General features: G+C 40.2%; 1 non-coding gene and 1 pseudogene across 1 annotated transcript; one reads left to right on the top strand and one right to left on the bottom strand.

Moving 5' to 3' along the window:
* Positions 1-15,415: 15,415 nt before the first annotated feature.
* On the bottom strand, positions 15,416-15,516 carry MIR9357 (microRNA mir-9357). Its single transcript, NR_130584.2, has one exon. It is a non-coding gene; the product is annotated as a microRNA mir-9357 (primary transcript).
* Positions 15,517-37,105: 21,589 nt separating this feature from the next.
* On the top strand, positions 37,106-58,742 carry LOC103290205 (pre-mRNA-splicing factor 38B-like; annotated as a pseudogene).
* The last annotated feature ends 13,347 nt before the right edge of the window (positions 58,743-72,089 follow it).

The raw sequence follows: 72,089 nt of genomic DNA, 5'->3' as shown, positions 1-72,089 counted from the left end.
ATCAGTAACTTGCAGGGGCAGAAAATTTTTAATTAAAAAAAATGTTTAAAAATAATCATCATCATCAAGCAAGGCAACCATTCCTCTGGAAGTCAAGAACAATAAGCTGAGTTCTTGAACAATAACCTGACCAAACAGCTGAGTAATAAGGTCCAAGTCCTAGTCAATCTTTAAAAGGTAAACAACTGACCAACCACTTAAAGAATATGTAGGGTGTCCCCCAAAAATGTACACATACACTTCGAATAATTATAAAGGCAGTGTTTATGAAAATACATTTCATTTAAAAATTGAGCAATCAGCTGTTAATTTTTTTGGAACACCCTGTACTTTGGTTCCTCCAGCAGTGTTGGTGAGTGAATAGAGACCGGTTTGGCCACACTCTCAGCAGTGTGTTCACCTGAATGAGCTAAATATTTGTGAGATGGTGAAACAAGGCCCAGTTTAAGGTGTTGGCCCCCAAGAACTGATTGAAGTAAGCACAGATCCAGAGACATGGTGTGACAGACCACAGGGGTGAGTGTCAGTCCTCAGGGATTCATTATTATGCCACCAAACCTGTAAGCCCTAAGTTCACAGAACTATTTAAAAGCTATAGTATGACAATGAAACAACCATCTGAAGATAACAGGGGTGGAAATTTTTTAAAGAACACTTTTCATTTTTTCAGGCAATCTCTGTATTTTTTTAAGTATATCCAAAATATATCATGAGCCAAAACCTCAGTTGTTTTTCTCAACACTAATAGTATATATTTAATACCTCTAGAGTGCCTATCTGTGCCAGATATTCTTGTTTGTAGTTAGTATATAACAAGTACCTTATTTAACTCAAGGCAACTGCATCAGGTCCTCAAATAAAGTTGTTTCATTCAATGTCGCTTCACATTGATGAGATGCCATAGAAACTTAACTTTTGTTTATATCAATTGGCCTGTGGTAAAATTGGTTTAATTATATGTTGTTTTGCTTAATGCTGCAAAATCTATTGAAGACATGAAGATGTCAAGCGAGTATTTATTATATAGCTGTCTTATTTCAATCAGATTCTGGTGCTGGGTTGACTGTCATGAGAAGTAGGTAAAAGGACCCCTATTCCGGACTCTAGGTTTTAAAGAGCCTTCTAGCCTATTCTTCGTCTAGCCATTCTTCTTTCTAGTCAGTTACAAAGAACCAAAAGAATATATCCACCTGGAGCCCACATTAACCTCTAGACCAGTGGTTCTCAACCTTTCTAATGCCGCGACCCTTTAATACAGTTCCTCATGTTGTGGTGACCCCCAACCATAAAATTATTTTCGTTGCTACTTCATAACTGTAATTTTGCTACTGTTATGAATCTTAATGTAAATATCTGTGTTTTCCGATGGTCGCGACCCACAGGTTGAGAACCGCTTAGCAGGGTCGCCTAAGATCATCGGAAAACACACATATTTACATTACGATTCATAACAGTAGCAAAATTACAGTTATGAAGTAGCAACGAAAATAGTTTTATGGTTGGGGGTCACCAAAACATGAGGAACTGTATTAAAGGGTCGCGGCATTAGATAGGTTGAGAACCACTGCTCTAGACCATCCTCCTGACACTGAAACTGGAGAGTCTGCCCAGACAACATGGCACCTGCTTCCTGGACCTGTGTTTCCTCCTCCCTGAGAGTTGATAGTCATGAATGGATGTGTCCAAATGGATGTGAAGAAGTTAAATATTTAATTGACTGGTTACCACACAAACCTTAGTCATGGGTTTTGTTTGGAATCTCTTCTGATTGTCAAGAGAATTTTTTTTTGACGCTCCTGATTTCACATCTGTTTTCTAAAAAATGTGAAGCTGTCATTAAATTCCAGTAGGTAAGTTGTAGTATTTTGTGAATATGGGTTTCTGGCACTTTCTTTGAGGGAAAAAAAAATTTTTAATTCTTAAATATTTGGCTCCTTTCAGAAACGGGATCCCCTTCCAAATATATTTAATTTTGCTTCTCAAAAACTATTCCTAGCATTTTCAGTTAGCAGACAGAATAATTAACCAAATTTCCAAATTTGGCCTCCTGTGGTAGATGCAATATTTCATCTCTTAGTTATTTCACCAGGGTCCTTCCTGATTGTTTTATGACTTAATTACAATGATTACACATGTTTATAGATTATGCAGGCCAGCACAGTGCAAGCTTTTCTGTCAAACCCGGAATATGAGAATAATCAATGGGGTATGCTGTTGGATACAAAACCAACTAATGGGCTACAACTGTGAAGCAGGAAGCTTTTCCAAGAAAACATACAACAACATTAGTGGAGCAGACTGTGTCTCATATAGCAAGACTGGATGTCTGTTTTCAATCCTTAGATTTCAAATCCATAGACCTTAACAGTTCCTTTAGTCTCTTCTAAGAAAAGCTCAGGGTGCCGAGGACAGCACCCCTTGCTTGTTGTCCTCATCATTATGAAAGACAGCAGTAATCTACTGGGGGGAAAGGCCAGGATACTATCATAGAAATAGCTGTACTCAATCACAAAATGGGGCTTTGTTGGTTTGTTTTGCTATCTTGGGTTTGCTTCAAACCTTGGAAGCTACCAGCTAATTTATATAAGCACCAGCCTAGGCAAGATTCAAGCACAAGCCCAATCTCAAGTTGCTGGGGTGGCCATTCAAGCACATGTTAAATCAGATTTCTCACCTGGGAGCAATGTTGCACCTCAGAGGACACTGGCAATGTCTGGAGATAATTTTGCTTGTCACAACTTGGGAAAGAAAGGAAGGCTGACAGTGGTATGTAATAAACAGTCTGTAATGCACAGGATAGCTCCTCACAGCAAAGAATTATCCATCCCCAAATGTTAGCAATGCCAACGCTGAGAAACCCGGGTTTAGATGGACAAGGGCATGAGAAAAGGACACTGAGCTCTCCTCACTTGGAAATGTAAAGCTTTCTCTTTCCGGTGTTACTAGTTACACACACCGAGAAACACTTCGATTGTTTATGGAGGCAGGCTGGGACCAACAAATTAAACTTGCGGGTGGCACAGAATCAAATATAAATCTATGTTGCTATATATCACCTTCCCCTCTGGAGATCAAAATGCTTTTCAGAAAGAGTTATTCCACTGGGAGAGGGAACTGGGAGTTGGAGGGATCCTCATTTCACAGATGAGAAAACAGGAGGCTAGGAAGGTTGTCATTTTCTCAAGGTTATTCAATGAATGTGGTTCAGAGCTCAGGAAACCAAGAGAGACTGGACACTGGAGAGAAGAATTCGGAAAGAATGTGAAAGAACAGACGAGTGCTCTCAGCTGGATGCCATCTTGGTGGCAGAAATCTTTTCCACACCTGAGCCTTTGGTGTCAAGGACAGCAGGGTCTCCTGGGATGGGCAGCTTATGGTTCTCTCCAGAATCAGCAGCCCCAGAAGGGCCCCACACAGTCCCCCTGTCAGCCAGAGTCCTCACCTGACAAACCTAATTCCCAGGGCTACTCTCCAGATGTTTAGACTGTCAAATGATTTAATGGACTGCAGACATGAGTTGGTCTGTTCGTTAAAATAGTCATCACAATGAAAAAGATGGACGACATCTGCCCTTATCCTCTGTCAGTCTGTCACATCCATGTACCTCCTTCCTATCAATCACCACAGTGAGTATTATGTAAATACCTCAGATGAAATGTCAGCCCATGTATCTAATTGTTCCTGTGGGCCATATGGGAAAATGACTGGTGAGCCCTGCTGTTTCCCTTTACAACCAACATTAATTGGCATCTTTGTTGTCTAGCCATGGAGATCCTGATTGGAATGGTTTTAAGGCTCCAGTAACCCTTTCAATGGAAAACATGATTCAGGCTGATTCTTTCTGAATTGGGGGGGTGGGGGAGGAGGATGCAGAGACATTGCAAAACTCTATGATCATAGTTGCATTTGATCAAGAACTTTCATGAACACAGAGCCATTAATTTTATTTGTTAATAAGGTAAGAGAGGAATCCAAAAAGCTTGGAGATGAACATTTCTGTATTTTCCCCAGAAAAGCAAAGGATCCCTGCAGAAAGAGGTGAAGGGTAATCCCTAATAACTGTGAAAGATGAAGTACAGGAGCATTTTCCTTCCCTAATTCGTGAGCTACTTTGGAGAATGTGCATATGTACAGTTTCTGGAAGAATCCTGAAAAAGATTCTGAAAAGTCAGTGTAAGAAGGAAGCTTAGAAGTCATCAAATTTAGCATTCTAATAGGGCATGAATCCTACTTAAGATATCTCCACTAACAAGATTTATGTCTCTGCTTTAATACTTTCAATGAAGAGGCATTCACTGCTTTACAGGGTTCCATTTAGATGAGACTAATTTAAAAGCTTAAAAGATATAAGCCCTGTTATATCCCTGGGCACACACCATAGTACAAACAACATTAGTAAAAATTCCCTATTCATAAATACAAACTCTCTTGCCCAACTTTCTTAAAGTGAAATTGATATTGAAGCTACCTTTAAGTCCCAATAGAAATAATAAATATTCTTGTTGAATTTACAAATATACACACATATAAATTAAAATAATTTTTTTTTATCCCAGAAGACAAGGCATTTTTAATATATTCCCTCCTGGGAAAAAAGTTTGCCCCTACCATAGATTGTGATTTATCCTGTCTTAGACACAAAAATCTGTGGATGCAAGCTAACTATCAACATAAAACTCAGTCCTGACAATTTCAGAGTTCTAGTTGGTTCCATGTTCAAAATGATTCATATAAGCTCACTGAGGGGGTTGGGGGAAGGGGTCTACATAAAGTCACCACAACCAATGAAATGAGGTAAATGGCAAATGAGGCCACCTATGATATAAAAGTTTATTTTCTCATGCATGATAAACTGTAACCATGGTATGTATAGCTGTAGGTTCTCTTGTGCTCCATTTAAACATGGCTCCAACCATGAAAAAGTTGTGTCTCTTCATTCTCTCTCTATATTATCCATTAATAAGAAGCTACCATGTTGCTCCCAGGTTTTCTCTCCTTGTTTATTTGAAAAAGTGCAAGCAATCCATTAGGTTAAAGAGATAACATTAAGGAATGCAGCTGCAATGGTTGTACAATAGATTACTCTGGCCTGTGCTTAATCTAGGGCCTTGTTTGAAAAAGCTTTCTGATTTTAATTAAAATAAAATGAGCCCTGGAAGAAAATGCATCTCCTCAGGCGAGGATTGTATTCAGCTTGTTCTCTGTAATTTTGCCCATCACACTGCTGGCTGCGGCTTTTTCCACAGCTCTTAAATGGTGTCTAAATTGACCAGCTCTGTTGCCAAGGAAACAGACAGGACAATGCTAATAGAAGCTACTTAGGACAAACTGTGAAAAGCTTAGAAATAAAATTGTTTGACATGAAAGGCACCCACCGTGTCAGCAGCCAGGCAACTCTGAAAAAGGCAGCTGTAAGCGGAAGATGGTTACATGTCTCCCCCTACTCTTCTCCCTCAAAATCTCTCCTACAAAATAGATTTCTGTCCTAGGAACTTGGACAGCTTTTCCTATCAGAATCACTTTGTCTTTCCAACTCTAAGTAGAGAAAAATCATGTTGTGGTTTTGAAGCAACCAGAATAGATGTCAATTTATACCTATGGAAATGAGCTTCTCCCCCGCCCCCATTCTTTCTAGCAACAGTCCTTTCCCCTCATGAATAAATTGCAAATATTCTTCTGAATTTTCTAAGATTGTTAATTAAAATCCACTTGGTTTAAGCTTCTTCTTCCATTTTGCACTCACAAACCATAAATTATGGAGGAGGTCAAAGAATGAATGGCAATTTGACATGAAGAGGTTGATTTATTGCTTCAGAAGGAGTTTTATACCAGATGTGGCAGGAGTCATAAATTAAATGCTAAATGTTATGTATTATTATGCTTTCAGGAATATAAATGTGTCTAAAATGCTATGCAGGTGGAATGATAAAAATATGAATCTACTCTCCTGGCAATTTTAAAAGGCCCTTTAAAGCTGTCAAAAAAAAAAAAAAAGTTGAAAAAACCATCTAGCTGAGCCCCTCAGATGCCTTTGACTGCACGCCCGGTTTGTAAAAGTAACCCTTTCCTGTAATAAGCTGGACATTGGCTTGTGGTGGCTTGTGTGGGGAGAAGAGATACAGAACTCTTTCATCTGAGGGGGGAAAAAAAAGAGAGAGAGAGAGTATGAAGAAAAAAAGATCCAGAGAACCCTGTGCTGCTGTGACATTATGACATGCATCCAAATTATTATTTCTCATCCACTCCTCTACAGATGACCATAATTTAATTTATCCAACCTCATTTGAAAACCAATCCAGACAAAATGAAATCTGCCTAACTTCATCTAGCAGTTGCAGTGGCTGTAATCCCTGAGCTTAAATTATAAAAACAGGACAAGATATAGGTATATGAAAGCGTGGAGCTAGAAATATCAGCAGGAAAAAAAACTCACTAGGGGGCAGAAGTTCTAAATAGAAGGACCCAATTTTGGGTGGAAGTCCATTCTGACTTGCAGCTGGCTGGTAGAACTGAAGGCAGTGCTTGCTCCTCAGCTAATGCCTGGGACTATAGTCCTTCTGGACATAAATGTGAAAAATGTGGCTTGTCTGATTGATGCCAATTGTATGGGGGGGGTGTAATATGGGAGAGGAGGAGACTGGGAATTAAAAGAGACTTCAAAATATGATAACCAAATACAATGAGTAGAAATTGGGAGGGGGAGGAGGGTTGATTCAAACAAAGCATCTATAAAAGACATTTCTAGACAAAGGAAGGGGAGCGGTTTGACACTTCTTTGGGATATTGACTATTTTAAGCTGGTTATTTTTAAGAAATAGAGGATTTAGAAAATATCTTTGACATTTCCTCTGCCTAAAAGAAATTTAGCTAGAGACTTGCTCTAGGAAGGGAGATAGCATCACAGATAACTACAGTTTAATATAAACTAGTATGTGACAGAGAGGAAGCTAGCAAGACACATTTGTTCAAAGTTCTCTTTCTGTCCCATTGTTAAAGATGGCCCAGCAAATATTTATTTACCAAACATTCGCTTTCCATCTCCTTGTGAATTGCCTTCCTGCGCTTTGAAGTCCCAAACCACAATCCCTCCCTCTTCTCCTTAGCTCCAGGAAGACATGTCAGCCTCCCCTGCCCAATATGTCCTCAGGTCTCACACTCTTGTGGCACCTCAGCATCTTCATCCATAATAAATTTGGGAGATTTTTTTTTCCTGTTAACCTGTTTCATGTTAATTTGATTATTAGCCCAGCCAGAAGAACTTAGAAAGGTAAGAGGAAAAAGTATTTTTTTACTCCCACACAACCAGAGAAGATTAAATAGGGACTTGTTTGGGGGTGATATAAAAAAATTGTTAATTTTGTTAGGTGTGACAATGGCATTGTGCTTATTCAAGGAAACACCCTTTATTTTATTTTGAAGATTCATTCTGAATCAGCAAGAGGTAAAATAATATGATGTCTAGGATTTGTTTTAAAATACTCCAGCAAAACAAACAAAAAGGTACGTGGAGGGATAGGTGAAAAAAAAAATAGGCAAAATATTAGTAGTTATGGAAGCTGGTAGTTCTTAATGAACACATAGAATTTCTTTGAAATCTGCTTTTTTTTTTTTAAATATATTTTATTGATTTTTTACAGAGAGGAAGAGAGAGGGATAGAGAATTAGAAACATCGATGAGAGAGAAACATCGATCAGCTGCCTCCTGCACACTCCCTACTGGGGATGTGCCCACAACCAAGGTACATGCCCCTGACCGGAATCGAACCTGGGACCCTTGAGTCCGCAGGCTGACGCTCTATCCACTGAGCCAAACCGGTTTCGGCATGAAATCTGCTTTTTGATATATTCAGATATCTGCACTAATAAGAGAGTAGGATACAAATTGACCATACCTTCATGACGCCCACCAGCCAATCAGGAGTGAGTATGCAAATTAATCAAACAAAGATGTAGGGTTAATTTGCATATACAAGGTGCCCAGTGGAAAGGGGGTGGGGCCGGATGCTTGCATCATCGCCATGGCCTCTGGGCCTCTGGGCAGTGTGGGAAGGCGTAAAGGAGGCTCCGGGCTGGAGCAAAGGTGGTGCCGGCAGCCAGGGGAAGGAAGGCCCATTCTTGCACGAATCTTTGTGCATTAGGCCTCTAGTTTTCATAATAAAATGTATTCTAAAATTCTGAAGAAATGTATTTCTGAGAATTCTGACCTGGTCAATTTTTTATTAGGTTTAACAATAAGATAAATGCATTTTTAAGCATGCACAATATCAAATAACCTATCTTTCATATAGTTTTCTACCTTTTTCAGGAAACTACTGAAATTATAATCAATCAAAATGAAGTAATAAGTCAATAAAGAGGAAGACTGTGGATCCAGGAAACAGGGTTCAATACATGAGAAAGGCAAAGGTGAAAATGAGGGAGGTGGAGTAAAATCTCTGGATGACAACAGAAATATAGAGAAATTAACCCAGATGTGGACATGTCAGTGGGCTCTGGGAAATGATTTTTCCAGAAGACAAATTGAAGGAATACCAGATGTGAAAGAACTTACCTAGAACAGATTAACATAGTGGTATGGGAGAGTTTAATGCTAAATCCAAAGAAAATCAAGCAAATGCATTTTTAAGATAACCTAAAACTATTTATAAAAATACAAATATTTTGCAGGGTTGCAAAAATAATTTAAAAAAACATATATTACATGGCTCAGCTATGAATAGTTTTCATGTAGTCATGATAACATAAGTACAGAATGCTGATCTATCCAAAATTAGGGTAAAACTATTGAAAGGCAGGGGAAATGGGAAGGATGCATGCATAGGATGGGACTATTAGGATATCTTATTTTCCAAAGTGCAAAGTCAATAAGTAATTTTTAAAACAAAAGGTCAATAAGTAGCAAAAATATGTCAAATAGAGGTATGGAAGTAGAACTAAATATGGTTTCCTCTAGGAAGGTGGGAAGGGGGTGGTGCAACATAAATATGCTAGTTTTACTAATAAGCAATGTATACATATTTGACTCTTTTAAGCATATGCATATGCATAATTTTAATAAAAATAAAATCTTGAACTTATGTAAAAAAAGTAATGTAAACCTAATATTTAGAGATATGGAGGTAAACACCAAAATAATCAACTGGATAAGTTAGAAGTGAGTATCTTAGAGAAATATGAAATGTACAAGTCTGGCTTTGATAAAATAATAAAAATTAAATAATAAAAATACTAATGAATCCTCCTGGAGACACCTTGGTCTGATCAAGGAAATATTGGATTTTATCTGGATAAAAAGGGTTTTATCTTATTTCAGTCTAACAGTATAAGCTAATTATTCCTGCAACCAAAGTAATGTTTTCCCCTTCTGGGAGAGTCTTGTTATTTCAATTAGACATATATTCACTAACAGGCCCATAAATATTTCTAATTAGCCTATTTGCTTCCATTTTATGAGTCTGCTTTCAAATTAGCACCCACATTCTATAGAAATAGAAGGAGAATCTTGGAAGATTGTAATTTCCCTCTCAAGGAAGGAGGAAGGACAACAGATCTCATGTCCAAAGAGACTATTTATTAGATTCAAGCCATTTTTAGTGTGTGTTATTTGGAGCCACATACTTGTCTAACTTGGATAAAAGGCTAAAAGTGGGTAACAGTTTCAACCAATTATTTTCAGATCTTCAAGCAGCCATGATAGAAGCATTAGGAGAGAAATAGCATGGTGTTCACAGCTCTGCTTCCTCAAACTGTGATTTCATCTGGCCTTCCCTAATAAAGAAAACCATGGGGAGCTATGCCAGGACCCAATAATGGCCCAGAAATCAAGGGTTCAAAAGTGCTTATTGACTGGCCAGTAAGGCTCAGTGGTTGAGGGTCAACTGATGAACCAAGAGGTCAAAGTTTGATTCCCAGTCAGGGCACATGCCTGGGTTGTAGGCTCAATCCACAGTGTGGGGTGTGCAGGTGAAAGCCCATCAATGATTCTCTCTCATCATTGATGTTTCTATCTCTCCCTCTCCCTTCCTCTCTTGGATCAATATATATATATATATATAGATATATAGATATATCTATATATATATATACACACATACATACATATACACACACACACACACACACACACACACACACACTAGAGGCCAGGTGCACAAATTCATGTACTAGTGGGTTCCCTCGGCCTGGCCTGTGGGATCAAGCCAAAACCAGCTCCCCGACATCCCCCAAGGGGTCCCAGATTGCGAGAGGGCATAGGCCAGGCCGAGGGACCCCACCAATGCACGATCAGGGTTGGGGAGGGGGGTGCGGGAGGTTGGCCAGCTGGGGAGGGACTATGGGAGGGCTCTAGGGAGTGTCAGGTCCATCTCGCTCAGTCTTGACTAGCCAGACCCCAGTCGGAGCATCTGCCCCCTGGTGGGCAGTGCACGTCATAGCAACTGGTCAACCGGTCAACTGTCTGACCCCTGGTGGTCAGTGCACATCCTAGTGAGCAGTTGAGAGGCCTTAGAATATCATTAGCATATTACACTTTGATTGGTTGAACGAACAACTGGACACTTAGCATATTAGGCTTTTATTATATAGGAAATATATACACTAGAGGCCCTGTGCACAAAATTCATGCACTCAAGGGGTCCCTCAGCCTGGCCTGCACCCTCTCGCAGTCCAGAAGCCCTTGAGGGATGTCTGACTGCTGGCTAGCCTGCAGTCGGACATCCTTAGCACTGCCGCAGAGGCAGGAGAGGCTCCCACCACCGCTCCCGCACTTGCCAGCTGTGAGCCCAGCTTCTGGCTGAGCAGCACTCCCTCCTGTGGGAATGCACTAACCACCAGGGGGCAGCTCCTGCATTAAGCGTCTGCCCCCTGGTGGTCAGTGCATGTCATAGTGGCCAGTGGTTCCACCGTTTGATCAATTTGCATATTAGCCTTTTATTATATAGAATATGTGTGTGTGTGTGTGTGTGTGTGTGTGTGTGTGTGTGTGTGTGTATAGTGCTTATCAAAGCCTCAAAAGTCAGATGAAGTTAGCCACATTTGACTATACATAATATATGCTCCATTTAGAAATGCCTATAACCTAAAATTGCTCAATAAGTTACTATTACCATCATCATCGTCATCAATATCATCATCACAATCTGGGTAAACAATTTGAGGCACATGGCAAAATAAAGATACATAATAGCTTCAATATGGCATGTAATTGTTTGGAAAGTAATAACTGCATTTTACCAAGTGCTAGCTATACGCCAGGCACTGTGCTTGACAGTGTACACAACATTATCTTAATAATTACAACAGTTCTGAAGAGGTGGTATTATTAGTCCCAATAAGGTTCTATGGCTCAGAGAGATGCTGTGGTTTCTGCAAGCTTTAATGAACTCTACATGGTGGAGATGGGTTAAGCCCTCCCAGTCTGGACCCAAAGCTCTTCCCCCCCTATAATTCTACCTCTCTTTGACTTGGATTGCATTTTATGAATAATTCCCCCCCATGAATTTTTACAAACATCATTCTGTTATATTCACATAGCCCTAATGAAGGACATATTACCCCCAATTTTCAATGAAACAAATCTTGCCTTGGAGCGACTGGGCATTAGCCCAAGATCACACAGTCAATAGGGAGCAGAGCTGGCCGGGACTCCTCTCCAGGTGGAACTGTACTTGACCATTGCTCTTACCCAGGACACCACCCATGAAAGATGAGCCCCAGTGGCTATCTCTACGTGGAAGTTCTAAAGTGAACCCCCTGTTAGGTTTAAAATAAAGTGACTTCTCCAAACAGGGAAACTTTTGAGGCGAAAGAAAGTGCTATTAGTTATAATCCTGAGCACCAGGCAAACATGGACCTATGGTCACTCTATCTAGAGAAAGGCCCTAACCATTACTCCCATGGAAGCATTCATCTTTGACAGAGTGGGAAAAATAATTTACATTTGCCTCAATTTAATGGCAGTAGTTAAATGTGATGTGGGGAACGCCTTCTCTTTGAAGAAGCAATACATGCCTCATGCTTTATTTGCTTTTAAAGTTTAGTGGTTCACCATTTTCCAGAATACGGGCTAGCAAATAATAGGCCTTTGGCCAGATGCTGTTCACTTACCATCTGCTTTTGGAAATAAAGTTTTATTGAAACATGGCCATGCCCATTTGTTTACATATTTATCTGTGACTACTTTTATGGGATAGCAGCAGAACTTAGCAGCTACAACAAAGATGACATGGCCCACAAAGCCTAACATATATGGTGTCTTAAAAAAGGAATTTATACACACTCTTTGAATAGTTATAAAGGCAGTATTTATTAAAATACATTTCATTTTTAAAATTGAGCTATCAGCTGTTAAAGCATATATACATTTTGGGGACACCCTGTATTTACTATCTGTCTCTTTAAAGAAAATGTTTGTCTACCCCTGTTTTAGAAGGCAAGTTCCAAACTCCTCAGCAAACATGAGATCTTTGCTGGTCTGGCCCTGCTTCTCATCTCTCCACACTTCACGTTGAGCACTATTCCTATTCTCAGCACCTGCCAACTTGTTTAACAGTTCTTTGCACACCTTGTGCTCAGAGTGCCCAAATTCCCACCTATCCTTCTCATAAACACTGTTCAGGATTGTTGTGAGGATTCAGCAGTTACAAAAATGTCTGGTACACAGGAAGCACTTAATGTCCTATTATTACTATTACTAGCAGCCCGGTGCATGAAATTTGTGCACATTGAAAGGGAATTAATTAGATGAAATATTTTAATATTGCTATTTGCCCTTTCTCTATAATAAAAGTGTGAGAGATAAAAGGAAATGAGTACAATGTATATGAAAATAACACATAAATTTATTAATAAGTAAACAATAACAAAATGATATAACAATAACAAACTGATATAACAATAAGAAACTCATAATATAAAAACAACATTGATGCAAATAATGATTGATAAAGTGATTAAACTTATTCTAATATCTCCCTGTATACCACATTAAGAGTTAAAACACTTTCAGAGTGCTTGACTAATTTCCCTTGAGATAAAGTATTTACAGCTTTAACTTTAACGTAACATGCTCTTTGAACTCAAGAGAAAGCAACAGCCGTAACTGGTTTGGCTCAGTGGATAGAGTGTCGCCCTGTGGACTGAAAGATTCCAGATTCGATTCCGGTCAAGGGCATGTACCTTGGTTGCAGGCACATCCCCCGTAGGAGGTGTGCAGGAGGCAGCTGATCGATATTTCTCTCTCATAGATGTTCCTAACTATCTATCCCTCTCCCTTCTTCTCTGTAAAAAAAATCAATAAAATATATTTTTAAAATACTTTAAAAAAAAGAGAGAGAGAAAGCAACAGATAACTGACCATGTCCAAAAACGGGTTCAGGTAGGAATATTCCTACTCTGTCTAGAGTTTGTCCTTGTGATTTATTAATAGTCATCACAAATGCTGGCATAACAGGAGAATATCTTCGAATTAATTTAAATGGGTGGCCAGTGTCAGATGGGGACAAATCAATTCTTGGAATCAGAACAATCTCTCCCTCTGCAGATCCTGTTAATATTTCAGCTTTGATAATGTTAGGTCACAATCTTTTGATAATAAATCTGGTACCATTACAAAGACCCCATTTACTATTAAGATTTCTCAATAGCATGATGATTGCACCCACTTTCAATTTTAATTTATTACATGGCATTCCAGAAGAAGTAATACTATTAAGAAATTCAATAGGAAAATTTTCCTTTTCAGCATCATCTGTTGAGTCAATGGAATCATCACTCAAATAGGCGTGAAAATCTCCATCAAGTATATCCAAAATTTCTTCATTTAATTTTGAACGTGCTCATTTTTTGAATAAAGAATTGCATATTTAGATATATTTTAATATTATCTATAGATATACTATTTCCAAAGGTGGCTTTAATAATAGATCCATTAAAAATAATTTCATGGGGAATTTCAATAATATCCATTCGTAAACTAAAAACTGCTATCAAGTTTGCCATCTCCAAGTTTTACTAACCATTCACTATAAGCAGAATCCTCTCATCTCATATTTGTTTTAAGAGACAATTGTCTGAAACATCCCCAAACACTACAGTACTTTAAAACTTATTTGTACTATGGCCAATTGTATAGCATGGCAACACAAAAATCCCCTCTGAAAAGAACTTTCCCACCAAATGCAACATTCAAATTAGCGCCAGCCAGAACTTTATATGTATGGCACGTGTGCGAGTCAAAGTTTATTTTTATATTTCCAGTTCGTCTTATGTACTGGTTGGTCGGACGGATGGACAAATGTTGGTCACTTAGCCTTTTATCTATACAGATTATGAGTCATGATTTTAACTTTTTAAAAAATTATCCTTTAATACCTCCAAAGCACAATGAGTAAGAATCTGAATGTTTATGTGGCTTCTATTTGGTTTCTAGGACAAAGTTCTTTCCTTTACCCACCACTCACTTCTCTCCTTTTACTCTTGAATGTTAATTCCAACATAATTTTTGTAACACCTCTTGAAAAGGATCCCACCAAGTTTTTGATAGTCCACATGATAAAACTTACAGAAAAATACAGCATGAGACTTTCATTCTCTCACTAAGTTCTTCATATAACTGTAATTCCTCAGCCTCTAAAGAATGAAAAAGGAAAATAAAAGTGCCTTCTCTCATTCCAAGGCCTTTCTCAGTCAGGCAACCACAAAAAGAAAGAATGAGCCTGCAATTCATGCCATGTAATCTCTATCAGGCATAATTCAAATCAAATCCCATCATGCAAAGTCTGGGATAATTAAAATGTATAAGAGAACAGTGGTGACCTGGGGGAGAACTTATGAAACCTTGTCTCCTGCTTTTGCTGACTATTCTTTTTGTTATGCTAGACTCCAAGTCCCTATCAGGACCTGGTCAGGCGGCTGTGGGTGCTAACCCACACCACCTGGATCCGTGATCGGGGACCTGGTCAGGTGGCTGCGGGCGCTAACCCACGCCGCCTGCCCTGCTCTGAGATCGGTGATCGCGGACCTGGGAAGCCGGCTGCTGGCGTTAACCTACGCTGCCTGCCCTGGTCCATGATCACTGATAGGGGCTTTGAGTCAGCTGCCACTGGCCGCGGCTGACTCGAAGCCCTTATCCGGGACCTGGGCAGGCGGCTGCGGGTGCTAACCCACGCTGCCTGCCCTCGTCCAAGATTGGTGATGGCAGACGTGGGCAGGCAGCTACGGGCACTAACCCATGCCGCCTGCCCTGCTCTGAGATCGGTGATGACGGACCTGGGCAGCCGGCTGCGGGCTTTAACCCACGCTGCCTGCCCTGGTCCATGATCCCTGATAGGGGCTTTGAGTCAGCCGCTGCCAGTGGCGGCTGACTCGAAGCCCTTATCCGGGACCTGGTCAGGCAGCTGCAGGAGCTAACCCATGCCAACTGCCCTGGTCCATGATCGGTGATGGCGGACCTGGTCAGCCGGCTGCCGGTGCTAACCGCCTGCCCCAGTCCACCATCATGGCTTGGATCTCACTGGCATGGGTGCTGCCCTCTCCCCCCTGCCATCTTTGCTGGTTTAACGTGTATATTTGCTCCTGATTGGCTGGTGGGCGTGGCTGGTGGGCGTGGCTTATGGGTGTAGCAAAGGTGCGGTCAATTTGCATATTACTGTTTTATTAGGTAGGATTATTATTGTCCTATTCTTATTTTTTAAACAAGGCATCCAACTTCTCCCATTTTTTTTTTATTTTGAAATCCATAAAAAAAGTATTACTGTGTCATACAGAAAGATTGACATTCATGGGTTTGTAAACTGTAAATTTAGCTGTTCAGGATCTTCCCTCATTGTTTGTTCACTCAACCCAACCTGACTAACCACATAAGAAGATAAATCAAGAAGCTAAAATCAGAGTTTGAAGAGCAATAGGGGATTATTTCGGACATTGTACAGAGCATCAATAAGCCCAGCAGCAGCATAAAAGATGGTACCTGGAAACATCAGAGTGAAACCTTTACAAACCATTGCAGCATCTTCATCATTTATTGAATCCCTGGATTTATGAATGACTTTTTACCATCTCGTCTTACACTGATTCCAACTTGTCTTTCTATATTTGTAACATTGTATAAAATATTAGTCATCGAGTTTACTGATAGCAGGGCTGAAAATACATGTCAAGAACACACACCACGCACACCAAATGGATCTTTAATTTTAGGCTGCCATTTCTTTCATTGAGCTCTTCCAGCGTTTCCCGCAGAGTGAATAATAACAGTGTTTGGTCTGCTTTTTTCTTACAGATACATGCACTGGCACTGGAAGCATTCGTCAGAAGGAAAGGCTCTCTCAAAAGGGCTCCCTGAGAAATTGGCTATAAAAATCTGCACAAGAGGTCATGTCACACAAATGTTTATGCTAACCTGGTCTTCAGCACGAAACCCCTAATACTTAATCAATTGTGTGGTTAATGACAATGAGACCTAAATAGAGAGAGATGTGTTCAAAACCAGAAACACATATTCTGCTTTGCTCAACTGTCCAATTGCAAATCCATGCCTGGTCAATATGTATGTTGGAGTTGATAGAGAAGAAACCACCTTCTCACTCCCAAAATTCCAGAATGCTGAAAATGTATTTTAAAAGAAAAAAACTTTATAATGTAGTTTAAAACTCAAAATGGGTAACACAATATCACCCTCAAGCTCCAGAAATGAGGAGGAAATGAAAGTCAAAGGAAAAATGGGAAACTAAAGCACAGATGATTCTCAAGGTCATCAAGGGAGATTTAGGTCTAATATCTCCCCAGAAGGAACTGGATGTCTCGTTTGCAGACTCTGTAAGCCCAGCAACTTGGAACTGAAGTACCAGCAGTAATCACTGTCTCTGAAACAGGGTCCAGAAAAACTCCCCCATGCCAACCTACATCGGGCAGAGATGCTTGCTACAGCTTAAAGATAAGAACATAGTCAATTGCACACATTTTTCACCAATTACCTTTACTGTATATTTGTGTGAGTTTCAAATATGTACCAAATTCACTGTATGATTCCAAGTTCAGAATTTAGCAGGAAAACAAATCAGGTTCCTGTGAAGTCCATGAGATCTTCCTATAGAAAGCAAATGCCCAACTGTGCTGTAGGAATACTTCTAGAGATCTTGGACTGCTATTGCAAACAATCATCACTGAAGATGTGTTCAGAGTGGCATATTACAATCCTAATGAGACTCAATCAATACAATAACCTAAACCTCTCTTTATAGAGACTTTCAAATGCATATTTAAAATATTCAAAGGTATAAAATCAGGAATGGGAATAAAAAGGCAAAAAAGTAGAAGAGATTTTCAAAATGACATGGTGACTTGATTAAAACAAAACACAAAAGATAAATTATAGTAATGAAAAAGATGGTTTTCGCTGTATTACAGGTTCAATCCCTGACCTCAGTCAGGGTGAATGTGAGAGGCAAACGACTGGTGTGTGTGTGTGTGTGTGTGTGTGTGTGTGTGTGTGTGTGTGTTGGGGGGGGGGGAGGAAGGGGGGTCTCCCTCCCTCCCCTCCACTCTCTCTAAAATTAATGGAAAAATTTCCTCAGGTGAGGTTTAACAAGAAAAAGATGGTTATTGAAATAAAAATACATTGGAAGGATAGCAGAATAGATACAATAGAAGAGAGAATGTGTCTTTTAGAAAATGAATCTAATAAAATTATCCAGAATAAAATGCAGATTGTTATAAAGGAAAGAGAAAATTTAAGAGATGAATGTAGAAAAGATATCTATACTAATAAGAGAGAAATATGGAAATTGACCATCACTCTTTGGTGCTCACAGCCAATCAGGAGGGAATATGCAAATTAGGAAGACAGAGATGGCGGTGGTCACGGAGCCAGCTGGAGCGGGCGGGAGGCTTGGGTCACCCCTGGCAACAGAGGAAGCCAAGCTTCCCACCTGCCTGGGCCGGCTGCTGAAGGAGGGGCCTATGGGCGATGGCCATGGTGCCGGCCTTAGCGCACAGGAGGCTTGGGTCGCCCTGGCCGGCTGCTGAGGGAGGGGCCTGCAAACGGCCCTCAGCCCCTCACCCAGGCTGGCCATGCCCCGATGGGGTGAGGGTCCCTGCTTGGGGGTGTGGCCAGCCTGCAAACAGCCATCAGCCCCTCATCCAGGCTGGCCAGGAACCCCAGCAGTTACCCCCACCCTGAAGGGGGTGTGGCCAGCCTGAAAATGGCCCTCAGCCCCTTTCCCAAGCTAGCCACACCCCCCAGTGGGGACCCTCACCCCATGGGTGTGTGGCTGGCCTGCAAACTGCCCCAGCCCCTCGACCAGGTCTCCCCACCCCACAAGGGAATACCCACCCTGATCCAGGACACCCTTCAGAGCAAACCAGCCAGCCCCCACCCATGCATCAGGCCTCTATCTATACTAATAACCGATTGATGTTTCTCTCTTACATCAATGTTTCTCTCTTCCTCTCTCTCCCTTCCTCTCTCTAAAATCAATAAATATATCCTCAGGTGAGGGTTTTGTTTTTTTAAAAAGAATACATTTCAAGACATAAGACACAGAAAGACAGCTGCTGCACAATCTCACTAATATGTGAAATCTAAAATAATCAAGCTCATAAAAGCAAACAGTGAAACAGTGGGTACAGAGGGCTGATGAACAGAAAATGGAGAGGTTTTTTTGTTTGTTTGTTTAATGGGTATAGAGTTCCAGTTTTGTGAGCTAAAAAGAGTTCTGAAGATCTACTATACACCAATTTGACTATAATAATACTGTATTGTACAATTAGGTTTGCTAAGAGGATATATCATTAGTATTCTTACCACAAAGAAAAAGGGAAAAAAGTAGCTATGTGTGGTGATGGATATGTTAATTATCTTGATTTGGTGATTATTTCACAATGTATATGTATAGAAAATCACTAAGCTGTGTACCTTAAATATATACAATTGTCAAGTGTCAGGTATATCTCATTAAAGCGGGGGGGTGGGAGGGGGAAGAAATGGGAGGAGAAGCCTCTGCATTGGACGGAGATGGAACTGCTAATGCATACGACACAGAACAAGCAGCCTCATGAGGGAGGGTAATAGTAACAAAAGTGGTAATAGTAGCCGGTGCCTACTGGATGCTTATTAGGAGCAAATTTCTTCATTAAATGTTTATATGCATTATCACCCTCTTAAAAACTCTATGAGGTAGGTGCTATTATTATAAGTGTTTGACACATCAGAACGCAGAGACTTAGAGAAGTTAAGTGATTTTAAGTTTTCATGTGGTTTATATGTGGTGGAGTCGGGATTAGAACCCAAGTGAATCGGATTCCAGAGCTTAAGCACATAACTATTATGTAGCACTACCTTAGACAGTAGTAAATCCTCAGCATCAATGGAGAATCAGTCAAGGTACCTTTGTATGTTCCAGGGCTAAGTGGGGGGGAAAGATGTATCCAAATATCATAATAGGCTTGTCTCTCCAGTTCTGAAGTTGGGATAACTAAACATTGCTATAGGTTAGATGTGTTCATTGGAGTAGCCACGTTAAAGACTTACTTGGGCTGATTTCCCAAAGCAACTCAGCTATTTGGGGGATGCGGGCATCACAATTTTAGGGAATGTTTCTACCTATAACGTGTGTTTTTTTGTTAATCCTCACCCAAGGATATTTTTCTATTGATTTTTAGAGACAGTGGAAGGGAGGGGGAGAGACAGAGAGAGAAAAATATTGATGTGAGAGAGACACATGAGTTGGTTGCCTCCCACACTAGCCCCAACAGTGGCCCTAAATATATAAAGATCTCCTAAAAAATTGTTATGCAAAGGTTTGAAAAAATGTTCATGGAAAAGAAAATAGAATGTTCTGATCATATGGAAAGACACTAAATATCAGTCACATAAACAGCCTGCAACTGAGGTACCTGCCCTTGACCAGAACTGAACCTGGGACCCTTCAGTCCTCAGCCCAACACTTTATCCACTGAGCCAAACCAGCTAGGGCTACCTAGAACATTTTTAATTGCATGGTGACTAGGTATTAACTTTCTTTTCACAGATAACAATACAGAGACTCAGAAAAGCAGGTAATTCATTCAAAATTACAAAGTCAGCCAGTATTTAGACTCAGGTCCTTAGTAAAATGTGTATATTCTAGTCTGGGATGTTAGCAGGAGCCCTATCCCAAGTTATAAGATCACCTTGAGAGGTCAAAGTAACCAATCCTTGACCTTGCTTCAAAATATAACATTAAACTTGTCATTTGTCACTTTAAAAGTTACATTTTTCCTTTCTTAAAGTTGTGTGGCCTTTAAGATTCACAACATCAGAGGCCTTATTGAAGTCAGGTGTGGGTGATACTGCTTTTTTTCAACAAATTCAAGAGATTCCTTAACATTTAACAGCTGAGCCTGGCTGGTGTGGCTTGGTTGGTTGAGCTCATCCCATGCTCTGGGAGGTCACCGGTTCAATTCCTGGTCAGGGCACATGCCTGGGTTACTATCTCTCCCTCTCCTTTCTCTCTCTGAAACCAATAAGAACATGTTAAAAAAAATTGAACAGCTAAAGTTCCATTTTTTTAATTCAATAAATTAAAAGTCAACCACAGATTTAAAATTATTGCCTGACAACTAGAATTACACTCGGAAATGTAATATACTGATTGTGATAATTTGCAGCAAAATCAACTTATACATAATACATTTTTATGTTCCTAAATTAATAAAATGAATTTTGACCTGAAAAATAAAACAGTTATGTTTTTCTACCCTGACATGGTTAACTTTTGACCCAATAAACATAAAGCCAAGTTAAAATCAAGATGTTAAACCACATGTTTAATGTTCTCATAAGCAAATCAAGTTTTCTAAGGCAAAGCCCAGTATTCTGCTCAGACTGCACACCAAGGCATAGAGATTTCATATTGTTCTTAACCTCCAACGACAGGGGTAGGTACATGCTCTCCTTTGTTTAATTGTCCTGGTTTCATTGTCCAGTTGAGTAGTTTATAGATGAATACCGAGCATGAGGGTCCCTGAGGTTACTTTAACCTCACCAGTGAAAGTAGGACCATCTCGCTGGTGAGCAGTTAGGACCTTCCCTCCCTCTTTTATAATGTGGCTCCTGATCTCTTACAAAAGCCACAGCTTGAGTCGCATTTATAAAAATATCACTGAATTACACCCTCTCGGCAGAAAAATTGGTTTAGTAACTCATGATCTCAGTCCCTCTTTTCAGTGCCTGTTAATTCTAAACTTTCATCATTTTTCTTCTTTTCCCTGCATTTGGGGGATATAAGAAAAGGAAAAAGGAGAGAGAGAGAACAAACCATACCATGATTTTCTGAGTCAATTGAACAAAAGTAATGTCTCAAAGTTGGGTTATATCCCATTAAAGAGACTATCCAGAGCAATAATACAGCCTAGGAAGGAGCTGAAAAGCTCCTCCACCGTGGTCAAAGGGGAAACAGGTATTGAACCTGATAGCATTTAATCTCTGAAGTGGATGCACAGCTACAAACAGCCAGAGTGTTGGAGCAGTAAGTACCAACTCCTGCAATGCAGGCAACGTAAGGCACCCTGCATTTTCTGAGGGCAAGCTTTATTGTCATAACACAGATGAATCTCTCTCTCTCTCTCTCTCTCTCTCTCTCTCTCTCTCTCACACACACACACACACACACACACACACACACACACGAAATGGTGCAACATCCAGATCCAACATCCAGAATTATTTGGTTACTATTTTGTTGATTGCATCAAAATATTTAAAATTACATAAAAATAAATTTAAAATATTGTTTTTAGTATTCTTTATCAACTACAGAAAAGGAATTTGGAAGGTAACAACACACCCCGGTATCCTTTTTGTATCCTAGGCTTCCTTCACTCCCTAAATCAATTTGTTATAGTCAAGAATTGAAGTGACAATTTTTACTCACTATCTTAGCATAAGTGGTAAGCAGTACAGTGGACTGCTAGTGAACATCACTGGGCTGTCTCACACTTCTCCCCTTCAGGAAGGGAGACCTGAGGTGGTGGGGGGGAAGGGAGATGGAGAGGTGGGGCTCTGCCAATCAACAACAAAATGTGAGGACACATATTGGGGGTGTCCTCAGTTGGTAACCTGGCAATGGACTAAAAAAGTTGCTGGCGATGGACAACCACCATAGTCCCACCACAATTTGCTCACATGTGTTCTGAGTTTCACGCCAAAGTTTGAATTTTGTGCCTTTCATCTCTGAGTAAAACCCCTTCCCAGGAGAACTGCTCCGGAAGGCCTCAGACACACAGTTAACTCGACAAAATTCCATATAGTCCAATATTTTGAAAATCACATATCATCCTGTTTTGGAGAAATTGAACTTTGCATTTTCAGGAATATTCTTATCTCTATTAATATGGAAACGGGTGATATTTATATTGACTAAATCTGGGAAAATATCTCAAACACAAAGTTAACTATTTTCTTATCCTTGGTAGAGTCTAATTTGCTCTGTTTAAAATATAAACCCCAAGTTTTATACTTACGGGTATCTAATAAGTATCATAAATTATTTCTTTCCCTTTCTGACTAAGATTGTCATTTAACTCTGGGTATCCTGAAAAAAATTAATAAACTTTCCTTTATTTCTGACTCTTCCTAGAGTGTTTCTTAGAAGAGCATGTGAATTTCCTATCTTTTTTAAAAATAGTTTTTTCAGATTATTTTAGAACTCAAACAATGAGTCATTACTTAGACCATGCCAACTGTGGACAAATGCTAAAATAAAAAACAGAGAGGAGGTGACTTTCCTTGGCTCCTTTTAGCCCCCCTCATCAGTGCCCTATGGGATCAAATGTTCCATCTTAATGTAGGGAATGGGATTTGACCTTTGGCACCTATCCTATGCCCCATTTGTTATTATATATGTATTAATCCTATCTAATAATAGACAAATATGCAAATTGACCATACCTCCAACACAACCACAAGCCACGCCCACCATCCAATCAGAGAGAGTATGCAAATTAACCCAAACCAAGATGGCTACAGCCACAGAGAGCAAGGTTTCCTAGGTAACAGAGGAAGCCAAGCTTTCCACCTGCCCTCGCCAGGCGTAAGCCTCCACTCAAGCTACAAAGTTTCAATTATAGAAGGTAAACAAATTCAAACAAATGGTGGCAGAATGAAGCTTGAGAAAGCAGGACAGGGTTGCCGCCGGCAACAGGGGAAGCAAAGCTTTCCACACACCCTGGCCCGGCCCACCCGCTTAAGGCAACAAAGTTTCAATTATAACCCCAACAGAAATGGCTACTGGCCTCGGAGGGAGCCCCAGGCTTGGCTCTGCTCCAGGCTACAAAGTTTCAATTGTAGAAGGAAAATAAATTCCAGATACCAGGGCCTCCGCTTGTGTTGCCAGGGGGCATGGCCTGCCTGCAAACCACCACAGGCCCCTCGCTCAGGCCGCCCCACACCCCAAGGGAAACCCCACCTGATCCAGGACACCCTTCAGGGCAAACCAGCTGGCCCCCACCCCTGTACCAGGCCTCTATCCTATCTAATAAAAGAGTAATATGCAGATTGATCATCACAGCAACACACAATATAGCTGCCCCCAGGTGGTCAAAGATCCTGCCCCCATGTGACACAAGATGGCCACCACAAGATGGCCAGCAGGAGAGGGCAGTTGGGAGGCACCCGGCCTGCAAGGGAGGGCAGTTTAGAAGGACCAGGCCTGCAAGGGAGGGCAGTTGGAGGTGATCAACCCTGCAGGAGAAGGTAGTTAGGGGTAACCAGGCCGGCAGAGGAGGGAAGTTGGGGGCAAACAGGCTGGCAGCACAGTGGTTAGGGGGTGATCAGGCTGGCAGGCAGAAGCAGTGAGGGGCAATCAGGAAGGCAGGCAGGCAAGCAGTTGGGAGCCAGCAATCCTGGATTGTGAGAGGGATGTCCGACTGCCCACCGGGATCGGGCCTAAACGGGCAGTCGGACATCCCTCGAGGGGTCCCATATTGGAGAGGGTACAGGCTGGGCTGAGGGACAATCCCCCTCTGTGCACGAATTTCATGCACCGGGCCTCTAGTTATCTATAAATTACATTCATTTATAAGGTTCATAGCTCTCTAGTTAGAGGTGGAGGAATAAGCTGTTTAAAGTATGTTCTAAAGTGTTCAAAAGCATGAACACTGAAAAGGTCTTAAGCTCAAATGTCTTACATTCTCAAGAAAGGAAAAGTTCTTTCCTCCTCCTCCTCCTCCTCCTCCTCCTCCTCCTCCCCCTCCCCCTCCTCCTCCTCCCCCCCCCCCCCTCCTCCTCCTCCTCCTCCTCCTCCTCCTCCTCCTCCATCTTCTTTCTTCTTCTTCTTCTTCTTCTTCTTCTTCTTCTTCTTCTTCTTCTTCTTCTTCTTCTTCTTCTTCTTCTTCTTCTTCTTCCTCTTCTTCTTCTCTTCTCTCTCTCTCTCTCTCTCTCTCTCTCTCTCTCTCTCTTTCAATTTTCAATTCATATTTATTATTCTTTAGGGTCTACACCACACTGAGTACTGAGGATACAAGGTTAAAGAGGTCAACACCACAGGACTTAAGGAATCATTCAATGGAGGACTTTTGTTTAAGTGAGAAAGATCCCCTGCTCAAACGCCTGGTCATTCTGATGTCCCCAAACTGGTATTTAAAATAAACTATTAAACTTTATCAACCAGCTTTTGTCAACAATGAACTGATATCCACTTGCTAAAAATAAAACAAAAAACTGTTCACTAGTTCTGAAAATAGACTTACTCGATACATTTTTGTTTTCCCTGAAAAACAGTTTGTGTTAAGGTTACAAATCTATCATCCTAACAATATATCAGGTTTAGCAAAAGGTGTTTAATTTTTTTCATTTTTCTTAGTTAAAAAATGCAATCCTGGATGATATTATTCTTTGTGAGTGAGTGATATGGCAAGCAAAGACTTTCACATTTGTCTCCAGCCACTGTTCCAGCATCATTTCTCATCTCTTTCCCCCCCCCAGGCCTCCCACACCTTGCCACCCCACTCTCAACCACTTGTGTTAAAGCCACTTGAGATTACCTGTGCAAACAGTTCAAGCATTTAATACCTTCATGGTTTTCATCAAGTAAAATTTCGGCTTTAAATGTCTTTTCCTGTCCCTTTCCTGTTCACTTTGAAAGGATCCAGCTTACCCTTTCAATTTGAAGTCAAATGTCACCTTCCCTCTGAGACCATCTCTGCGCCCCCCCCCCCCCGCCACACACAAACACACACACACACATACACATTCTAGCAGAGTCTATCAGCAGTTGGGAGGAGATACATGATTCCATACAGCACAGCCCAGCATTAACCTAAACTGGCATGCACAGGTATCTGAGATTTGCATATAAGTTTTGAATGGATTTCTTTAATTGTCTGCTTTGCTTGTATATTCCAGTGCAGTGTTTTATCTGAAGCTTACAAAGAAGGCAAATTTGCATATATCCATGGGGCTAGTATATGCAAAATGAGTAATTTCTCCAGTTTTATAAACAGAGCTCAAGAAAATTATACCAGAGCCGATCAAAAGAGAAATTGCAGATAAAATTTAAAGGATCAGTATTAATGAGGGCTGTAGCAGTTAAGGGAGCTGATTCTGGAAATCCAAGATAATTGCAGCTACCTAAATATGAATCTTATATCACACATCCTCAGAAAAGAACTATACAGATAAACATATAATGCAAATAAATCCACAAAAATATTATACTTTCAACATATAGAGAGGATAAATGTCACAATTATTTCAAAGTATCTGTATTTAGAAAAAGAATTACCAATCCCAGCAATCTTTCTCTAAAACTCCCTCTAGCCCATTCAGAGAGCAGGATTGGGGGAGGAGCAGAAATGGAGAAGGAAGAGCATCTAGAAAAAGTGTGCAGAAGATAGAAGGGGAGATAATTAAGCTAGCATCACCTAAGTTATGAAATATTGATAGAGTACAGGAGGATCAGAGCACTGACTGCAGGGAAGGAACTTCAAATAGGATGCAGTGCTGAAAAGGAGGCAGTCTTGAAATGTTTTTTTAGGAGAAGAGAATAAAAGGGAAAGATAAATTGATGAAAGAAAAAAATGAAGAAGGTTACATTAGAATCCTTCCAGACAACATTTTTAAAGGGAAATAGGAAAGACACACACAACCCTATTCCTTACTGCCCCTCCCTGCCACACCCCCACACCACCTATTAAAGAAACTGCAATCTCCTACTCTAACAGAAGATGGCAACCTTGGACAAGGAATATGGGACCCCACTCTAATAGCTTAGCCAATCAAACAAATATATGGATACCTGTAGGTTTCTTGTACACAAAGCTACTATAAAAAAATAAATTAAAAATTTTAGCTGAAAAAGAATTTTCAAATAAATAATTATAAATTTTAAGTAAACTGACACAACAAACAAAGCTGAATTATTATCCTTAAACTATTGGGGATACATAAAGACATATAAAATTAAAATTTTTAAATCTAAGAACTAAAATGGGGGCTAAAACAAGAAGAAATGAAACAAGAGCTGGTGGATTTCAGGAAAGAAGTAGAAAGTAATATCCTATAATAAAGTAAGCTCAATTATATGGTGCTTATATAATATTCAAAATAGATTTGAATTATTATGAGGAGCAGTGAAGAAAAATATAAAACCAACAAAGAAAATAAAAATATTGTTTTTAAAATGAGGCTGAGAGAAATGGGTTGAAATGAAAAACGGGCAATGTAAAATCAACATATGTATAAGTGGAGACCCTAAAGAAGAAAAACAATGACATGAAACAGGTCTATTATTTTAGATGATAATTCAAAAAACCTTTGCAAAAATAAAATAAAAAACTTAATCTACATAAAAGCCAACTAATTACTGAGAAAATTTATCTAGGAAGATCAGTTCTAAAATTTATTCTAGTAAAGCTAATCAAATTTAAATATTTAAAAAAAAATCTTCAGAGCTCCAGAATAAATAATTTACAAGGGCAAGAGAATTTAACTGGCACCACATTTCTTGAAATCAGTATGCAAAGCAAGGCAAGAATGAAGTGGCCCTTATACAAAGACCAAGAAAAAAAAAGTGTGAAACAATTCTTTATAATAAAGAGGTAATATGCAAATTGACCCCCACACCCTCACATCACAAGATGGTCACCTCCATGTTGTCACAAGATGGCCAGCACAAGATGGCCTCTTCCATGTCATCACAAGATGGCCACCACCACATTGTCACAAGATGGCCAACAGGAGAGGGCAGTTGGGGGTGACCAGGCCTGCAGGGGAGAGCAGTTGGGGGTGACCTTTGTATTTATACTTGTCTTCAATTTTTTTAATTGAAGACAAGTATAAATACAAAGGTAACTTCCCCTAGTGGGGAAGAGGACCCCACACTTTGTCAACAAAGACTACACGTTTCTAAAGAATAAGAATAATGAATATACTGAATATCAGATTCTGATTCCATTTAAAGCAATGATCAGAGCAGTTGAGGGCTGGCAGGGAAGCAGTTAGGTGTCAATAAGGCCAGCAGGGAAGTGGTTAGGGGGCTATCAGGCTGGCAGGCAGGTGAGTGGTTAGGAGCCAGCAGTCCCGGATTGTGAGAGGGGTGTCTGACTGCTGGTTTAGGCCTGATCCTGCAGGGCCTAAACCGGATTGGGCCTAAACCGGCAGTCGGACATCCCCTGAGGGGTCCCAGATTGGAGAGAGTGCAGGCTAGGCTGAGGGACACCGCCCAAGTGCACAAATTTCATGCACTGGGCCTCTAGTAATATTATATTTAAACATGTTTGTTTATAAAAAATATATATATCAAGGCTACAGTATTAGAGTTTAAACTTGCAAGAACTCAGAGAATGTTATGTCCATAAGTCGTACTTAAAGATGAGTTATATACAACCAAGAAATGGCTGAAGAAACCTTGCCCAAATATCCATTGTAATTAGCTAATAATCAATAATTGGAAAGGAGCAAATGAAAGGCCAGACAATATAGACATGTTTCCACAAAACATTGGGGGAAGGGGACTGGACAGAGGGCAGACAGGTACATGCCCAGTAAAGATGGGATGACTAGGCTGCAGCACCTAGTGGGGAAGAGGACCCCACACTTTGTCAACAAAGACTACACGTTTCTAAAGAATAAGAATAATGAATATACTGAATATCAGATTCTGATTCCATTTAAAGCAATGATCAGAGCTAAATTCTCAGCTTAAAATACTTCTACACTGAAGAGTAAAACAATGGATATAAATCAATTACATTGGTAAAAAAACCATATAGGTTTAATGGTTGATCCAATAATAAAGTAAAGATAAAAGAAGGGTTACAGAATAATATAAATGGTACAATTATTATCTTTGCAAAGTAAAAGTATAGAGATAGAGAAAAGTAGAATAAAGTTATTGATTCTACCAATAAGTGAGAATTAAACAATACCATTTACAACTGACAAACCACAAATTAAAGGTTAAACAAAATAAGGAACCTGGGGACATTATTTTTTTAATTGAAGACAAGTATAGATACAAAGGTAACTAGATATACAAGGTTTTCTAGATTTCAAAAGAAACTTTAGAAAGTGAACAGAAAAAATATAAGGTGTCCCAAAAAATGTATACACTTAGAATAATTATTAATTCCAATGAGTTAAATCTGAAAAGAAAGAAACATCAATGAACCATCAGTTGTTAAGTGTGTATACATTTTTTTTGGGGGGGAGGGGGCACCCTATGTAGAGAGAATATAAGATAATATATATACCAAATAACATGAACAGCCAATAAAATTGAATGATTTCCTCTCATCTATTAAAAATTATTTTCCACTTGGTTTATAAAGAAAACCCCAACTATATATTGATTACAAGAGACACACCTAGGCATACCCAATAAGGCAAAACTTATAAGAATGGACAAAGGTATATCAGGCAAGTAGAAACAACAAGAAAGCAAAAACGGTAATCCTAATACCAGATAAAGTAGAATTCCATCAAAAAGCATTAACATGATCCAGAAGGACACTTTTTAATTCTAAAAATGACAACTCATTTTGAAGATAAAACATTTATAAATATTGATATATTCACATATTAACACCTTTTAAAGTAATCACTTTTGTAAAAGAGAAGCTATAAGAGATGTTAGTAGACATGTAAAGAAACATATGAATAATTGAAGACTTTATCACATTATTCTCAGTACAAGACAAATCAAACACATGAAAACAAATAAATGATATAGAAAGCCTAAATAATATAACCAATCTTATGGATATATTTGAATTTTATCTTCTGATAACAAAGAATACAACTTTACCTCATGTACATGGAACATTCATAAAAATTGTCATATATTACATTAAAAAGAAAGTACCACCAAGTTTATAAAGTTTAAATATTATGAAATGGCTGCAATTGGACTACAATGAAAAATTACAAATTATGAACAAAAATGTTTAAACACATGTCACCTGGAATTTTTTTTACTAAATAACTCTTGATTAAAAGTGGAAATAAAAACTAAAATTACAGAATTTCTAAAGAATACTTTTGTAACAAAGAATGAAAACAAATGAATTAAATTTTTTAAAAAGCTAGAGAAAGAACAACAAAGTAAAACAAAACTAATCAAACTGAAGGTAACAATAAACATGAGAACATAAGTGCTAAATAATAACATGCTAATTATAACATTAATTATTTAACTTAACAAAATAATCACTGGCTAACTTAATCAGAAAATAAAGAGGAAGAAAACACAAATACACAAATTAATAAATTACAAAAGAGAAGCATTAAAACAAAAGAAATTGTAAAAATAATAAAATGCTACTTTTTAGGCTTCTATGCAAATAAATTCACAAAAATCAATGAAGTAGATAATATTCTAGGAAAGTACAGTCTACCAAAATGGGACCCATTAAGTATAGAAAGTATTAACCATCCTAATTTCCAGGAGAAGCAGAATATATTTTTAAAACTTTCCAGAGATAAAAACACCAGAGATAAAGTAATTCATAGGGAATTCTATAAAATTTTCAAAACTCAATGTTACTTTATTTTTCATAGAATACCATATGAAAAAATCTAAATTCTTTTTATAAAGCAATTACAACATTGATGTCCAAGCAGAATATCAAAGATGGTACAAAAGGGAAATCACAAATATAATTTTAAAGATTGATGAAAATACTAAATACAATTTTACCAAACAAAAACCAATGTCACTCTGTAGAAATATAGTTGACTTATAACATTATGTAAGTATAAAGTATACACATGTTGCCCTAACCGGTTTGGCTCAGTGGATAGAGCATTGGCCTGCAGACTGAGAGGTCCCGGGTTCGATTCTGGTCAGGGGCATATACCTTGGTTGCGGGCACATCCCCAGTGGGAGGTGTGCAGGCGGCAGCTGATCGATGTTTCTCTCCCATCAATGTTTCTGACTCTCTATCCCTCTCCCTCTCTGTAAAAAATCAATAAAAATATATTTTAAAAAAAGTATACACATGTTGATTTGATACACTTCTCTATTGCAAAATGATTACCACCACAGTATTAGTTAACACTTGGATCATGTCGCCTAATTACTAAATCCTTTTCCTAGTGAGAAAATGATAAGATTTACCTTCTTAGCAACTTTTAAGTATATACCGTAATACAGCAGTATTAACCAAAATCTCTATGCTGTACATTGTTACTCAGAACTTATTCATCTTATAACTGGAAGTTTATACTCTTTTAGCAACATCTTCCTTTTCTACTGCCTCAACTTTCAACCCTTGGAAATCATCATCCTAATCTGTTTCTCTGAGTTCAGCTTTTTTAGATTTCACATATAAGTGATGTCACATAGTAATTCTCTTTCTCTGCCTAACTTATTTCACTTAGCATAATGCCCTCAAGTTTCATTCTCCTTTCCAACACCTTTATTTCAAATACTAGAGGCCCAGTGTATGAAATTCGTGCACTGGGGGCGGGGGGGGGGGGGCATTGTCCCTCAGCCCAGCCTGCACCCTCTCCAATCTGGGACCCCTGCCTGCCTGCCAGACTAATCACCCCCTAACCACTCTTCTGCCATCCCAATCAATGCCTCACTGCTCCCCTGCTGGGCCCAATTGCCCCCAAATGCCCTCCCCTGCTGGCCCAGTAACCCCCAACTGCCCTCCCCTGCCAGCCCGGGCGCCCCCAACTGCCCTCCCTTGCCGGCCTGGTGCCTCCCAACTGCCCTCCCCTGCTAGCCTGATTGCCCACAACTTCCCACCCCTGCCGGTCATCTTGTGGTGGCCATCTTTGACCACATGGTGGCAGCCATCTTTGTGCGAGGGTGTGAGGGTCAATTTACATATTACCTCTTTATTAAATAGGATGAGGGGAAAAAAACTATACCCAGAGATTAAATAATGGGTCCAAAAATCTCTAATATTTTATTAAACAAACTAGAGGCCCGGTGCACGAAATTCGTGCACAGAGGGGGGTTGTCCCTCAGCCCAGCTTGTACCCTCTCCAATCTGGGACCCCTGGAGGGATGTCCGACTGCCCGTTTAGGCCCGATCCTGGTGGGATCGGGCCTAGACGGGCAGTCGGACATCCCTCTTACAATCCAGGACTGCTGGCTCCCAACTGCTTGCCTGCCTGCCTTCCTGATTGCCCCTCACCGCTTCTGCCTGCCAGCCTGATCACCCCCTAACCACTCCACTGCCAGCCTGATTTCCCCCAACTTCCCTCCTCTGCCAGTCTGGTTACCCCTAACTGCCCTCTCCTGCAGGGTTGATCACCTCCAACTGCCCTCCCTTGCAGGCTGGGTGCCTCCCAACTGCCCTCCCCTGCTGGCCATCTTGTGGTGGCCATCTGTGTCCACATGGGGGCAGAATCTTTGACCACATGGGGGCAGCTATATTGTGTGTTGCAGTGATGATCAATCTGCATATTACTCTTTTATTAGATAGGATAGAGGCCTGGTACAGGGGTGGGGGCCAGCTGGTTTGCCTGAAGGGTGTCCCTGATCAGGGTGGGGTTCCCTTTGGGCGTGGGGTGGCCTGAGCGAGGGGCCTGTGGTGGTTTGCAAGCCGACCACACCCCCTGGCAACCCAAGCAGAGGCCCTGGTATCTGGAATTTATTTTCCTTTTACAATTGAAACTTTGTAGCCTGGAGCGGAGCCAAGCCTGGGGCTCCCTCCACGGCCAGCAGCCATTTCTGTTGGGGTTATAATTGAAACTTTGTTGCCTTAAGTGGGTGGTCCTGGCCAGGGTGTGCGGAAAGCTTTGCTTCCCCTGTTGCAGGGGGCAACCCTGGCCTGCTCTCTCAAGCTCCATTCTGCCGCCATTTCTGTTTGAATTTTTTACCTTCTATAATTGAAACTTTGTAGCTTGAGTGGAGGCTTAGGCCTGGCAAGGGCAGGCGGAAAGCTTGGCTTCCTCTGTTACCTAGGAAACCTTGTTCTCTGTGGTTGTAGCCATCTTTGTTGGGTTAATTTGCATACTCTCTCTGATTGGATGGTGGGTGTGGCATGTGGGTGTGGCTTGTGGGTGTGTCGGAGGTATGGTCAATTTGCATATTTGTCTATTATTAGGTAGGATAATCTATTTCCAAAGCTTTATTTGGACTCTCTTTCATGGTGCTACATTTAACTATTCTTATCTCACTCCCATTCTAATAATATTTTTATTTTTTTTACATATATTTTTATTGATTTTTAAAGAGAGATGAAGTAAGAGTGATAGAGAGAGAAACATCAATTGGCTGCCTCCCAAATGCACCCTGACTGGGGATCAAACCCAAAACTGAGGTATGTGCCCTGACCAGGAATTAAACTGGTGGCCTTTTTTCTGTACATGAGGTGACACTCAACAAACTAAGCCACACAGGCCAGGGCATTTTAATAAGGCTTTTTAAATTGCTCATGAATTTTTCTAGTTATTATCACGAAGTCACTGTTTTCACTGTTCTACTGGTGATTCCAAAAACTTACGTCCATAACTATGGTGGTTGCTTTAGCAAATTTTGATGATCTTATTCTCATTGCTTTCCTCATTCTTGAAATGATAATAATATTAAGGATTTATTTTCCAGCTGAATTCAAGAAAATGTTTGCCTCATTAGCTCAGGAAACACTTTCACAAGCTAATTCATTCAGTGATAGAAGCAAGAATAGTTAGCATATGGCTTGATTCTGCAAATTGGTTTCAATCCATTAAAAAAACAAAAAATACACACAGCAACACATTCATCGATGTTTTTGCCGCTGTGGAATTAATTGTCCAACAACCAAATCTATGCATAGTAACTGTCACACAGAAGTAGCTTTCACTTATTTCTTAAATAGACAATTTAGTCCACAAATGCATTGACGTCCTCATGAAAATTGTTAGAATTGAAACAAGAATTGTATGAAAGAACTAATGCAGAGATCAGTCATCTAGAGTGCTTTATATTTCTTCTAAGTTTACAGGAACTGTGTATTTTTTTCTCCCTGATATCTACAGGGGATCTACCTAATAATGAAGTTGTTAAGAGAAGTTACAATAAAAACTCTTATTTATAGATTAAAACCTAATTACTTTCCCTCCTGCCCAATTAACTACGCAAAATTTATCAGACTCCTTTATAGTGAGATATAACTGTCTTCTAGTCAATGGAATGTGGTCTATAAAGATCCCCGCCCCCCTCCCGCCCCCGCCCCCCCCCCCGCCAAATAATCTTTCTCTTACTTTTCCCATCTGCAAGCAGAGAAAGGTAAACCCTGTAGGTAGTAGAACCTATGATGGAAGATGGCTGCAACCCAAAGTAATTTGTGAGAAAGCAATCCCCAACCCCTGTCACTACCAACCCACATTGGACTATGCTATTTTTCAAATTCCATGTACTATTCTGTCTCCTTGCAATATAGAAATGTGGTTAATTTTCATTGTTCTTGTATCTAAAAACTTGCTAATTATTAACTCAAATAATTTATCTGTTCAGGACTGAGTACTTTATATTCACAATCATATTCACAAATAGGACATTTTTTTACTCTTTCCTAATTCTTTTATTTATTTGAATGCTTCTAGAATGTTTATTTCATTTTCTTGATTTATTGCACTGTCTAGGACATCCAGTAAAATGCTGAATGGAGATAATGGATAGCTTGTTGTCTTTGGCATTTAAACTGCATTATGGAGAACTTAGGATCTTGGTATATCTTATTCTGTTTGTCTAATTAGAACATGTGCTCTCTTATAGGCAGCCAGTAAGTTGACCTAACTATTACCAGGAACAGAGACAAAGAGTTGCTTAGCAGGTGACTTTAGTCTACCCTTATAATATCTCTCAATTCTTCACATGTTGCCTCAGTTATCCTATGTAAAGAAGATCTTAGTACAAAAATGATGTGCTTTGTATGCAAATGTAAGTTCAAAAAAGTCCTCTAATCCTCAATTTCAACAATATTATTATTATTCCAAAATCCCCTTAAAATGAAATGGCTACTCTAAGTTCTATGGAAGAACATTTCTGTTGTCCATATACAGTGCATGTATTCAGAGATGTGTCCTGTCATGAAATTTATATCTGACTCAAGTAGAGCTTTTGTATAAGAAAAAAACATTTGCAATTCTTCTGGAACACCTGAACCTGGTGTGAATATAGTAAAAGGAAGAGGGTAAGAAATGTCATGACAGTCTATCATCAACTTCTACTGTCGAGGGATATTGTCAAATAAGTCTCTTTAAAAAAAAAAATGGTACCAGAATAATAAACACATCAGTTATCTCCAACCCTGGGGATAAAAATTTACAGACAAGGCCATCTTTGTCCCACTAGTTTGTGTTCTAGAAGAAATAAGGAATAAACATTTAGTAGCAATAGCTGATATGAGCACTATACTAAACATCTTCTGTATTCTATCCCTAGCCTGAAAACAACCTTGCAAAGTATTTATAATCATCATCAGATAAGAAAACTAAGGTTCAAATGTTCAAAGCTATATCAAGGCAGAATGTGAATCAGTTCTCAAAGTCACTTCTCTGTGATGGATTCCTAAAGCCTGTGGGGTCAGAAAGTGCCTCTTCCAGGATACAACCTCCTATTTCTTCTCATCTCTTTATTTAATTCGTTTTTATAAAAGTTATTGGTCATCTACAGTAAGTCTGGCATATTATAAGCAGTGGAAAAGCTGCAGAAAATGTAACCAACAAGGTTCTTATGCTCATAAAGTTTACATCACAGTGTAGAAGAAAGACAATAATCAAGTAAAAGAAAATACAATAATTTTGGTAGAGATAAATGTTATGAAGAAAATAAAGTGGGAAGTGAGAGCTAATTAAGATAAGTAGTGTGAGAAAATCTTCTTCAAGATCTTTAAGGTGGGTCTAAAATGATAAAATAGGACCCAACCAAGCAAAGACTGAAGGAGAAAGTGTTCCCAGTAGAGGGAACAACAGGTGCAAAGGCCCTGAGGCAATGCATCCACTACCTCAGATGCCCAGTTCCTTCACATTTACTCCCTCTTTTAAAAACTTCAAATAAAATTAACTAAAAAGACCTGAAAATGTCATTCCCTCAGTGGTCTTTATAGTTCACCAGGATACAAAGATTTAATATAATGAGGAAAGATCCAGGAGAAGTGGTAGTCAGCATTTCTTTGTACCTAAGGAAAAGATTCTGACATAGGCAATTGCCCACCCTGCTCTACCCATGCCTCCTCAATATTCTCAGTGAAAGATATGTTTTGGTGTCAATTTTTCATATCTGAAATATAAACTGAACAACCTGATAAAGCACAGTATCTTCTCCCAGCACATCAAGTTCCCAATGCCACCTTTCAATGCTTTGTGAGTCAGATTTTTGGAACTGAGACTACATTTCCCTGTAGAAGCAATGATATTAATTGCAAATTAGAGCCCTAATCAAGTCTACAAAAGCCAGCCCAACTTACAATGTTGCTAATACTCTAAAACTAGTGATGGAAAACAAAATTCTGTTACACAACTAGGGAGTAAGTAATGGGAAATATTGGATGAGAAGTCATTTATCTTGAGTGGTAGTACACAAAGAATGCAGGTTTAAGAAGGAGGGTTAAGAAAGACGATTTTGAAGAGGCTTTTTGGAAACTTTAAAACTTCTGGTGAGTGATGGAATAGGTTTATTAGTTATATCCAATTTTGCTTCCAAAAATTTGGCTCTCCTTATTCTCAGTATATTTGCAATACTGTTTTTCTTTCTGATGCATAATCATCTGTGAGTAGAGATGGTTGACTTGGGGCCCTTGTTCACATTGCAATGGTGTTCAGAACTCATACAAGCTAGAGAGAGAGAGAGAGAGTGATGGGTGGGGGAGAGAAGTGGGAGGTCTAAACCAGAAGTGCTCAAACGTTCAGCAAGCATCAGAATCCCTTGGAAGGACTTGGAACACAGATTGTTCAGCCGTGTGCCAGGCCATCCAATTGGGGGCAGAGAATTTGCATTTCCAATAAATTTCCAGGTACTGTTGATGCTGCTAATCCAGGGACAAGACTTTGAAGACCATTACTCAAAAGACCAAAAGTTCAAGCCAGAGACAATACTGAAATCTTGCAGGAGGCGCTGCTGTTGGCCCTGGTAGATGTCATATTAGCATGATGCGGCAGGATGCCGCATAACTGACTGAAGAAGACTAATTATATGTGCAAATGGGTTGAGAAGGACCAATATGTCAGGCAACAGTTTGGAGGTTTCTGAAAGCAGGTAAAAGGATGAATAGTTATTCTCAGATTTGTATGATTTTCATCCTTCCAATATGATGAATAATTTCTGGTACTATACAAGGTAGTTTTGAAATAGTTAACCCTTTTAGACCACAAACATACTCAGCAAATACATAATCAGTGCTATTTATTACAAGACTCGGTGATAAACAGGAGATGAAGAAGAGTGATTTCATCTAAAGGCAGACAAGTCATGTACATGAACAACTAAAATCAAAATAGCCTAAATGTTTCCTCAGATGATATAGATAAGATGCAATGAAAGTTCAAAGGTGGGAAGGATGTCCTGCCTGGAGAAACAAATCAAGAGAAAAGTGGTATTTGGCCATAAACTTGAACAAGAGATGAAGTTATGGATTTAGGGAACTGGGAGTAAAATGACATAAGGAAACATGTGTCCAAGAAGGAAGAACCATGTGGAACAAGAGTTATGGAGATGAGGGTGGCACAAGCAAAGGAGAACAAGTTCCAGTTGGTTGGAGTGTGGGCCACAAGAGCAATGGACAAGACTGGAAAGGTAAGCTCACCTTAGATCATGAGGTCCTTAAATAGCAGGAAATAAAGTTTGAAATTGACTAGGCATTAGGGGAGCTCTGAAAGGTTTTAAGCATAGGAGTGGTAATTTGGAACTATATTTTAGGATAATTTATTGGGCAGCAGAAAATTTGGAGGTTGTAAGAAAGCTACTATCATGATCTAGGAATGAGGGGGATGGGGGAATCAGGTGGGGCAATGAAGGTAGAGAAGGGAGGGTTGTGATGGGTAAGGTAGGGTAGAGTCATCATTAGCCAGCAACAGATTTGAAATCAATAATAAGAAACAGAAAAAGGAGAAAAAGAGACCCTGATGTTTTGAACCTTAGTAACTGGTCAAATGGTAGCATGTCCAAAACGAATGCGGAAAATTCTAAGAAATATTCCAGTACCAAACGAATGTCTGTACTTTATAGGTATCACAAATTCTCACACCGTGAGGGAGATGAAAACTTTGTTGCAAAATCCTAACCTTGCCTGACTCCAATAATCCTCCCCACTTGCCTTGGACTACATCCCAGAAATCAATAGTTACAAAAAAAAAAAAAAAAAAAGAAAGAAAGAAATTGTTTTAGCCTTAATCCACATGTACATGTGTGAGAGAGTATATATATAACTAAAGCAAAATGTCAAGAAGCAGTACTTAACCTTCCCCGTATATTGGACTCTGGTATTTTCTATTCTAGTCCATTTCACTTTTTAAAAATACTCATTGCAACCGCCACATTGATTCCACGGCTCATAAACAGGCTGTATCCCGGAGTATGGAAAACACTGTCCTAAGTGATAAGATTCAGCAGTTATGTTGACAGTACAGAAAAGGGAAAAAACATTTTATCAGATGTAAGGGGAAAACATATGTGGGAACAATGCATTACTATTACTCTCCAGAAGAGGTTAGATTACTTCTTTAAAAATCTAAAATACCTGCAACAGCACGCTTTAAAATAATGGGCTACCCTAGTGAAGAGAAGGGGAGTACATTCTGTGTCTATTTTAATAAGATGCTCAAAATAGTGGACACCCTTCATTTGTATACCTTATGAAAACTTAGTACGGCATATGAAAACCCATATTTATAAACTAACAAATTGAGATGAGAGGAGATAAGTATTCACATTTCAAAGGCAACACTCACTCTATGAAAGGATTTTTAAATAGAAATAATGATCTTACTGCATTTAAGTTGCTAATAAAATTAACCACTTGGCAGAACCAGCTAAAGGGAAACTAGGTTAAATGCCACTGCCAATTTCCTGTCGATCAGAGGTGAAGATAAGAGCACTGTAACAGAAAAGATGTTTATAAAATTCTTATTTATACCCAAAAGTATCAGGATTGGGTGGGAATGTTGCAGCCAGCAGTGATGGAGTATGCCTTGTTCCTAAGTGAGGCCTGACCAGAGGGGGAGATTTGCCCAGGGATAAGCTGAGGGTATAATTTGTTCGCTCACCAGCTCTTATGAGCCATAACACATCACTTAAATGAAACCGATTCCATATGTGCATGGTCCTGAAAGAAGACTGGGGAAACGGACAAGTGGACTGTCTTGTCACAACCAACTCATAGACTACTTTATAAGGAATGGAATAAAAACTGACCTAAAGTGGGTGCTACAACTCATGGTGCTGTGCTAAGAGCTTTCGCACCTGTGATTTCTTTACAACAGTGAGAAGTAGTGGATAACCTGGAACGTCAGGAAGTTAAATAACTTGGCCAAAAACAAATAGCTGGGAAGTGCAAAGCTGAGATTTGAAGGTAAGTTTGCTAACTTTTTTACCTTCCCTGATAAGAAATGTAAGGAAAGTTGCACCAGAGCAGGTGGATTAATCGGCAGTGCAGTCCTTTATGGAGCTTTATTCTAAAAGGTAACTGGCGTCAGAACAGATGTTTGAACATGCAGTATATGCAGCGGGATAAGCAATCAAGACCTTCAACCATAAATCTTCCCAGATGCTTGGCTGCTGAGATTGTTTTCCCCATTTCTTCCACCCCCTAATCTGCCTGCCTCCCTCCACCTTTCGGGTTTCATTTCTTTCCATCAGTAGCCATGGCAACACCCAAAGATAAAACACAGGCAGGAGATTCTTGCAAGTCTCTCAAAACGTGGAACCTTGCCAGCATTTTTCATCAGTCGGAGACTGTTTACCACACAAACAAAGCAGCCCCCTTCTCTTTCTTTCCCGTTCACTTCCCACCCACTTAGCGGCAGCCAAGACCATTTGTGCAGCTTATGAGATGACTGTCTGGTACATTTATATTCATAAACTCGCAGATCAGTCTTCCAGTGTTTCAAAAAATGCCTGAGCTGGAAACTGTTGGATTCGTCTCACCAGTCCCTATTAAACCTTCCCTAAGAACTCGGCCTTAGCCAGAAATGAGCTTTTCTCTGAGATGTTCTGTTTATTGTTTACCTTAATCAGAAGTGCCTGATTAAATTGTAGTGCTCTCTGTGACTTCCCATATGTACTGAATATTCAATGAACTTTTACCACGATGAGGTTCTTCTGAATTTCTCTGCTACATTGTGAATACTGAAAGATAGGAGAGTGGAATCTGCAAACAGGCTTGTTTTTGGGGGGGTATTGCTTAAAAAACAGCCTTGATTACATTCATGACTATCTGGCTTACCCAGCCAGAATACCTAATTATTGATTGGATGGCTATAAATCAGAGGAGATTACAAAACAACCATCATCAGTCTGGAACACATTAAAGCATGGACTTGTAGGCATGAATACAGTGTGAATGGGCACACTGTATGTGTGTTTGAGGATATGTGTATGAACAACTGTCCTTTTTTTTTTTTTAGCTTTATTGATTTCAAATTGCCGGAATTGTCACTGATGATTATTATTTAGAGTTCTTAATTTTTTTATTTTTTTATTGGCTTTCCCTTCAAAAGTACTAATGACTTCATAATGGACAACAATCCTTAAACACACAGCTTACCCCCTGGGCTACAGGACACGCTGACCTCATGATTTCTTGACCTTGTCAGTTCTAGCAATTGATGTTTTGTTAGTGCTTATTAAGTCAGACCCATCGAAGCTCTGCATATTATATCTCACTCATTCTTCCCACAACTTGATGTGATGTAGTTTCTACTCCCGATTTGTGATAAAGGAAATTGAGATTCGGAGAGAATAAATGAACTGCCTGAGGTCACAAGCAAAGTGGTAGTAAAGTGGGAGTGGGAGGCAGGCTTGTGACTACCCCATACTCCTTTCTTCCAACTTTCTGTCAGGTACTCACACCTTCAGTCACGCATCAACCTCATAAACATCTGAAGTTAGTTCACTGACGGTGAGCCCTCCTGAGCAGCGTGTTTATCTTTGCATTTCTTCCACTGAGTTCTCTGGCCCTTTATCTCCTCTTTCTCATAGTCCATCAGCATCTTTAGCACAAAATTCTTCCCATCTCAACCATTTCAGCCTTTTACTCAGCTGCACCCTTGATGACTACAAATCTGCTTCCAGTTCCACACCTCTACCCACTGTGGCACTCATCAATCCTGCGTGAACCCTACAGCTGGAGGCCACTCACGGGAAATGAAGGTCAAGAAAACAACATCATTGTTTGTACACAAAGCAATGCTAATCAACTCTCTGTAGTTCTCATTATTCCTTGGTGAGCCTTTAATACATCTCATTTTGATTCCCAATCACCAATCCTCAAACTCAATTCCAAATCTTTGGCCCTCAAACTCCTAGCTATGGTCCCTCAGATTGTTATCTCAATAATGACCTTACATTCCATTTTACTAAAGTGACTGAAGCCCTTTAATATGAAATGCACAGCTTTCTCCTCTCCATCTCAATCATTTTGTCCCTCTTGCTTCTGTAGTAGGGGGAAAAATGTTTCCTCTCTGAATCTATGCCATCATGTATTGCCTTTCAATAAATTAAAAGACACAAGAAGGAAATAATCTGACAAATCCAAAAGGTGGGGCATTCTACAATATAAATGATTTTGCTTTTTCAACAAATAAATGGCATGGGAGAAAAGGATTATGGGGGAAAGATTGTTAGATATTGAAAGACACTTAAAGAAATAACCAAATGCAATGTATTGACCTTATATTGATGCCGCATTCAACAAGCCATTTGTAAAAAGACATCTGGAGACAACAAAAGACACTTAATGTGGACTGAGATCATGAGGAATTGGTGTTAGCATTTAGGTCTGATAATAGCATTATGCTTATGAAAACAAAAGTCCTTATTAGTTTAGAGATGAATACTAAATTATTATGAGATAAATGCATATGGTATCTGGGATGTTTCAAAATACTTTGGCAACTTTTTTTATTCAATGCAAGGATAAAACAAATTTTGGAAAATATTGACAATTGCTTGAAAATATGCATACTAAAAAATTAAAAAAAACAAATCAACTGAAAATCTTTTACTCATTATTTTAAAAGCATTCTCTTTCTCAAGCATCTTTAATTCCCCTCTATTTGATTGTTTCCCCCTGCCTCCACCTTCAAACAAGCTGAACTCTTCTGTCCTAAACTTCCCTGAGTAGCACTGTTTCTGGAAGCTAAAATTATCTACCTTCCTCAAAACCCTGAAATTTCAAGAAAAGAGGCCAGATCACTTCTGCCTTTTTCCAATTACATTCACTCCGTATTATCTCCCATCTCCTCCCACTGGAACATATTTAGTTCCGCTCTCATCACCAGTTTGCCAGTTCTGAAAATCTAAGTTGCTAGACCACGAACCCCTACAGAAACAGAGGTCTCCTTCTTCTACATCACATTCTGTAACCACTTATCTCCTCTCTTCTAGACTGTTCTGAATGCTTTATTTACATTTATTAACTCACATAATTATCCCAACAATCCTATTAGGTAGGCATTATTGAGGCAGGTTAGTAAAAAACTAGGAAAACTCCCTGGCACATGGAATGAGGAAACTGAGACAGATGGTTGAACAAATGGCCTCAGAAAGGCTGCGTGATTAACAGCCAGCTGATAAATCACAAGAATATCCTCCTTAACCAAAGATACCTAAGAGCAGGTGGTTTAAAACTATCCTTCCTAACCAAAGACACTTAAGAACAGGTGGTTTAAATCACCTTAGTCAGGGAGATAGATGGCAACAACAAAACAAAAAAATTAGAGCCAGGCTAGTCCAAGATAGAAGTGAAACTAACCAGAGAATGACCCCTGACTCCACTCTACACTCATTTTGGTACATCAGCATACTAAACAACACACCTAGAGATCTAATGAATATTATGATGTAATTCTCCCCTGGGATCTCCCCTAAAATTCCCACCTATAAGATATAGAGAAAATCCTCAGGACAAAGAACTCCAGTGTGTGCTCTTCTTTGGCACACCCGCCACCCCTTTCCTCAGGCGTTTACTTTGCTTCTACTAACCTGAGCTCTAGACTTGCACCCAGGGAGCAATGGGCAGGGGTAGCCCAGCCTAGGCTTACCCCTGATCCTGTCTTCAGGGTTCCTTCCTTTGCCTCACTGTCCCACAGTTTAATAAACTTAGCTTCACTTTCACCTGGACTCATGTTTTGAAAATTTTCCTGTGCAAGTCAAGAACCTGGAGGTCGACTGACATGCGAAGGGTCCCAGACCATGCTTGGGCATGGCCAACCCCCAGTGTGGAAATGTAACACTATTATTATCTCCCATTTTATGAAAGGGAAAAATGAGGCCAAGAAAGATTAAATAAATTCTTCAGTCTTGTAGCTAGTAACCAGTGGGGCTGGGAACTGAGGCGATCTCACCTTTGACTCGTGCACTTAACTGTAATGCTAAATGCCTCTTGCAGGAGGCTGGCTTAGGACTCCTGCTCCACAAGCCTGTGTGTGTGTATGATGTACAATGCCACAGGAAATAAGTGCATTTGGGACTTTGAGGTTCTGTCATCATGTTCTGCTTGCCCAAAAGGTGAGCTTTTTGCTATGTTAATAGAGCTACCCAATATTCAGCATTGCCAATAAAATCATTAAAAAATTTGCTTTATTTTATTTTTTAAATATATTTTTATTTACTTAAGAGAGAGAGGGAGAGAGATAGAGAGATAGACACATCCATGAGAAACATCCATAGGCTTCCTCCTGCATGCCCCCTATTGGGGATTGAGCAAGCCCGCAACCTGGGCATATGCCCTGACTCTGAATTGAACTGGTGACTTCTTGGTCGACACTCAACCACTGAGCACACTGACCGGGCAAGTTCACTTTATTTTTAATAAATTGATCCAAACACAACAAGCTAAAAAACTAAATAGACAAAACAGCTTATAAACAGGCAATTACTTTATTCTCTTACATTTCCTAAAGTCAGTATAATTAATTTTGTTTAGAGATAATAGGACAAGTGCAGTATTTTAGGTAATGGTAATCTATCTTCTAGAGATATTATTGTTGTAAATCTTGTCATTTCAAATGTAAATAAAGCCATCTTCATTTTCCTGTGACAAATCTATTTTTCTTTTCTTTTCAATAGCTTCCCATGAGTATAAAATCCAAATTCCTTCTGCCTACATGTCTGACCTCATCGGTACTACTGGTTCCCAATGATTTCTACACTTTCTATTGAAATTCCCAGTGGGCCATGTAGCTAAGTCCCTAGGCTTCTGCACAGGCTGCTTCCTTGCCCTGGAGTATCTTTGCTTCAGTGTACACCTTTGAGCTCAAGCAGAATTATAATCTCCTGGGCCTCTCAATCTCTCCATCCATTGGACTCTCGGAACTCTTTCACATGCCCTTATTTATACTTCTCTCACTCTATTGTGATTATTTGTGTCCACATTGCCAAAGCTCTGTTAAACTGGGAGATATAGAGCTGAGCTGTCAGAAGTGAAGTAGCCCATTAAAGCAACAAGCCAGAAATAAAAGAGTCCAGGCTTTAATCTCTTACTGCGATCATATAAGTCAGAGTTTAAAGCTGGAGAAAGCATCAACTCCCCTGTCCCACTTTCCCCCATGGAGCAGTGCAGGGGTTGAGGGTCAAGGGGAGCAGCATAGACTTGGGGGTCCCCTCATTGTTTCCTGAATTTTGTTTTATGGACTCTGAGGTGGGCCAGAAGCAAGTGAAGTGGACTAGGAGCAAGTGAGTCATAGTGGACAAAAGTGCCTTCAAAATTCCCCCTCCATTCCAGTAAAGAGACCTCGGCAGAGGTTCCTGGGGAGGACATCTGGTATAGACCAGGAATGAAGGTACTGCAGATAGGAATGTAAACATGTGAAAAATCCTTACTGGGGAGGGGGTCTGAGTTCTTAATGGGGACTGCAGTGCCCTAGCTGTGCTCCTGGTCTGGTGTGGGGAGGACAGCTTCCCCATGAAGCCTGTCAGGTATAGCCCTTGTAATTGCCTGTGGCTACGCCTGAGAAGTCATACATAGCATTTTAACATGGAGCCAGACTCCTCACACATGAATCTATCTGTCCTACTGAATTTTAAACTTCTTGAAGGCATCAGTTATGGCTCACTTGTCTTTGTTTCTCCCAAGTGGATGCTCAACCACACAGAGACCTTGTTGGAAATGAATAGTTCTTTCACCTGAGCCTTTTCACTTGGCTCCATTTGGAAAATCATGGGGGTAGGATTTTCTCTGCTCTGGTTGTCTTATCTATCAAATCTTTAAAGACCCAAATTTAATAACCTATATAATAAAGAGGTAATATGAAAATTGACCCTCATGCCCTTGTGTCACAAGATAGATGCCCTCATGTTGTCCCAAGATGGCTGCCCCATGTTGTCACAAGATGGCCACCCCACGTCATCACAAGATGGCCACCCCCACATTGTCACAAGATGGCTGCCCCCATGTTGTCACAAGATGGCCACCCCCATGTCGCCATAAGACAGTTGCCACAAGATGGCCACCCCACATTGTCACAGATGGCTGGCAGGGGAGGGCAGTCGGGGGTTATCAGGCCAGCAGGGGAGCAGTTAGGTGTCAATCATGCTGGCAGGGGAGTGGTTAGGGAGTTTTCAGGCTGGCAGGCAGAAGTGGTTAGGGGCATTCAGGCAGGCAGGCAGGTGAGTTGTTAGGAGCCAGTAGTCCAGATTGTGAGAGGGATGTCCAACTGCCAGCAGTGGGACATCCCCTGAGGGGTCCCAGATTGAAGAGGTTGCAGGCTGGGCTGAGGGACATCCCCAACCACCAGTGCACGAATTTTGTGCACTGGGCCTCTAGTATTTTAATAATGTCATACCAACATCCGCCTGAGCAAATCTGTCCAAAATATCAACCATAGCATCTTTTTCCAATTTGAAAAAAAATAATATCTGGCTTAACAGGTCCAGAAATTAACACATAGAAATGTGACTTGCATTGATCATGTTCATATTGTGCTGACTGCTTCATTGATAAAGTTTTGGTGCTCAAGACAAAGATTTTAAAAGTTTATGAATCTGAATCATACTCAGAATGATAAGATTCAGAGAGATTATTGCTTTTTAACTTTCCTTCATTTATTATTAATGCCAGTTGGTCTCAGGAATATCTAATTTTGTTTAGCCTCGTTATTTTTAATTTGATTATCATTGAAATTACAGATGCCAAATGATTGAAATTTGAGTATTATGCATTTAGGATATTTTTCCAAGGAATCTGCAAGGAAAGCCACGTGTTTCAATAGATGTAGAAAAATATCTGTCTTGTACTTCTTTGTAGCCTTAGAATATACTATAAATCCTGGAATACACTGAGGACTGAATATACATTTGTCAAATTAAATTGACCCTCATTTCATCTTGAAGGTCTGATGTTAAATTATACTCAATCTTTCTTGGTTTTATTTGGGGGGGATCTTATTTTAGGAAGATGATCTCTGGGTTATGAATTCCCGAGTTCCCTGCATTTCTTCACATATAGTATTACATTAAGGGGGTCTTAGCAAGCCATAAGAACATTTTAGATTTTGTCATCTAGTGCCATCAGTTTTGCTTTGACAAAGTTAGATATTAACTTTTGATCATAGACATTCACAGAATATTAAGCTTCAATAAAGTGAAAGTAATACTATTAGGTTTTATTAATCATTTACAAGCTAGGTATTCTGAGGAAATAGTTGCTTTTTATTCCTTTGCTTATTACCTTTAAATCATAGAATTTCTTCACTCATATCTGTTCTCTTTTTCATTTATACATTCTGCCAGGTATTAACTATCTTTTTTAAAGACTAGAAAATGAATTGAGGATGTTTTCTTATAAAGAATGATGACACATACTTGAAAAACATGATATCCATACAAACACATTGCACACATAATAAAAAATACCAGATGAGGGTCCTCAACCAAACCATGAACAACAATTAATCCCAAGTGAACTCTGAAAAAAGGTCAATACACAGCTTTTAGCACTTTAATTATTGCCTGTGTCACATAAGAAAAAACAACACTGTTGACAGCACTTTGTGTACCTGCTAAAGACTCTAAATGGAATCAGATATAGAGGTATTTCTCTGGTAGTTAAAAGAGGTTAGTATCCAAGTACTATGTAAAGACATTAATTAAATCCCAGTTTCAATCTGTACTGAGACACTGTTCTCTTGAAGTTGTAAATAAATAAGAACTGCTCTAAATAGATTAAGTGCATTGCACTCCAAGGAAAAACAGAAGTTTCAACATGTAGATAAATGCATTGTGAATTAGCTCTTTCAGGAAGAAGAGAAAGGAACAAACAAAAACAAAACTGAGTCACAGTCATGGTGCTAATGGTGGTGGATCTCCCACACAAAATATATATTAAGCCCCACTATTTATGTGGCTTAGAAACATGCAGTGCCCCAAAGCCCTTATCCAGTTGATAAAAAAAAAAACACACACATTCAGAAAAGAAGACATTGTCACAATATTCTCAGTAGAAAATCACAAGGGACAAAAGAAGAAAAAAAAAAAAAGCCTAGAACTATATGTGAGTTTAGCAAAGTAACAGGATACAAAATCAACACATAAAATCAATTGCAATTCTATACCCTTATAGCAACCATGCAGAAATCAACATTTCAAAACACAATATTATTTAAAATCCCATTTAAGTACATGAAATGCTTAGGTATAAACCTAACAAAACAAGTACAGGATCTATATGGAGAGTATTATAAAATGCTGAAAAAATAAATCAAAGAAGACCTATATAAATGGCGAGAAATAGTTTCATGGATTGGTAGACTCAATATAGTAATGATGCCAATTCTCCCTAATTGATCTACAGATTTAGTGCTATTTCCATCTAAATCTCAGCAAGATATTTTGTGAACACAGATCATCTTATTCTAGAATTTAGAGGGAAAGGTACAGGCCCTAGAATAGCTGAAATAATCTTGAAAAAAGAAAAATAAAGTAGAAGAATCACTTTATCCAATGTTAAGTCTTACTATATAGCTACAGAAATTAAGAGAGTGTGGTATTATCAAAGGGATAAACACACCAATCAATGTAATAGAACCGAGAATACAGAAATAGACACACACAATTATGCTTGACTGTTTTTTGGCAAAGGTGCAAAAGTAGTTCAATGGGAAAAGGATTCCCTTTTCAACAAATGGTGCTATAGTAATTGGATATCCATAGGCAAAAAATGAAACTCAACCTAAACCTCAAACCTTATCCTAATATTAACTCAAAATAAATCACAGACTTAACTGTGAAACAAACAAAAAAAACCACTATAAAATGTTTAGAAAAAAACATAGGAGAAAATCTTCAGATCTGAAGTTAAGCAAAGAGTTCTCAGATTTGGCACCACCAACCAAATTCATAAGAGAAAAAAATGAAACAACTGGATTTCATCAAAATTTTAAAATATTTTTTGTGTGAATGCCTTTACTAACAGGATGAAAAGAAGAATCAAAAGAATAAAAAGGCGTATCTGACTAAGCACTAGTACTTACACTATATACAGAACTCTCAAACTTGGACAATAAAACATAATCCAATTAGAAAAAGGACAAAAGATATGAAGGAAATTTTCATTGAAGAGAATATAGAGATAGCAAATAAGATGAAAAATTCAACATAACCAGCTATTAAAAAAATTAAAATTAAGACCACCATGGTATATCACCATATAACTATTAGAATGGCTAAAATTAAATATCATGATTGCAGAGAACAATCAATCTTTCATAGACTATTGATGGGAATATAAAGTTGTAAAGACATTGTGAAATACAATTTGGCCATTTTTGATAAAATAAACATACAATTACCATGTGATCCAGCAATTGCAGTCTTAGGCATCCACTCCAAATGAATGAAAACTTATATCTATACTAATAAAGCCTATGTGGTCGTCATGCCCTCACGCCATGATGCCCTCATGCCATGACAATCCATCACCAGGAGGCTGTGTGCCCAGTGGGCATGTACAGGTGGGTGGAAACTTGATGCTGCGTGCATGGTGCAGAGGCGGGTCCCAGTGGCTCCACACAGAGCCACAGAGGTGGGTCCTGGAGGCCCCACACAGTGACGCCCGGGTTTGGTGGCTCCACGCAGAACAGAGGCGGGACCCCAAGCTCTGGCCTACCTCTTTGGGGCAATCCATCAAGGTGCCCCAGATGGGTGGGCGGGGCCTACCTCTTTGGGGAGATCAATAGCAGGGCTCCTGCACTGTGAGAGGGCACAGGCCAGGCTGGGGAAACCCCCCTCACTCCTGAGTGCACGAATTTCGTGCACTGGGCCTCTAGTATTTATATAAAAACCTACACATGAATGTGATAGCAGCTCACTTTATTATTCTCAGATAAAAAAATGGAAACAACACAAATCTTCAATAGGTGTTGAATTTGGGGGGGGGGAGGGGACAACCGAAAGTAAATATGTGAGGTGAATAATGTGGGAACTAATTTGATTGTGGGGATTTGTACATATGTAGACATATATTAAATCATCATGTAGTACACTTGATATATATTATGATTTCTCAAATATATCTCAATAAAGCTGGGAAAAAATTATACATCCATACAATAGAATACTATCCTCTCTAATAAAATGGCAATATGCAAATTAACCATCACTCCGCTACATAAGCCACGCCCACCAGCCAAGCCACACCCACCAGTCAATCAGGGCGAGTGTGCAAATTAACCCCATCCAAGATGGCTACAGCCACAGAGAGCAAGGTTTCCCAGGTAACAGAGGAAGCCAAGCTTTCCGATAGCCATTGCAGGCCTAAGCCTCCACTCAAGCTACAAAGTTTCAATTATAGAAGGTAAACAAATTCAAACAAATGGCGGCAGAATGGAGCTTGAGAGAGCAGGCCAGGGTTGACGGCGGCAACAGGGGAAACAAAGCTTTCCGCACACCCTGGCCGGGCTCACCCGCTTAAGGCTACAAAGTTTTAATTATAGAAAGGGAATTATCTGCCACAGAAATGGCTGCCGCCCTGGAAGAAGCAGCAGGCTTGGCTCCACTCCAGGCTACAAAGTTTCAATTGTAGAAGGAAAATAAATTCCAGATACCAGGGCCTCCACTTGGGTTGCCAGGGGGCGTGGCAAGCCTGCAAACCACCACTGGCCCCTCGCTCAGGCCACCCCACGCCCCAAGGGAACCCCCACCCTGATCCGGGACACCCTTCAGGGCAAACCAACTGGCCCCCACCCCTGTACCAGGCCTCTATCCTCCTATCTAATAAAAGAGTAATATGCAGATTGACCATAATCCAACACACAATATGTCTGCCCCATGTGGTCAAAGATCCTGCCCCCATGTGGACACAAGATGGCCACTACAAGATGGCCAGCAGGAGAGGGCAGTTGGGAGGCACCCGGCCTGCAAGGGAGGGCAGTTGAGAGGGACCAGGCTTCCAAAGGAGGGCAGTTGGAGGTGATCAACCCTGCAGGAGAGGGCAGTTAGGGGTGACCAGGCTGGCAGAAGAGGGAAGTTGGGGGCAAACAGGCTGGCAGGGGAGCAGTTAAGCATCAACCAGGCTGGCAGCGGAGTGCTTAGGGGGTGATTAGGCTGGCAGGCAAAAGCGGTTAGGGGCAATCAGGAAGGCAGGCAGGCAAGCAGTTGGGAGCCAGCAGTCCTGGATTGTGAGAGGGATGTCCGACTGCCCGTTTAGGCCCGATCCCGGGATCGGGCCTAAACGGGCAGTCGGACATCCCTCCAGGAGTCCCAGATTGGAGAGGGTACAGGCTGGGCTGAGGGACAACCCCCGCCGTGCACGAATTTCGTGCACCGGGCTTCTAGTTGAGCAATAATTAGGAATAAACTATTGATACTTATAAAAACTTGAATAAATCTCAAGGGAATTATGCTGAGTGAAAAAAAACAAAGCTCATAAGGTTATATACAGTATGATTCAATGTATATGTTATTCTTGATATAACAAAATTATAAACATGGAGAACACAGTGATTATCAGAGTTTAGTGATGAGCTATTAGGGGCAGATAAGTGTGATTATAGAGAGCAAGAGAAAAAATTCTTGATTTGCTAGATCAGTTTTGGACCTTGATTATGATTGTGAGTATATGAATCTCCAAATGTGATAGAATTAAATACACACACACACATATACAACTGCAGAATAAGATGAATGAATTATAACAATGTCAATTTTTTGGTTGTGCTTTTATATGATAGTGATTTTAGTAAGTTGTTACCATTAGGCAAAACTAGGTGAAGGTTAGAAGAGGTGTCTCTGTATTATTTCTTACAACTAAACATTAATCTATATATTTTTAAAAATAAAATGTTTATGTCTTTTTATAAAAGCGTTGTCACTTAATCCAGATAATACCTACCATAGGAATTCATAGCAGCATTGGTAAATATAGACTGGGTCTATAAGTCAAAGACAGAACTTCCCTAAATGAGTTCATGAAGGGTGGTAAGATTTGTTTAGCCAGAAAGAAGAGAAGTGACCATTTCATTTATATAGTAAAAATAAGAAAGCAACACTCTCCAGTTTCTGTTAGAAGGATAAGAGAAACCAATTTTCAATAGCACAATAGGCAGGTAATTGAGTGTAGGGCTCTGTGAACATTTCCAATGGCTGCTATGCTATGTGAGATATCATCCTTGTCCTCTAACTAACCCAGTTGAAATGCAGAGCCAGAGCTTCCCAGTCTTCTAGACAGAACAGCTCAGCTTCTTCTAGAAAATCTTAAAGTGAGAGGGGGCTAGTCAGTCAGTATATAACAATGACCTTCTACATCATAGCCAAACTTTTTTCCTGTTCAACAGGACATGCCATAAAGATATGGGCTGTAAGACAGAGCTCACAGAGAACCCAGTCTGAATAGATACTTAGAAGAGAGACAGCAGGATGTATTGGAGTAGAGATGTAGAAGAACAGCAAGAAAATCAGAGGGCTAAAACCTCCTTCTAGTTCTGTTTCAGACCAGTGTTCCTATGAAGAGATACCAAACACTTCAGTGCTTAGAAAATAGTCAATTTTTCTACTACTTTCCAATATCACCTATGTTCTAATCATCATCACTACCTCAAGAATAAGTTATGCCACTACTTTTAAGCATGAGAACAATTAACCATATTTGAAAAATAAATGATAGTTTTGTTATAGACTCCAAAGAAGAAAATGTCTTCCCATTTCTTCTGTGAATTATTCAATCTGTTCTTGTATTTGGGAAACCTCAATTTTTAGAGGTCCCTCCTTTGGGCTCATTTTAAAACCCTTATGTTATAAAACAACTACTTTTTCATCATATTCCAACCTCAATAGAAATAAAAGAAAATGGATTATTCAATATGATATACTTTCATTGCTTTGAAGATTTTGAATATGATAGAACCTTATCTAGTTTCCTCTCCTCTTCCAACAGATAATGAAGTTGAACTTTGACAGATAATGGGCCTTACCTGAGGCCACATGGCTGAGACACAGGTCATATACAACTGACTAACTGGTTGGTGGAATAGAAGTGATTATAACTTTTGGAGAAACCAATAATCTTGATATCCAGAGAAAGGAATTCTGAAACACTTTAGAGGTGAATTTGAGATTTTAAGAAAGTTGGCAAAAGACATGAGACTGGTTGTCTAAATGAAAGCAAGCATAGACCTCTATTTGAGGAAGGGGAGAATGGGGATGGTTACACAGATCTCTGGAGGAATAGCTTTTGAAGCCTGCATGAAACAGTTGGAATGAGAAAGACTGTCAGTGTTAAATACCAATCACAAACCTATAATCACAGACCTATAATTTAAATAATGTCAGAAATTTTAAACCCTAGAACCAAATATGACTAACAAAAAACAGCAATCTTACCCAATAATAGACAAATATGTAAATTGACCGTACCTTCGCTACGCCCACAGCCAATCAGCGTGAGTGAGTATGCAAATTAACCCACCAAAGATGGAAGTTAATTTGCATATAAAAGCAGGGCTGGCAGCACCATGGCTTGCTTCCGGGGTATGGGTCCATTGGGGGCGGAGGAGGCCCTGCGGGCAGCACCAGACACCGCCCACAAGGTACCAGTCCATTGGCCAGAGAGGCGGTGGGGTGGGCAGCACCAGATGGCACAGGAGGGGTCCAGGTTCATTGCAGGCCCCAGGACGGGCAGTGGCCTGCCTAGCCGCTCCCCAGGGTTCCTGGGAACATCACCGCCCAGGGGAGGTGAGGCCAGACCCACCTAGCCGCTCCCAGGGGTCCCTGGGAACATCACCACCCCGGGGAGGCAAGGCCGGACCCACCTAGCCACTTCCAGGGGTCCCTGGGAACATCGCTGCCCCAGGGCAGCGGAGGCAAGGCTGGACCTAGCCGCTCCCAGAGGGTCCCTGGGAACATTGCAGGCATTTGACAAGCACTCTCAAAGGACCCTCATGAATGATGTAAGCTAGATTATTAGGTGGATTGAAAACGTGCTCCAAAAGTAGATTTATGGTCCATCAGGAAGAAGGTAATTGTGATCTGCAGTGCTTTGACCTCAGTCCTGTTCCTTTAAAACAAACAAACAAACAAACAAACAAACATTATTACAACATTTACATCTTAGCATTTGGCTACCGAAAATGATTTTCAATAAAATGAGGAGATGATAAGTTTAAAATAAAAAGAATGCCTTGAATCTAAATGCTCCCATGTAGGTCGGTAGTTTCTCAACTCATGATAACTTTGCCCTCACCCCACCCCCTAAGACATTTGGTTATGTCTGGAGACATTTTTAGTTTTCATAAAGGGGTGAAGCGGTGCTATTACATCTAGAAGCCAGAGATGCTGATAAACATCCCACAATGCAGGAGGACAGCTCCCTCCCTGCCTCTACCAAGCAAAAAGAATTATCCAATCCAAATGTGAGTAGTGCCACTGTTGAGAAAACCCAATATAAGTGAACACATTAAGATGAAGGGCCAGATATAGCGAGATTTAATCAAGATCGTTATAGCATCGATCCCCAGTAGGGGATCAAAGAAGTAGTATATTTACTTCCTCTAAATATCAACTGCATAAACCATGGGCAAGGAAATAGTCACTTCCTTTCACTACAGTAGGAGCTGAAAGTTTTCTTTGCTCCAGCTATTCATTTGAAGAGTATAAACCAATTCCCAGAGTCTGACTTACCTTCTCAAATCTTCTTGTATTTTTTATAGAAAAAGGAGGTTGAATATGATAGTATTTAGTGTAAGTTGAAAAATGTGAACCTCCTACCCCGGAGACATCCACATCCTAATCAATGGAATTCTATTTGTAAAAAGGGCCTTTGCACATGTGATTAAGTTAAGGATGCTGGTGTGGAAATGAACCCAAGGTTATCTGGGTGGATCCTAAGTGCCATCACAAGAACTCTAATAAGAGAGAGACAGAGGGAGACAATACACAGAGATGAGAAGAGGCACTGGACCTTGGAGGTAGAGATGGGAGTGATATTTTCACATGTCAAAGAGTGCTAGTAGCCACTGGAAGTCAGAGGAGGTGAGGAGCAGAATCTTCCCTAGAGCTTCTTGAGGGAGCACAGCCAGGCCAAGGCCTTGGTTTTAATCCAAACTAAATCCAAACTTCTGGCTCCAGAATGGTGCGAGAATAAATTTCTATTGTGTTAAGCTAGTGGTCGGCAAACTGCGGCTCTTGAGCCACATGTGGCTCTTTGGCCCCTTGAGTGTGGCTCTTCCACAAAATACCACGTGCGGGCACGCATGTACAGTGCGATTGAAACTTCGTGGCCTATGCGCAGAAGTCGGTTTTTGGCTCTCAAAAGAAATGTCAATCATTGTACTGTTGATATTTGGCTCTGTTGACTAATGAATTTGCTGACCGCTGTGTTAAGTCATCAAATTTATAGTAATTTGTTACAGCAGCCATAGGCAATGAATACAGTTTGGTACCAGAGGTGGAATGTTGCTATAACAAATACTTGAAAGTGAGGAAGTGGCTTAGGAATTAGATAATGTGTAGAGATTGTACAAATTTTTAGGCATATAGTAGGCTAACAAAACAAAACAAAAATGTCCTCCCAATAATATATCCACTTTCTAATCCCCAAAATCTGTGAATACTCTTATAAGGCAATCTTTGTGATAAAATATTTTGAAAAGAGGTGTTATTCTGGATTATCCAGGTGGACCTATGTTCAATCAAATGTATCCTTATAAGAGAGAGGCAGAGTTTTGGGACAGACACACCAAATACACAATGTGAAGATGGAGAGGAGGGAGGTAGGGCACAACAAAGTATTCTCAGAAAGAATGAGAAACATGCTGTTGGAAACTGGAAGAAAGGTTATCCTTGTTACATAGCAGCATAAATTTGGCTGATTGTATCCTAGAGTTGTGTGGAAAGCAGAATTTGTAAGTGATGAACTTCGATATTTAGTTGAGGAGATTTCCAAGCAAAGCATTGAAGGTGCATCCTGGTTTTTTGTTTTTGTTATTCTTGTTGCTTATAGTAAAATTCAAGAGGCAAGAGATAAATTGAGGAACTGTTATGCAAAAGGTACCAGGATTTGATGATTTGGGAAATTCTGTTTATCTAGATTTTAAAGGGTGCTAAAATTAGGAGGTTCACTTTTGGGAAAGCAACCTCTGAAGGTAAGGCCAAGGGTGTGGATTAGTGACCTCTGGATAGTATTAAAGAGATTGCATATGCAACTCATGGATCTACTAAACCATCTAGGCAAGACAGGAATAGAGATACAATTATGGAAGAAAGATCTGTGGAGGGCCTTCTTGTCTAAAGGTGTCATCCTTATGACAAAAACCAACAGAAATAAGATGAAATGAAAGAAGGGTGTCAGACTTCTAAGATTCCACAGTCAGAAAACAGGATATTTCCTGACTGAGTAGTTGCAAATGTGTGCTACCACCCAAGCAAAAGAAACAATTATCCCAAAGGCAAAACTAGAAGTGAATTGAGTCAGAGGCCTGAGCCACAGGCACAGAGGCAAAGGAGAGAGTCATAGTCCCAAAGGGCAAATGCTCAGGTCACAGTGAACTATTCTCATGCATTGAAATCTAATGGAATTTGCCTTGCTGGGTTTGGAATTATCTTGGAATGAGTGATCCTTTAATTCCTGACATTTTTTTCCCCTTTTTGAATGGAAATATCTATAACTATAATCCTATGCCTGTTCTGCCTTGGTATTTTGAAAACAGGTAACTTTCTAGTGTCACAGGTCTATAGGTGGAGGAAAAAATTGTCCAGGAGAGATCTTGAGAGGAAAAACTTATTCTGGATTTTCTAGGTGGTTTCTAAATGCAATCACACTTATCCTTATAAAAGAGAGACAGAAAGAGTTTGTAGACAGACCTATACACACAGAGGTGAAGGCTAATGAAGATGAAGCAGAGAGAAGCAGCCACAAGAATGCCAATAGCCACTAGAAGCCTAAAGAGGCAAGAAATTGATTCTCCTCAAGCTTCTGGAGGAAGTACAGCCCTGAGGCTTCTGGCATCCAGAACTGTGAAAGAATATATCTCTCTTCTTTTAAGCCATCAAGTTTGTGTTAATTTGTTACAGCAATGACAGGAAACTAACAGAGTATTCTACACTACTGAAAATAAGAGGAGTTGTGATGTAATGACGGTGTACACATAAAGAGCCCGGGTCTTCATGCGACTGCACATTTGGAGTAATGTGGTTGTCATCAATTCCGTTTCACCTTAGACTTCTTTAGCAGAAGATCGCAAGAGCAGGAAGCTGATGTCCTATTTATTCAGGGTTTATTCAGCAGTATTATGCCCAGTTCTCTGTGCTACAACTTTAAAAACACATTGACATATTGAAATTTGTTTAAAGAAAAAAGACCAAGAGGAGAGAGAAATTGTGCATTTGACAGAGTAAAGTAGTGATGATTAGGGCTTATCTTGAAAAACCCTGCAAGAAATATGACAGCTGCCCTAGCTGGTTTGGCTCAGTGGATGGAGCGTCGGCCTGCGGACTGAAGGGTCCCGAGTTCGATTCCAGTTGGGGACACATGCCTGGGTTTCGGGCTCGATCCCCAGTGTGGGGCATGCGGAAGGCAGCCGATCAGTGATTCTCTTTCAACATTGATGTTTCTATCTCTCTCTCTCCCTTCCTCTCTGAAATCAATAAAAATATATTAAAAATAAATATGACAGCTGTCCTCAAACACACAGAACTCTGCTTTATGACAGAGAGAAGGGACTATCTCATTCTACTCAACTCTTCAGATCAGGACCTGAATTTAAGGAGAAGCTTCCAAGAGGCAGATTTAGGATCGATTGAGGAAAGCCTTGAATTTTGATCATACAGCATAGTGGTGCTAGGCTGTCTGTCACCTGAGGGGTTCACCAACTGAAATGGTTGCCACTTGGGGCTTGTTATGTAGGGCATTCCTGCATAAAGTAGCAGATTAGATACTATGCCCCAGGGTCCACTCACATATGATTCTGCTGCTCTACTGCCATGAGGAGAACTGGATTTGTTCATTTATTGCTTAGCTTCCTCTTTTCCAGACCAACAAAATTGTGGCTACTTTTACCCTTACTGATAGTGTTATCATCCAACATTAAAGTAATCTTGACCTTCTCTGAACACTCCAAATTCTTCTTGGCTATCCCAGTTGTAGAGTCTAGTGTAGACACCCGCATGGAATCTGGGTGTGACCCATTGTAAGCAGAAGTAGATAATAGCCTATATTTTATTTTCCTGCTCAAGTACCTACCAACCTAAACTCACATTTGCTTTTCTACAACAGCAAACTGTTCAACCTTTTCTTCTCCTCTGATTTTTTCTTTTAACTTCATTTTGCAAAGCTTGCTGATCCTCCCCATATGCATAAGGTAAATTTAGCAGGGCAGCAGCAGCAGAGCGTCAGTGGCGCCACCAAGTGAAGGTGTTAAGCAAGCAGGGAAATGTGCCACTGCTGTGGGGCAAGGAGAAGGCTACAAACCTCATCAAGCCCATGATCTTGATCAATTTCCTTTCATCAGCTTACCAGGAGGTGGGGAATGAGATACACTTTAAGGTCACACATGTTGAACCATGGGAAAAAGGAAGTGGAAAGACAGGGGTCAGTAGAAGTTCGAGGTGTTGAAACAGGAGGAATTGTTTCTGCAGTTTTTTGCCTGTTATACAAATTATTTACTCTGAAGCTAACTCAAGCAAGCAATGGGTCTCAAAACAAAGAGAGACTCAATATATTAGAGCAGTTGGCCTTATGTACATAGGTACACAGTCCTCTGGGATCTATGGGATGGTTTGAATCCTTCCTTGATGAGGAAGAGGACCTAGATGTGAAGTTTGGTGGAGGCTGTGTAATGGCCATTGGAGAAATACTTAGGTCTTTTCTCACAAAACTGGAGTGGTTTTCTACTCTGTTTCCAAGAATTTCAGTTCTAGATCAGAAGAATTTGGATCAATATATTAAACACTGGCCTAGAAAAATCAAGAAAGATGGGAAGGAAAGCACTGAGGAAATAGACAGACATGTTGAACACAGACTTCAAGGTCCTCAAGGAGATCACTGAGTCCCCTGAGGTCCCCAAGAAGATCAAGATGGAGAAGCCATCATCGGGAGGGCCATGGGTGTTCTGGTTCTGACCAAGAATTAGAAAGAGAAAAAGTACACTAGCGACTAGAGTGTAAGAGAAAGGAAAGAAAGGAAGAAAGACCGAGAGAGAGAGAGAGAGAGAGAGAGAGAGAGAGAGAGAGAGAAAAGAGAGAGAGAGAGAGAGAGAGAGAGAGAAAGGAAGAAAGAAAAAAGAAAAGGATTCCAAGAAAGAAAAACAACACAGTAGAAGCAGACGCAAAGAAAGGAAACATAGAAGTAGAAGTAGAAATAGGGAATCAGGGAAAGGGAGTAGAAGCAGGAGCAAAGACAAATCAAGTAACCACAAAAGTGAAAGTGGGGAGAAGTCAAATACACAAAGTCACAGTGGCAGTCAAGAAAGAGCTGACAGTGTTGAAAAATAAAAAAAAATGGGAGGACAGCCCCAGCAAAGAAAAATCTAGAAAGCATAGCAGGAGCAAAGAACATTCCCACAAAAAAAACCTGATCACAGTGATAGTAAAAACCAATCTGACAAACATGATTATCGAAGGAGCCAAACTAGAGAAACAGAGAGCCAAGAAAAATAACATAAAAGCAAAGACAAGACTGTGTGAAAATTTTTTTGTAAAAGTGGATCACATTGAATCCTATAAATGTTTTATTAAGTCTGTTTTTCCCCCCTCCAAAAAAATAAAATAAAATAAACTTAGCAGGAATTGAACTCAGTTGTGCTTCTAACCTCTAATTAAATGCTAACCCGATTCTCCAGAAGGCCAGTGTCCTCAGCCAACTTACAGCGAGTGTCCTTTCTCTTTCTCTCTCATGTTCTCTAACCAACTAGATAAACAAGACAGAACCCAAGGGAGAACTCTGACCTTCCTCTTTGGCTATGCCTATAAAAGAGAAAAGCAATGTGGAAATCACAGAAAGTTATTTGAGAAATATAATATTAAACCACTGGTTTTTAAATACTGTAACTGCTTCTGGATCAGCAGAGAGGTTATTATCTTTTCCCAAGCTGGAAGTGCTTTATTGATTACCTTTTTCTGGGCATGACTAATTATACCCATGGCTCCAGCCTGCCATAGAATTACCCAAGAGATATAAAATGTTTATCAGTGGGTTCCAAGTATTCCACGGAAGCCCACAATTCTAATATGGTTCCCCCTTTTAGAAAGCAATCTTTGAAAGGTACCATCAATATTCATAACCATTTATAAGATGCCCATTTGATATTATGATTTATAATAAAACACAATATATTTGTTCTTCATCCCCATTCCTGGTGCAGAGCTCCTAAAATCCTTGGAATTTCCTAAGTGATGATAGCAATCAAGGTGCCATTTGTCGTGTTAATGATATGACATTGGAAAGCCCTCAAGTAACCTAAATTTGGGGGCTAGTTGCCTGGGGACTCAACCAAGTGCTTAGAGGGTTGAACTTTCAGTCCCAGGCTGAAGGTAAAACAGTGGCTAATGACTTAATCTATCCCAACTGTACAAGAAAGCCTTCATAAAAACCCAAAAGAGCAGAGTTGGGAGAGCTTCTGGATTGGTGAACATGTGGAGATTTGGGGAAAGAGGTGTGCTTAGAGAGGTAATGGAAATTCTGAGCCCTTTTCTCATACCTCACCCTATGCATCTAGCTGTGCTGAGTTATATCCTTTTATAATAATCCAGTCAAATTAGTAAGTAAAATGTTTCTCCAAGTTCTGTCAATTGCTCTAGAAAGTAATCTAACACGAGGAGGGGGTCATTGGAACTTCGGACCTATAGCTATTGGGTCAGAAGCACAGTTAACAACCTGAATTTGTGATTGGTGTCTGATGTCCTACGGGGAAGGGGCAGTCATGTGGGACTGAGCCCTTAACCTGTGGGTTCGGCAGCCACTTCCAAGGAGACAGAGTCAGAATTTCATTGAATTGTAGGACATTCAGATGGTTTTGGAGAATTAATAGCTTGGTGTGTGTGTGTGTTGGGGGGGGGGGACCCACATATTGGAATTGGGTTCAGAATTATACCCATTTAAATATACAACAGTGAGACTAAAAGAACACTACCAAAAGAATTATATCCACAACTACTTAGACTTGCTTCCATTGAACCTAAAAACCTTGTCTAAGTTATTTATGTATGCAATTTTGGCTTTAATTGTCCTGGAACAAAATTTACAAAAAAACCGTTTTACCCAATATGCGAATTTTATTTCTGACACATACAAACAAATCAGCAAAGGTTTATTTGAATCTGTTAGTAATATGCAAATGAATTCTAAAGTTAGGATTTTCAACTTAAATTTAAGCTTGCATCTAAAAATCCTATATAATAAAGAGGTAATATGCAAATTAACTCTCATGCCGTAACGCCATCACATGATGGTAGCACGCACAGTGGGGGCAGGGCCGGCCACTAAGCGTGGCTTCTGCTGGAGTTCCCTCAACCCCGCCAGGGTCAGGTCCTGGCTGCTGCTCCATGCGGCTTCCACCAGGGTCCCCTCAGCCCCACATGCCGAGGGGGTGGCTCTGCGGGGGTCCTGCAGCTTGCTTTTGCTTCAATGGGTGCAAATATTGCATCATCATCAGGATATGGGCCATACTGTTTTAGAATACAGGGACAAGTTTATCACTGCACTGGAACTTTACATCCTTTGGATGGTGTTTCTCAAAAGTTTGCTCAACTCTATATTTTAGATATGGCCAAAGCAACAAGTAAAAGATTAGCAATACCAGAAAACCAGGGCTGCTCAGAAAGACTCATGATCAACATCAACAACTTCATGCATGAAATAAATGAATTAACAAAATCATACCAGATGCTACATGAGGTAGAAAAGGAAGCCCAATCTGAAGCAGCAGCAAAAGGTATTGCTTCCATGGAACTAACAATGGCAATTAAATACAATCATAACAGTGATCCAGGTAGATATAATTCTCCCCATGTAACTGAGGTTGCCATCATATTCAGAAATGAAGATAGAGAACCTCCTTTTGAAAGGGACTTGTTTATTCATTGTAAATCAGATCCCAATAATCTGAATGCCACTAAAATGAAACAAATCAGTATCCTGTTTCCTACATTAAATGCAATGACATATCCTATTCTTTTTCCACATGGTGAAAAAGGCTGGGGAACAGATATTACATTAAGACTCAGAGACAACAGTGTAATCGACAATGATATTAGACAAAATGAAAGGATACAAGTCACATAAATGCAATATTATGGATTTCATCTTTCTGTGTGGGACACATTCAATCCTATTTTAAATGCAGAAAAATTAACAGTTTATTGTCAATTCATATTAAAAAATGGAGGCCAATCGGGTAAATTTCATTAAAACAAGCCAATCTAAGTTGAGAGTTGAAAAATATAGTGGTTTGATGGATTATCTCACATCTAGATCTGAAAATGACAATGTGCCGATTGGTAAAATGATATACTTTCATCATCTTTTGAGGGTAGTCCCAGAAATATGCAGCAGTGATATAAAGATGCTATGGCAATTGTAACAAAGTATGACAAGCCCAATTTATTCATAACCATGACATGCAACCCCAAATCGGCAGATATTACAAACAATTTACAATGCTGGCAAAAAGTTGAAAACAGACCTGACTTGGTAGCCAGAGTTTTTAATATTAAGCTGAATGCTCTTTTAAATGATATATGTAAATTCCATTTATTTAGCAAAGTAATAGCTAAAATTCATGTAATTGAATTTCAGAAACGTGGACTACCTCATGCTCACATCCTATCTAATAAAAGAGAAACATGCAAATTGACCATACCTTCGCTATGCCCACAAGCCATGCCCACCAGCCAATCAGGGCGAGTATGCAAATTAACCCAACCAAGATGGTGGTTAATTTGCATATCAAGGCACAGAGCAAAGACTGAAGATTGTGTAGAAAGAAGCCAATCACTGCAGAAGGGAGCAAAGCTGTGGAGAAGCAAGCAAGTGGGGTGGGGGAGAAGGGAGGGAAGCAGGCGGGGTGGAGAAAGGAGGGAAGCAGGCAGGGAGAAGGGAGGGAAGCTGACGGGGTGGTGGAGACTGCAGCAGGAAGCCCTATTGCAGGAATCTTCCTGCAACGGGCCTCTAGTATTATTGATATTAGATAGTGAATCCAAATTATGAACAGAAGATGACATTGACCGTATAGGTAAGGCAGAAATTCTGGATGAAGACCAGTGTCCTTGACTTTTTCAAATTGTAAAATCAAATATGGTACATGGAGCATGTGGAATACAAAATCCAAATAGTCCATGTAGTCAGACATCTCCCGAGGGGTTCCAAATTGGAGAGGGTGCAGGCTGGGCTAAGGGATATCCCCCCATGCATGAATTTAGTGCACAGAGCCACTAGTTGGAAAATGAAATGCCATACCCTAAGGTTGTTTCTGTTTTCTTTTATATAGACAGAGGAAAAACATTATACTAATAATTCTAGTTTTTATATTCTAAACTGTCATGCCATTTTGAATACACTTCGCAACCAACACAAATGCACTGAAATCCCAAAAGGTACATGGTCATCCCTAATAAAAATGATCCCACGGCCGGTATGACTCAGGGGTTGGTGACCTATGAATCAAGAGGTCATGGTTCAATTCCCAGTCAGGGTACATGCCCAGGTTGCAAGCTTTATCCTTAGTAGGGGGCGTGCAGGAGGCAGACAATCAATGATTCTCTCTTATCGATGTTTCTATCTCTTTCTACCTCATCCTTCCTCTCTGAAATCTATAAAAATATTTTTTAAATGATTGGTGCATTTTATTCATATAAAAGTGCTGTATAAATGCTGAATAATTGTAAGTCATTATTTCCAATCTGACTCAAGAGGCAAAGTACTCTAATTGGCAAGACTCTTCCTCTGATCCTAATTAGTCAGCAGCCACGAAATTGACTAATAAACAATGACTGACATCTCCTTTACAAGAGCTTTCATACTTTTAGGCTATAACATTTTAGGCTACTGTTGACAGTTATTTAGTCCACCTCTTGGAAGACTCATGAAGGTCTGGACATGTACAGTGGATGAAAAAATTATTTTCTAGGCACTAGAAACCCATCTTGGTTTCCATCAGCAAGATAAAGAGCATGTCTTCTAAAGCAATATCAATTGCCACATTAAAGTGAGTTTACTAAGCCAATTAGATATAAACTATTTACTAGCACAAAATGTATTAAACTTCACTCTCCTTAAAGGCTAAATGACTATAACTTTCCTTCATAAATTAACCCTATATTCTATCAAGTATTACAGTAGTTTTCAAACCATGTTTAATCTTTTAGGCCCAAACACAAGCTGCTGTCTCCACTTTAGTTGGTGCACGGTTTGTGAACTGAAGTCTCTGGAGGGCATTACTATCAAGGACTCTGTCCTTCCCACCCTCCCACACAACTTTCTCATATACATATTTGCATTCCTAGCCTAGGCACTTCCATTCAGAAGCCTTGTGTTGTTCTCCATTCCCCAGGCCCCAGGACCTTAAAATAGCAGAAGCCTTTTATTTGGGGGTCCCTTAAAAGTGAGATCCCCTCCCCACTTCTGTGCTGATCCGAGGGAAATGGGACACTGGGAGAACTAGCCCTCCCTCTTTTTGGCTTCTTTCTTACAACATCACAGGAAGTAAATAAAGGTTCAATTGTTACTTCCCATTTGTTTTGTCATCCTAATTGACCACCAGCCAGCTCTCTAAGTCCAAGAGTGCCTTGGAGGTGCCTTGAGCATGTCACAGTGGAGGCCAGAGAGGTTACATAACAACATTCCTCCCAGAAACTCCCTTCCCAAAACATATTTACTAGTTTCAATGAGAGTAGCTCTGAGTCTGCCTGTTTCATGTGTTGAGGTTCTGAACAAGATTCCAACTGAGAAAAGGATTGTTCAAAGCTTATCATAGCAGTTTATCATTCCTGCAAATTTGAAAAACACTATATTAATAATTCTAGCTTTTATATTCTAAACTGTCATGCCATTTTGAAAAGGAAATAGCCCAACATAAGTAGCCAGGTCATCATTTATTGTGGATACCTCATCCTCAGACCAAGGAGGGCTTGATCATCACAGTAAAGAGGGATCTTGAGACTATAAAGAATACAATGGAAGCTAAAGACTATCTTTACTGGAACCTTCCATTCAGTGAGAAGAAAGAGATGGAACATGCCTTATATGGATTCACTATCCATATAAGAAAAGAAATGAGGATTCTCACTGTCATCATGGTTGTTACCCTAATAGGTACTATTCAGTGAATACCTAGGCTGTAAACACACATCACCCAGGGAATTTCATATACTGTCAAAATTAATCCTATAGCAAAACCCCGAAGTGTAATCCCCATTTTACAGATTAAGAAACTGAAACTTGAAGGCAGTAAAGTTATATCTGTTCTATTACTTATCCATTGTACTGGGTGCCTTAATAACAAATAAATTAATTCTTTCAAAACTACCAAGAAAAAAATATGTCCAGATAGTCAAAGCAAATTAGCCATGATTTACTTAAACATATGCAGATAAAGCAAAACAAGCAAACAAAATCTAAGCCTAACAAAAATGTCATCATTGGTCCAATCCATACTGAATCTCTTTGTAACATTTCCACCGAACAGGCTTCTCTCCTAGAGAGAGTGAACACTGCATGTTTAAGTGTCATCAGCAAACTGAAGAGATATCCAATTGGACTTTTTCCCTAATTCCTGTGATCCCTTTCAATTGCTCCACCCACACTCTCTCTCTCACTTGTCCTATGATCAGAAACTAAGTCTACTAATTGTGACAATTAAATAGATACTAAACTGGCCTGCGTGGGATTTGAGCACTTTATCTTAAAGATTATATTTACTTACTAGAGGCCCAGTGCACAAAATTAGTGCACTTGGGGGAGTGGGAGGGTCCCTCAGCCTGACCTGTGCCCTCTTACAGTCCAGGACCCTTTGCTCCTTACTGCCCACCTGCAGCGGAGGCTGGAGAGACTCCCACCACCACCTCTGCGCTCACCAGCCATGAGCCTGGCTTCTGGCTGAGCGACGCTCCCCCTGTGGGAGCACACTGACCACCAGGGGGCAGATCCTGTGTTGAGTGTCTGGCCCCTGGTTATCAGTGGGGGTCATAGCGACCAGTCGTTCTGCTGTTTGGTTGATTTGCATATTAGGATTTTATTATATAGGATGTTTTAATGAATTCACAGTTACAGTTAAAATGTCATAATGTATTATACATGATTTCATCCCTCTGTTCCCATCTTCAACCCCACAACCTTCACAACCTTCACTCTCACTCTCAGTCAACTATTACTGTACACTGAGTGGCCAGATTATTATGACCACCTGACGTTTGTAGGCAAATTAGCCGTACATTGCATCGTATGGGATATGGAAGCCGAAGGCCTGTTTGAACACCTGCCGTTACCAAGATAAAACGTCTCAAATTCTCACAGGAACACAAGGATTGGACAGTCGAGCATTGGAAAAAAGTCATGTGGTCCAATGAATCACATTTCCAGTTGCATCATGCAGATGGCAGAGTGAGAATTTTGCGGAAACAGCATGAAAGCATGCACCCCACATGCATGAATACAACCCTTCAAGCTGGTGGGAGCAATGTTATGGTTTGGGGCATGTTTTCCTGGCATGATTTGGGCACTTTAATTCTTGTGGAACAACGTTTGAATAGCACAACATACCTAAGTATTGTTGCTGACCAAGTTCATCCTATCATGTTGATGGCGTATCCCAATGGAGATGGCTTCTTCCAACAAGACAATGCACCATGCCACGGTGCTCGTATTGTGCAGGAGTGGTTTCGAGAACATGAGGGAGACTTTACCTTGCTTAGGTGGCCCCCACAATCACCAGATCTCAATCCAATTGAGCATTTGTGGGACAAAGTTAAAAGAGGCATCAGGCAGCTGGTTCTACAACCATCAAATCTCACAGAACTGGACAGTGCTCTTCATCAGGCATGTTGTCAGATTCCTCACATCACCTTTCAACATTGGAGTCAATGCCAAGAATTGCCGCAGTATTGAAGGCAAAAGGTGGTCCAACGAAGTACTGATGGGGTGGTCATTATAATCTGGCCACTTAGTGTATATGTTCTGGGAGAAAATGTAAACTTGAAGCAGCATTATACCTTAAAATTAGCTCACTTCCCAGCTGTTTCTAACTTGAGCTAATTTGCATCCATGAACAACTAAGCCAGCAAGGTGTATTTCTATGTCCTCATGAATGCCCTGGTTCTCATTAGTCACTATGACTTTATTGTTAACCACTTCCCAGAAAACAAATTGCTCCCTCAACTTCTCTAGGTCTTTCATGAACAGTTACAAAAGCTCTAAGTAGTTGATAATCCACACACCACAATTCAATAAGTTATCATTATAAATGGTGTAAATGGCAAGTTTGCAATTGACGAGGATAGGTGTCATATGGGCTCCTACTCAACCAAAATATAAATGCTCAGTGCCAGTCAGAGCACAGCTGACTCACTGGGTGAAGGATGCAGATGACTCACTGTGAAATCTAAAGATACCACCATTGCAACGATTCTGTCTAGAGATGTTTTTCCAATCTGCCAACTCAGTTATAAGATTATGAGTTGGTTGCCCATTTCCTGTGTGGTTCTTTTTTTCTGCTTGGAAATAATAAAAATATCCAACTCAGTTCTAGCCAGACTGAATTGTGACTTTCTTTATGTTACTCCCAAACCATAAAGAGCAATGACTGTAAGAGTGTGTGAACATGGGGACACTGTGATATCACCACCACTTTGTGAAATGTGGTGCTGAAAGAAACCTGTTTCTAGGCTGTGCCTACAAGCACAGGGAGGAGCAGAGGTCAGTGAGGCAGGAACAGAAACATTGGTATTTTAAAAGGAATTGACTAAGATGACACTGATTCCAGGTCCCCAAATGTTGGTATCTCTATAAACTCTTCCACAAAATAATAACTGTTATTATTACTTTTTGGAGCCCTGACTATGTGCTAGGCGTGATGCTAAGTGTTTTATTCATATGAAATCATTTAATCCTTGCAACCTTATGAAGAGGGCGAGAATCATCCTTTATTACCTGTGAGGCAATAGAGCAGAGCGGCCAGGCAATGGAATCTAGAGCCAAATGGCATAGGTGCAAATCTGCCTGGGCCACCTATTATTTCTATGGCCTTGGACCTACCAGATGGAGTGACGTTGATGACTCAGGGAGTTGACTGATGCAAAGCACTTACTCAATGTGCACACTAGCAATGATATTGCCACACCATCAATGGCCGACTGGACCCATGGAGTAGGGACAGGAGAAGGAGGTGAGTTACAATGGCTACCCGAGACCCACTCTGAAGGAGCACTGCTAGTGATGACGGTTGCCATTGAAGGGGACCAAAATGTCACCACCCTGAAATTGACTTTTGGGATTTGATTTCAAGCTGGTTATTAAGAAACAAAAGACTCAGACAAAAAAATGTTTGAACCTGCACCTTTTCTGCCCAATAGATTCATATGGAAAGACCTGTTCTAGGAAGGAAATCTTAGCACATCACCTCAGCCTAACGTGAATTAAGTAGGATAGATAGGAAGGCTCCAGGCAGGGGCCTGGTCCCCAGCTCACTCCCTGGGTCCCATTGTTTCTGGGTTGGCTAGCAAGAATTTGCCTGCCGTGTATGCTCTGCTCTTCCTCAACTACCTGTAAATTGCCCATTTTCACTTTTGAAGCCTAAGACTCCATTCTCCCCTTTGTCCAAATGTTATATCCTCCCAATTTTACCTCACTGTCTTTGGGAATTTTTATGTTTATGAAAATTCCCTGTGGGTACATATTAAAATTTGATTTTCTCCTGTTAATCTTTGTTCATTTGATTATCAGCCCAGCTAGAATAATTTAGAAGGTGGGAAGAAAAGTATATATATATTTTAGCCCCCACACCATGTAGGAGCAGCCATCATCAGTGATGTTAATATGTATCTTCATCCTTTCATCTCTGGCATGTTTAGCCATCAACATGCTAGGAAAAGGCAAGAAGAGACTATTTCTTCGATATCATTAAAATCAGGTCCTTGTTCCTGGGAAGAGACTATACCTATACTTCTAGTCCTTTAGTATAAGTTCTGACCCAGTGACAATTGACTATTCAGAATGAATCTCCCTTCACATAAAGTAGGTATAGCTCTTGTATCATCTGCAGTTCCCCAGAAGCAAAGCCTGAGACAGGATTTGGCCAAGATGATTTATGAGGGACTCTCCCTAATGAAAAACCTGAAAGGGAGAGAGGAAATCGGGGTAGGGAAAGGAAGAGAATTAAGCAAGAAAGGTGTCTTGGGTAACCCAGCTGGTTTTGCTCAGTGGATAGAGCATCGGCCTGAGGACTGAAGGGTCTCAGGTTTGATTCCAGTCCACATGCCCGGGTTGTGGCTCAATCCCCAATAGGGAACATGCAGGGGACAGCCAATCAATAATTCTCTCTCATCATTGATGTTTCTATCTCTCCCTCTCCTTTCCTCTCTGAAATCAATAAAATTTTTTTTTTTAAAAGAAAGGGGTCTTGGGTAAACTATAGCCTTAGCCTGCTTCATGGAGGACTCTAGAACATAAATCACACCACGAAGTTGTTCCCATCTTGAGGCAAGGGGTCTGGTCCTTTGTACCCTCCCATCAGTGAGTCATGGGCCATGAACTGCTTCCAGGTTGAATGGAAGCCAAGGGCAGTCCCACAGGAGAGGCAGAGTGGTTCTGAGGGGTGAGCCCCAGTGAGCATCCAGTCCCCACAGGAGCTGGGGGATTTGGACCGGGAATCAATAGCATCTGCTACAGTCCTATCAGGCAGTAAGACTATACAGCAGAGGCATTGCTCCTCATGCCATTGAAACAAGCATATGACTCCAAAAAAAGTTTAATCCAAAAGATTTCCCTTCTTACATTTTAAAATAATCAAAATAAAATTTCTGAATCATAAAGATCTACCCAAGCCAGGCAGATTCTCCAGGGCTCTTTGTTTTAGGAGGGGACACAATAGACTAGGGTTCATCTCAACCAGAAGTTCCAGTTAACAGTCCTCTTCCCCATCTCCCCAATAAACCTGTTCTCTAATTTAGCTTTGCTGAACTAGACACAGTCAAATGGAAATCCTTCCTAATGCTTATTGGCAGACTACAATTTCTAGTAGTCTAGAAAAAAAGAAAAAAAAGTCAGGGTAGGGAGGATGTTCCCAACCTTCCTGCTGTAAGGAAATTATAAGAGTGACACAGTGCAGCTACAGGAGTGTAATTAGTGTCATTAAATCACTGTTGGGGAAAGATTATGCTTTGAATTTAGAGGCCACCTCCCTCCAGGGGTTTGCAAAGGAAAAATCTTCATCTTACATTGTCTTACTCATCCTGAAAGCACCTCCTGTGAGATAAGCAGACAACCTGCTTGACTCTATGTGGTCACTCTGGGCAAGAACACAACCTTAAATTAGCATCATCAGATGCTTCCATAGAGGACCTGTTTTCCTGGATCCCTTCCTGGGCTGTATGCAGGTCCAGTTTTTGTGGATGTGAGACCTGCACAGTTTTACAGGGCACCACATTTAGAAGGGTGCCCTGTCTGGTTTAAAACTCTGATGTCACTTACCGGGGGTCTTGTCCAGCATCTAGAAGGGTTCAGGAATCTGGAGAAGGGTCTGCTGTAAATTACTAAAGAGTCTAGAGACAAAACATAATTTTGGAAGGCATTTTGGGGAACCAGAGGAACTTGGCTATAGGAACCAAGTTCTCCCGAATCTCTAGACCCCTTGCTTTTTATTAACACAAATTGTCCTAAAGCAAGGTAGATATACATATCAAAGTCAAGGTTTAGTATACAGAATCCATTGTCAGACTGGAGGAACTGCCTATGGCTATTCAGGTGTTTGGCCAATAGGAGGCAATAACATGTAGATTAAAATGCCCTCAACTTTCTGGCAGCAAGCAATCATTTATGCATCCTTTTCAGGTTTGGGGAAATGCCCGTAGCCATTTCCACGGGCAATAATATGTATTTTCCAGCCCTTGCTGAAGGCTCAAGATCCACCAACCTTTTGATGAGCTTCTTGCATTTATGACCTGCTGGAATTAGCTTATGGCAGTCACTCTCTTGAAACTCTTAATAATTCTTGAGCAAGAAATCACATATTTGCATTTTATACTATACCTCACAAATCATGTAGCCATCCCTGAGTATTCATCATCACTTCCTGCTCACTTTTCATTGACTGCAAGTTTCAGTTCAATCCTACATGCGTCTGGAAAGAGAATTCCAAATATTTGGTTACTGCTACTTGTGGCAATCACACCCCTGTAGAGGTTACAAGGGGACAGTGGGCTTGCTGCAATGCTTTCTCACTTATATCTGGGCAAAAGGTTCCCAGGCAGGTGCTTCATGTACCACATTCCCTTTCTTCTGCCTTGTAGTTCAAACAGAGCTTCTTTCAGCAAGTCCCTAAGAGATACAGAGCCCCTAGACCACCTGCAATACAGTGTTCTGTGATCAAGATAAATCTTGGGCCGAAACCGGTTTGGCTCAATGGATAGAGCGTCGGTCTGCGGACTGAAAGGTCCCAGGTTCGATTCCGGTCAAGGGCATGTACATTGGCTGCGGGCACATCCCTGGTAGGGGGTGTGCAGGAGGCAGCTGGTCGATGATTCTCTCTCATCGATGTTTCTAGCTCTCTATCCCTCTCCCTTCCTCTCTGTAAAAAATCAATAAAATATATATTATATATAAAAAAAAAGATAAATCTTGGTTGTTTGAAACTACTAAGACCGTGCAATTATTTTTTCATAACTGAGGCTATCCTGATGGATACATAGTGTGAACGGAAGGAGCCACATGCTAACCTGACAAGCTCAGGGGAGGCCTGCGTGGCAGTCTTGCAAACTCAGAGACCTGAAATAACCACAAAGGATGGTCTGAAAATTAAATATTTAACTACAAACAGGTTATAGTGGGCAGTCATGTCCTAGGCCGATATCTTCCCTGACAAAGGTCAACTTAGATCTTTACTGAGCCCATTTGCCTTTTTGCCTCTAAGATAACATATCTGTGAGATGTCTGGGTAACTTGTAACTTCCTTCTTTTGCTGGAGCCCCTGGGGCACAACCAAATGTGGTGGGCGCCGGGATAGATACTTCAAATTCCTTCATTATCATGTTCATTGTTCCTGTACCCACCTAAGTATGTGTCCATCATTTTACTTTTTATCCAATCCCAGGGGTTTCCCACCGTTTGACTTTATCCCACCTCCTTAATCCGTCACCAATGAATTTCATGTAGCTCACCTATGTCCCTCCTCTGATGGCAATGTATAAATACAGATGGAACCCACCATTTCTTCGGAGCATTATCTCAATTCATTGAGGTTCTGCTTCCCGGCATATGTCGACAGTTTGGCTCAAATAAACTCACTAAATTCTTTACAGGTTTCAATGGTTTTTTTTCGTTAACAATAGGATGTATACATATTCTCAAGGCATCCTTTGCAATGCTTAGAGAGGTGCTGGGGAGAAGCAGCAGGGTGCATGGCAACAATGTTTCTGATCATGGGGCGGAAAGCTCCCACACAAAGGGATGAGGGGTGAGAGGAGGCCCACAGCTATTGTTTTAACTTTAGGTCAAGCATCACCACTGAACCTCAGAAAATACAACATTAGCAGGGTTCATTTGTAATGGTCTTGACAGCAAATACATTTGAATCAGAGGGGAAAAAAAATTATCAAGTTAACATGTCCTCTCATTCCTCCCATTTTACCATTTTCTTTCTCAAACACTCAGCAAGTGCTAATAGTTTTTTTGTTGTTGTTTATTTGTTTTGTTTTTTAATGAAAGAGGAAAAGACAAAATGATCCTAAAAGACCCCAAAAGTTTCCTGTGGTTGATTAGTCGAGCTCAGCAGATAAATAGTATTTTATTGAAATGTTTGATGTGCTTGGGAGCTTAACAAAAAAAAA

This window comes from Eptesicus fuscus, chromosome 9 (genome assembly GCF_027574615.1).
Source record: "Eptesicus fuscus isolate TK198812 chromosome 9, DD_ASM_mEF_20220401, whole genome shotgun sequence".
Lineage (NCBI taxonomy): Eukaryota > Metazoa > Chordata > Mammalia > Chiroptera > Vespertilionidae > Eptesicus > Eptesicus fuscus.
The sequence above is the reverse complement of the archived record's forward strand: the minus strand, read 5'-3'. Positions and strand labels throughout refer to the sequence as shown.